The sequence below is a fragment of the Schistocerca americana genome, chromosome 11 (assembly GCF_021461395.2).
Source record: "Schistocerca americana isolate TAMUIC-IGC-003095 chromosome 11, iqSchAmer2.1, whole genome shotgun sequence".
Classification (NCBI taxonomy): Eukaryota; Metazoa; Arthropoda; class Insecta; order Orthoptera; family Acrididae; genus Schistocerca; species Schistocerca americana.
This window is the reverse complement of record NC_060129.1, coordinates 151,509,828-151,581,916: the sequence shown is the minus strand read 5'-3', so window position 1 is coordinate 151,581,916 and position 72,089 is coordinate 151,509,828. Positions and strand designations below refer to the sequence as shown.

Genomic DNA, 72,089 nt, shown 5'->3' with positions numbered 1-72,089 from the left:
CCGCCATGTTGGTGGCATAGCGTATAAAGTTTCCCCTTCCCATTCCTTGTGTAGGGACTCTGTTTCTTTGTTTGCTACTCCATTTGAATTTTATGAGGGTGTTTCCGGACTTTTGGACCACCCTGTACTTTGTGTTCGCAGAAGGATGTTTTTTTATTGAACTGACATCTAATTAATCGTAGGAAGACATTTAAATTAATCCCATCAGCAGAATTCTGGTGCAGTTTAAAAGGTGAGGAACATTGTCTCAAAAGGCTGCTTTGATATTTTTATCATTTCCAACTGCGTATATTTGTGAAACAAGGTTTCAGGTTATTTAGTGACAAAAAATGTTTTGTGTGCACAGTTCAGGTACTTGCCATAGATTTTTTGTGAAAATATTGGGGTAAAGTCATAAATGTTGAGTATTAATATGTAATTTAATTATCGATAACATCACAGCCTACCGTAGCATCCTCTGTTGGTGTATGTGCATTGATGTCAGTTTCAGTTGACAACACAACGATATTGGGTTGTCATGATACTTGTTCGGCACTTTCATGTTTTTGGTATTTCCTTTCAATGATGCGAGCAGATGTTCTGTAGATGTTGGATGTTTTAGGCTTTTTGGATTCATTTCGACTCAGGTGTTCCTCTGACTTTTGTTTTCTATAATTCCATTCATATTTATGAGTCGTATGAGGTGACAGCTTTCATTATTTTGTAATTTTTAATTTAATGCTGATCTTCACTTATATTCTAGCAAGTATTTTTATTGTTTCACTACGGGTTCTTGTAGTGCTCCGTGAGCTCTTTACAATTACAACCAAATCAGTGTCCTAGCTAAATGCATTTCCAAGGTACATGAATTTATAACTTTTCACAAAGCTAATTTGAAACAACCATGCATGTGCCTGCATTCGTATGATGATGTCACAAGCAAAGCAAATGCTGTACAAGAAACACTTACAGAAATGATCTACCCATTGTAGGCTCAAGCATTGTTAATGTATGAGCTCACCGACTATGTTCATCAAATTTACTGAGTTTCTCTTCTGTGGCAATTGATACATTTGAAGTGAAGCTTTCGTGATGCTTAGCCAAAAGTTTTGTATATACTGAAGCAAATGATTACATGATCTGAAGAGTTTTCTTCTTCATTACATTCCCATTGATGTATTACAGATAACATGCAAGCGCTTCCAACTGTGAAGTCAGTGTTACCTTTTGCCCCTGCATCTGTGTTGTTCTGTCACTAGCTTCATCTCTAATAAAGCAGTCTTTGACATTACATTATTCTTTCATATCTTTGTCAGTTGCCAAAATGTGCCACATCCTCGTCCTTCAATTACTGTCTGTGGCAGTTACAATACCAGTCCTTTTCTTAATAGATTGTACACATCCCTTGCTATATTGAAATAAATGATAACTGTATAGAATATTTTTAGCACCTCAACGTTATTGCATTTATTCCGGAGTTGATGATTATTGTTGCAGCATCTTTTCTTTTGGTTCCTGCACTGGAAGTTAAGTACTTTCATGTTAATCCAGAGGTTTATTTTGTATACAGCATTTCTCCTGGGCAAACATTAGACCTGTTTTGTTTTCTTGTATTAATTACAAAAGATTGTTGTTGCAGTGTGGGATCACTGTAGCTTTGTGTAAATGGACGGAGATGTCTGTCATGGTGGTATTTGTGATTGCAAGGCAAGAGACAGTTGTTGCAACTTCTATGTTGTTTTAATGTCTTTCATTCTGAAGACTGTCTTTCCTATCTCCAATTTTAGGATGCTGAGGTCCTATATAAATTGTTTTGCTACTAGAAGCACCTGTTAAAATGCCTAGTTGCTTTCAAGAACCTTGTAAATTCTGTATGGGAAAGGAGTTGCCTTCTTCACAGCATGATTTGTACTGTGTCGTGCCGGCAGTCAGTATTCCAGTTGTAACTAGTTCACATCCAGACATCGCAGCCAGTTCATCCGTGTCGGCTGACCATAGCTTGGGACATTTTGCTTTCTAAGTGGTCAGTTAGAAATTTATCGCCGTAAATACGACAAATTGAATTGCAGTCAGGGCTTGATGAAAACACTCTTACATACAATCAGGCACATGTCACACACACTTGACCACTATCTGCAGCTACTATGGCTGGATTGCAACTGTTGCATTGAACGAACACAGTTGCAGTTTGGCCAGAGTGGCTGGAGATAGTGGTCTGTTTGTTTGTGTGTGTGTGTGTGTGTGTGTGTGTGTGTGTGTGTGTGTGTGTGTGTGTGTGTTTCCCTTTCGTTTCTGAAGAAAGCTTTGGCCGAAAGCTCAGTGTGTAACTTTTCAGAAACTCTTTATCCCAGATTCCATGGGGGAGGCAAGTAGGTGCCCCCCTTGCAGATTCCTATGGTGGTACTTCCTCGTTTTGATTGATGTGTGCAAGTGGGAGTTTTTTGTTGTTTCTGTCACTGTGTACTAACAAGCCCTTGTACATTTCCAGAGGCTCCTACAGTTAACCCCTGGCTGTATTATTTGTTTGCATATAGTGTTGGGTATTATTTTTCAGTCAGATTTGTGACACTTTTGACTACTTCTAGGAGGAATGCCCTACTGTTCCTGTGTAGCTATTCATTATGACGTTTTTGCTGACTTTTATTACATAAATCGTAGTAGCTGTTTCTTGGTTTTTTAAATTGTTTGTGAATGATAACATCCCTATTAACATCACTTGAATCGTTCATTTCTGATGTTGGGAGAGGTTATATAGGTTCTTTACAACCGTCGTATCCCCTCATTTTGTTGGGACTAGCTTCATGCTTGGTTTTGTTCTAAGCTTTTTACCTCGCTCTTTGTTTTGCTGTTGTTGCAAACACAGATGTTTCGTTTTGTTCCAGGATAACTTTTTCTTCCATGTAGTTATTCATAGCGGGTGTATTATCTATCCTTTCCTCACATAACTGTGTGCTGGTTATTGCATATAGGGTGCCATATTGATTTTTTTTTTGTGTGTGGACTGGAAGCTGGCGGAATGTACTTCACTTGCAACAAATAATATCTTACAGTTTTCCTTCACATGTCCCATTCCATTCCATACAGTGTCATCCATTGTAGTATGACTTACGAAACAGCTTTATATGAATTGGTTTTTGATTTTGGAACGTTATCCCAGTGTCATCAAAAATGTAATTTGCTGTTCCTTGAAATGATTTGGTAGTACTCCATCCTGAAACTTCCAATCCATAAAGTATCTCATATAAATGACCTACATCTTACTAAATTGTGACTTTTACTGAAGATTGTCATGTTTGATGGAAAGACACTAGAAAAAATCTCTCCTGCTTGCTTCTTTAAACTCATTTGAGCCTTACATGTTTTGTGTTGATCTTCTTGTAGAAGTTGGTGGACATAGGTAATTGGTTTGAGGAATACCTGTATTTTTCCTGCAATTCTGAAGCTGGGTTTATATTCCATCTGTAGTGTGTACAATGTTCTTGGTAATAATTGCCTAGCCTGCTGAGTCTTTTGTTATGTGATCGCTTGCATTTTTTAAAAATATAAATGACCTATCATTTAACGTAATTCCCATTCAGTACTATTTACAGATATGTGACCAGTACTGAATGAAAATAGTAATGAAAACATCCCGAAAATATTATAGATGCCCTAGAAAACTGAGGTACTTGATTCCAGCTTAATGTATGAAAATTAAATATTTCAAAAACCCATTTGGTACAATTAAAAAAAAAAAATCCACAAAAATCAGGAACTAAATAAAGCAGCCTGTAAAATCCTTGGGAATACATTTGAATGAAAACCTCTCATCGTGTATTGCACACTTGACAAATAAATAGCCTAGCATTTGGTCTGACAACCTTTACTAGCACATCCAACATGTACACAAGAAAAATAATGGGTCATTTATATTGATGATTACTGTAGCAGAATATTATTGAAAGCTCTCGGAAAATTCAAAGAAACTGGCCTTCTGTCAAGGCTGTTCGTGGTGCCAAAGTTAGTGCCCAGACACCCATGGTTGAGACAGGAATTGACATTGAGGGCAGCAGAGTAAAATCAGAAATGGTGAACTTTTCGTTTTTTTCTTTTCATTTTTCTTCGAATGATCCTTTACAAAGGACAACATGGGCATATTGACCCAGTTACCTACTCAAATCATTGTGAATATGAGCGATGCAGAGAACAGTGCCAGTGATGTTGAGAAACAGCTGAAATTGCTAAAACTGAAAAACTGAGTCAAATTCAATGGCTCATTGTAATCCCTATCAGATTCTATATCAGATTTCCTATTATGAAGCCTCTCTTCTAGCAAAGATGTACCATAAATTCCTCGGACAAATACCTGTGCTCAGTAGTTAGAGGAAAGCACAAGTCACACTCACCTACAAGAAGGGCAGCCAAAGGCATCTACAAAATTACAGTTCAATATCCGTGGTATCCATTTGTTAAAATAGAAAATTAGAATGTATTCTGAGCTCAGATAAGGAAGTTTATGTAACAGAATTAACTCTACCTTGTCAGACAGCTTGTATTCCAAAAACATCAGTCATGTGAAACCCAGCTCTCACCTTTCTTACATGATGTTCTGAAAGCCATGGATCAGTCAGGTAGCTGCAGTATTTATCAACTTCCGGAAAGCATTTAATTCAATAAAATAGGCTTATTATTGAAAGCATGATTTATAGGGTTCCCAAATGTACGGAGAAGGGCAACACAAATAGTTACAGGTTTGTTTGACCTGTGGGAGAGTGTTACACAGATGCTGAAGAACTTGAAGTGACAGATACTTGAAGATAGGTGTAAACATGCATAATTTCAAGAACCAGCTTCATGTGATGAATCTAGGAGTACGTCATCATTCAAAAAATTTCAGGAGAGTCGTAATTTCATGCCAGTGGTTGTGGGAGCGAAATGTGGTTGGCATCCCTGCACATGTCTTTGTTTAGTGTGTAACTGCTGGAAGTTTCATTGTTTCATGCCTTTTAGTTATTGTTCAGTGCTTTATTGGGTAGAGTGTTGTCATACAGTTTGCAAATTTTGAGACATCATATGTAGAGGAGCAACGTCTCTGCATTCGATTTTGCATGGAACTCAAGAAACCTTTACAAAGACACACTGAATGATACAGGAAGCCTATGGTGACGAGTGCTGAATCAGTACTCACTGTTACGAATGGTTCACATCATTTAAAAATGGACGGGTGGAAATTAATGATGACCCTTGTTCAGGATGCCCTTCGATGTCTACCGACAATGCTCATCTCAGGAATGTCAACGAAACTGTGCGTGGCAAACGAAGACTGATTGTGTGAGGGATTGCAGAAGAATGTAACATTTCAGATGGATCACATCATGAAGTCCTGATACATCATCTTGAAATGCATTGTGTTGTCGCCAAGTTCGTCCCGTGGCTCGTGAGTTGAGACCAGAAAGGTCTTCGTTTTGCAATCAGTGTAGAGCTTTTGGATCACGCAAATGAAAATGAGATGTTCCTTAAGAGAATCATATGGCCTCTGGGAAATATTTTTATTTCCAAAGTTGAAAACTCTGTTGAAAGAACGAAGATTTGCAATGATAGACGAGATAAAGAAAATTTGCAGACGATGCTTCACTTGATCCGGCAAAAGGCGTACCAAGACTGCAACCGGGAAATGAAAATGGTATTGGAAGCAGTGTATCAGTTGTGGAGGAGGGTATTTCAAAGGAGACCGTGTACAATAAGTAAAAGGTAAGCGCAGAAAAACGTGGACAGAGTTCTGGGATTTTTTCGGCAGATTTCGTATGCTATAAGCCTGTATGTAGAAATTGTGAGGACAAGATTATATTAATTACAGTGCACACAGGCATTTAAGCAATCATTCATCCCATACATCATACGTGAATAGTGTGGGAAAGAGCCTAATAACTGATACAGTGGGAAGTGACCTTTTCCGTGCTCTTCAATCGTTTGCAGCGTGTGTGTGTAGATGTATATGGTTTTTGCCTTGTGTGTATTTATGTTAACAGAACTGATATTTCAATAAACCGTTGGAATCTGCGACAGTCTGGAACTTGTCGTATACCGTATTTACTTGAATCTAAGCCGCACTTTTTTTCCGGTTTTTGTAATCCAAAAAACCGCCTGCGGCTTAGAATCGAGTGCAAAGCAAGCGGGAGTTCTGAAAAATGTTGGTGGGTGCCGCCACAACTAACTTCTGTCATCGAATATATGTAGCGCCACACAGGCATGCTTTGTAGGCACAAAGATACATACTGGCACCAAAACCTCCGCGTCAGTAAATAAATTTAAAAAAAAAGTGGAAGACGAGCCTTTTTCCTCCGCCCAGAGTTTCGACCACTGCATTTTGGTACATTATCCAATGGTTCAAATGGTTCAAATGGCTCTGAGCACTATGGGACTTAACATCTATAGTCATCAGTCCCCTAGAACTTAGATCTACTTAAACCTAACTAACCTAAGGACAGCACACAACACCCAGCCATCACGAGGCAGAGAAAATCCCTGACCCCGCCGGGAATCGAACCCGGGAACCCGTGCGTGGGAAGCGAGAACGCTACCGCACGACCACGAGATGCGGGCATTATCCAATGAACCTGTGAGAAGAGATGGTTGCTAATAGGAACTTTTATGAATTGTGAATCACATGTAGTATTCTCTTTGCCATAAGATTAATACGAATATAAACATTTTGCCATGTATTGTTTCGTGTTTGCTACTATCTCATTTAAATCCTGTCTGCCTAATAAACTACGAAACTAGAGTGAGACAACAGCAAACGGGGAAGAATATACATATCATGTCATCTTTATATTCGTATTATTCTCATGCCTGATAGTGATACAGTCAGAAATGAAGCACGGCAACTGACTAGATTTTTAAATCTAATATGACTCTAATTTCTGTGCAGAATGTAATGAACTAAAGAGGCGCCTGCAAAGATTTTGGAACGGAGAAACAATTTCGTTCAGAACATCATCTATCATACGCAGTCTGTTATTTGGTTCTTGTTGATCATTATCAAAGAAAGCAGTAGCGTAAGTAACAACAAATGTTTCGCTAATGAGACGACTCCTCTCTATTTTTTATTTGTAAGCGGCGGTAGCGCGCACAAAAGCAAGCCACGCCGCGAGCGGCGACAGGCCGTAAACACGCACTATCAGAATGCGACAAACAATGCATGACACAGTGCAGTAATGCATTTTCAGCTTGGAGTGACGTAAACACCTATAACAAAGAGAACGGCACTTATCAGATCAAAGAAAAATAAGCAATCAATTCAAACCAGACGAAGCACCTGAAAAAAGAAGGATATCCGTATAAATACGGACAAAGCGCGTGACGCGTAGCAATTGCTACCTGGTAAAGCTTAACTGCTAAGCTTAAGACTCGAACCAAACTACTATAGCTGTATCGTCATTCATTCGACCTAAATTGTCTCTCATATTACGACTAGACGAACTTTGTTTCGATTTGGAGGTGCAACCTAAAACTTTTCTCTCCCCTTGAATTTCGAGTCTCAAATTTCAGATGCGGCTTAGATTCGGGAAAAATTTTTTTCATTGATTTCGAGTCTCATTTTTCAGGTGCGGCTTAGATCCGAGTAAATACGGTAGTCTTCCAGTTGCTTTAATTACTTTGTGATACTGATCATAAAAAGAAACATCACATAATTACCCAAAATACAGCAATTGTGATTTAACAGTTTGGGAATATAGGGAGCTTAAAGTTAATTTGTCAAATACAATTTTTGAATATACGCAGTCCATTCATTAATCTGACCACTGACATTTTTCGATGTCAGTTTGGAGTAACCACTCACAGGTGGCACGTGGCGGCACTAACAGTGGAAGGTATATAAAACATGTCAGGAGGATGCAGGAAATGCTGCAGTCGTCGTCGTAACCCAGAAACAGAGCGATTTATCTACCGTCAAAAAAGGCATTATCATTGGCTTTTGGGTCAAGATTGGAAGCATTTCCTAAATGACCAAGTTTGTACACTGTTCACGTGCTGCCACGGTTAAAGAACACCACGTGTGGCAGAATGGCACTATCCAAAACCGGTGCTGAGGCAACTGGGTGCACCACGGGGCAAAAATAACGGCAGTGAACAACAGCTATGGAGATTTATACTTGCAAATAGATGTGCAACTGTTAAGTGACTGACTGCCCAGATGGACCGAGAGGCTTCCAACAGTGTCCCCTCAATGACCGTTCGGTGAAGATTGCCGTGTATCGGCCTCCGTAGCTGGTGCCCGGTTCGTGCATTCGTGCTGAATGCTGATAGTTTGCAACGAGGACTGGCATTTTCACTGCATACTGCAACTGGACATCCACCGTGTAGTGACTTTGGCCTTTTTTGATTAATCGCGTTTTATGCTCTGTCAGACAGGTGGCCATTGGCATTTGTGGCCCTGCAACAATCGTGAGGTCCCAGGTTGAGGGGTGGGGCTGGGGGAAGTGTTATGGTCTGCGGAATGTTTATATTGCATTCCGTGGGCGATATTGTCATTATGGAGGGCACAGTGGATCAACACTGGCATGTATCTGACTGTAGGGCCACGTCCCACCCCTACGAGAAGTTTGTTTTCCTCGCCACGACGGCATTTCCCAGCAGAACAGTGGAACCTGTCACGCAACTCTCAATGCGCGTGCGTGGTTCGAAGAGCACCGAGACAAGTTTCTCTGATCACCAAATCCCATGGATTAAACCCAACTGAAAATCTGTGGGACCACCTCGATCAGTCGGTTCGTGCCACAGATTCTCAGCTGAGAACCTAAGTGCAGCTGGTATAATGGCTCTTCTTCTTGATGATTTTGTTTGATTTGCACTTGGCCTCGGCTAAAACTCGGCGACAGTCGGTAGAGTGTTGAGGTCATTATCAAGTTACGAAGACGATGTTACACAAAACAACAGTGCTGAACCGGCTTGTCACTGTGCGTGAGATATTTATTTCACCATACCAGAGTGTTCACCACATTGTCAGTGAATGCAGGATTCGAGCCTATCGTGGCGCCAAAGAGGACTTCCTGCTAGCAACTCCAGATGCAGTTCAAATGGCTGCAGTTCAAATGGCTCTGGGCACTATGGGACTCAACATCTATGGTCATAAGTCTCCTAGAACTTAGAACTACTTAAACCTAACTAACCTAAGGACATCACACAACACCCAGTCATCACGAGGCAGAGAAAATCCCTGAACCCACCGGGAATCCCAGATGCAGCGCTGGATTGAAGGACTGGATATTCAGTTGTAAAGACAAACTTAAGTTTCTTGTGTGTCAATATGTACATATGTATATGTAATTTAATTTCATGATATGTCTGTATTAGCCATACGCTAAATAATAAATAAATAAAAATTCACCAAGAATCATAATTAATCGTTCGTAATCGATGTTTAACTGATAAATGATGAAATATTAATGATAAAACCAATACAGTAACGTCCACAACAAATTCCGTACAAGCTGGTCATAGTTTCAAGTATCTAAGAAATCGTAACTGTGGGCTTGTTATTTGAGTCAAAGATTCTACACAAGCACCGAGCGCTACACTCAAATATTATCGCTGCGTGTAATTATTACTTGGGAGTTTTGTGTCAATTTGATAGAATTTTAAATCACAAATGCACGACTTGGCACGAGAGGGTGTTTTATTGCACAATATCAGTCCCTTACTAACCGAGCCTTGAGAAGAAAACTTTACCAGGTGTTGGGGGGATTTAAATTATATGCTTCGGACCTATCACTGAAGTTCCATAAACCACTGGCTATTATGAATGAAAATTGTCTATCAGTGTTCGTTGCCTAAATCACTGTCTAAGTAATGTTTAGTTCAATTATCTAGTTAAAAGTTCACTTTATTCTAGTAGGTAAAAGTCCTACGTTCGAATTCTAATGCTGTGATATTTGAAGTCAGAAGATCGTATTACTGCGACATAATAGATTGCAATTATTCAATCTCAAAAACAATCTAAGCGCACCTACACGTACGAGCATTCAAATATATGACCTGCTTTGGCTAACTCTCATAACGTAGTGACGATGCATTGAATTGTACTTAGTCATTACTCACGATTCCCAAAGAGTACTCACACAGAGTATTCTTTGGGATTGTCGGTTCTACTTTGTTAATTTATGCCGATTTTCGATTTATTATGATTTCGATTTTAATTTTACTGAAATTTAATCTTTCTTTCGTAGATTGCTAAATTGTCACCTCCTAGATTCCTGATTTAATTACTTGTTATTGTCCTAATAATAGTGATAAATGGAGCTCCGTTCGCTTATTCACTTTTCTGGGAATTTGGGGTTTGGGGGGAAATCTTTGGGGTATTGGGAGCTAATTTTTGATTTTTATTTCTCGTCCGAGGAAGTGGCATTACACTGGAGTTGGCACGGATCGTGATCCCTGTCGGTACCTTGCAGAACCTCACTGACACACTGCAGAAGGTAGCTTTTGTCAGGTGGTCACATTAATGTAATTGGGCAGTGTAACACTTAATGTGAATGTGATACATTGTATTCAGCTTCACAATAAGTTATGGGTTGCAGAGTACCTGTCGTGTACATAGTTCCTGCATTAGTCTGTACCAGTCTATAGTCAAGTTTCAGTCTGCGCCTAATAAGTTCCCATATTCCTGTACATAGCCACAAAGATAAATGTGTAGACACTTATGTCAAGTATCAGAGATGTGTGTGGGAATAAGATTAACGAACCAATACCAAAGGAACTTCAGATTGTCAATTGTAAATAGCGTCCAGAACCAAGTTAAGTAATTTTTATGCTTGTTATTATTTTAATAAATGTGTGTGAAAATTAATCAAGTTCTGTTTAAAGTTCGTCACCGTCAATCTGCTACTCTAAGCGTGCACGTGGCATTTCTATCGTCTGACCTAACGGCAGAAGATAAACGCGCCACAACAAGACCACGAGACATATTGCTGACACTCGCCTACTTCGTTAGAGCAACAAGTCAAATAATCTGACGGTGTGTGTACTGAAGGTCTTACAGTACGCACACCACAGTACCCAACAAATGACAGTAAATGCAGAGTTTGGTAAGACAAACAAATGTTAGAGGAGGAAGTCATTTTTACCATCAAAGGAAAAATGCACTAACATGTGTCTGATGATAATACAGGGTGGCCCAGAAAGGATGGTCACATTTTAAATAACTATGACTCCATCAGTTTTACAAATTACTTTTATTCAATTACGTAACTAAATGCTCCCAGGCACCCAATTACAAGAACTAACCACAAAAAATCATGTACGGAAAATGACTTCCGGAAGATGGTGTCCTTCCTCGGTGATGCATTCCACAAGTCTTTCCTCGAAATTTTCCATCACTTTCACTACTGTTTCTTCTTGAATTGCCATAATTTCCGCACTGATTGCCTCCTTCAGATCAATTAAGTTTCGGGGCTTCTTTACGTAGACTTTTGACTTTAGGTATCCCCAAAGAAAAAAATCACAGGCTGAGAGGTCAGGTGATCTCGCGGGCCAGTGGACATCTCCAAAACGCGAGATGATGTGGTGGGGGAACATCCGCCTTAAAACACACATGGAGTCATTGGCTGTGTGGGCCGTGGCCCCGTCCTGTTGAAACCAAATTCGATCTCGATTTACATGTAACTCTCGCAGTTTCGGCACCAAAAAGCTACGTAGCATGTTAACGTAACGTTTCGAGTTCACTGTGACTGTAGCGTTGTTCTCCTCAAAAAAATAAGGACCAACAATCCCCAATCTTGAAATTCCACACCAGACTGTTACCTTAGCACTATGAAGAGGCTTTTGGTGCAATTCTCTGGGATTATCTGCTGCCCAATACCTGCAGTTTTGTTTATTGACATAGCCGTCTAAATGGAAATGGGCTTCATCTGACATAAGAAGCACAACATCATTATTAGAGTACAAAATGTCAAGCATTGATTCACAAAATCGTCTTCGCTGCTCAAAATCACGATCATACAGCTTTTGCGTGATCATAATTTTGTATGGGTGAAACTGTAACTCACGGCTTAAAATACGCTGCAACGAACTACGGCTGAGGCCTAAAGTTTGAGCACGACGCCTAGTGGAACGACGCGGGCTTTGCAGCACTGATGCTCTAACATCATCAATGTTCTGTGGAGTAACTGCCATACGTGTACGCCCTGTAGATTTACCACTTTTGACAGACCCTGTTGTCCGGAATGCAGTCACCCAACGTGATATGGATCTGCGATCTGGAATGGGTCCATCACGCGCTACACCAAAACGTTGTCGAAACAATCGTTGCACAGTAATAAACGATTCATCATTTCTGAAAAACTGTTCCACAGCAAAAACACGATGCTCGACCGTCCACTGCGCCATCTCGTGGCAAACTGGGTGTAATGGCCGACTTGCAGACGGCCGGCAGTGGTCCCCCCTCCTCACCTTTCAATGGTACTACGCAGTTCAAATCCGACCATCCTTTTTGGGCCACCCAGTATTAGTGGGAGACTGACTTTCTCTTAAAGTTTCATTACGGTAAACCACTACATGGGATAACGAATTTTTGCTGTGTGCAGTGGTGTATGCTCTGATTTGAAGCTTCCAGGCAGATAAAAATTTGTGCCAGACCACGATTTGAACCTGGGATCCTCGCCTTTCCCAGGCAAGTGCTCTACTGACTGAGCTATCTGAGTGAGATTTGCAACCCATCTCCACAGCTTTGCTTTTGGCAGTACTTCGTCTCTTTACCTTCCAGATTTCACAGTAGTTGTTGTGCATACCTTGTGGGACTAGCACTCTTGGAAGAAAGAATGTAAGTTTGGAAAGTAGGAGATAAAAGTACTGATGGCAGTAAAACTGTGAGTTCAGTTTGTGAATCGCACTCAGGTAGCTAGCTCGGTCGATAAAACACTTGCCCACAAAAGGCAGAGGATCCAGCTTTGAGTCATGTCTTGGCACACAGTTTAAATCTGCCAGAAAGTTTCAAATCAGCACACACCCCACTGCTGAGGGGAAAATACATTCTAAAAACAGCCCCCCCAGGCTGTGATCAAGCCATGCCTCTGCAGTAACCTTTCTTCCAGGAGCACTAGTTCCGCATTGTATATGAAATAACTTCTGTGAAGTTTGCAATATAGGCAATGTGGCTCTGGCAAAAGTAAAGCTATGAAGTTGGGTCATCATTTGTGCTCTGATAGATCAGTTGGTAGAGCAGTTGCCCACCACAGATAAAGGTTCCGGGTTCGAGTCCCTGTCCAACACACAGTTTTAATTTGACACGAAATTTCGTTACACAGGACACTCCAACCTCAGATTCTTAAGTTTCAAAATAAATGAAGTTACCAAATGCGAATGTGCCAGGTACATCAAATACTTTCATTGTAATTCTATCAAACACTATACAAATACATTCGTAGGGAGTGCAGGAATGTTCTGTTTCCAGATTATAATGGGACACAATGGCTGGCTTGAACATGGAGTTGAGTATTGAAAGTGTGCAACATGATCCACAAGTGACAATATTATTTTTGTGTATAATTCATTGTCTGACCCATATTTAGTCAGGCACCTCAAATTAAATGATGTAAACACACACTTATTGCAGACACTCCATTTAAGAGTTTGACCTATTTAAAAATATTTGTTTAAGTGCTTTTATTCCTTAATCAAAGTTCCTCAAATTTTTGTCAGCTCTCAGTGATATTTATGTGCATCATATAGTTTTCTTCTCTGTGAAGCAAATAATTATGATTTAAGTAGAGCTTATGCAAGATTACTTGGCTTGTGTACAGAAATGCATTCAAGTTGTCAATGCAGGGCGAGTCCTCTGTTCTGAATGGATGGCTGCCTCGCTTGTGTGTCGCCTATTGAGCTGTGAGCTTTGTCCAGAAAAAAACCCGTTCTCACATATCTTGTGGCCTCATTTGTCAGCTTCTTGATGAACTGCTTTTCATTTTGTGAACATTCATTGCTGTATTTGGTAAGGTACTGCACAAAATTAGAGTAGTTTGCAATAAAAATAGGGGTTGCTATGAATTTGCATTTGGTGCATGTCAGATTACATATTGCTGCATACAAAATGCCACTAATGTATTGAATTCTTCTTCAAACTTGAGATTAGATCCATACCTACCACCAATCTCGAAAAATTTGCATATAGTGCACTCACTTGTGATCTCGTGTGCAAACAATACAAGTGGAAGTGAAAGATTCATAATATCCCACATATCTCATACACGATTCGAGATAATGAAACAAATTTTTGGCAAATGATTGCATACAAAGCAGCTGACATGCAAAACTTTAGTATGTACTGCGATATAAGAGTGACTACAGATTTTGTTAGTGAAATAATGTAATTCTTTGAAGAGCCATCCATGTTGTTGTTGTGGTCTTCAGTCCTGAGACCGGTTTGATGCAGCTCTCCATGCTACTCTATCCTGTGCAAGCTTCATCATCTCCCAGCCATCCATAGCTAGCCTGAGTACTTGGGTTGCAAGACAATCAATCGAACAAATCGTATTAATGAGTTTTATTACAAAAAGAAAATTACAACGCTTAACTTTTGCAGTTGCACAGATGTGTCACAAGCAGAGGGCGACATAAGAAATAATCTATCTTCTTCAGTATAAACAGTCCCAAGTCTGTGGTACATAGAGAGTAGAAGTGATGCGACTAGAGTTGACGTTGCTATAGAACTCGCCAATCTCGAAGCGACTATCGAACTGCGCCACCACCAGCCGGCCGCGGCACTTACGTCCTCTTAACATAGGGGCCACTGCTGTCGCGATGTCATCCTGGAGGTAGGTCTGGTCAGCGTGCAATTGGCCGATCTCTTCTCACCGCCATCTCTCCTCTACCATTTCCGACTGACGTGCTGGCACTCGACTTTACACCGTAACACTTATCCTCAATTGTTTCATTAATAGTTGGCTGTTTTAGGATTCCATCACAGTTGCAACTGCACTAGCGACTTTATTGAGGTGAAATTGTGTAAACCTCTCTGTGTTTTTGGAAAATAAGCTAATTTTAACTTTGCAGCAAGTAATAAAAAGATGCTCAAGACAGGCGAAAATCAATCATTCCCAGTGTTGCAATTTCAGCATGATCTTGCACCTGTTGTATTTTAATAATAAATTGTTGACTTAAATTATTCGTCATACTGGCATAACCTGTTGATATAATCATTTGCAGATGCACTAGCTGTATCTTACATGTCGTGTGAGATGATGTTTGTGTGAAGACGTACACTGTAGAACTACACATCCCCTAATATGCTGTTCCCTCGACAAGGCAGCCCCCACCACTACTGTTGTTCCTTCACCCACCACGCAGTCTACGAATATTGCCTGCACTCTACTGCTGAATAAATTCTCCTTCTCTTTAACATAACCTGTGCCTGTTATCTTACTGAAGTGGCCGCTGTGTGTTGAGTGTATGTACTTCTAGCATTTAGTAACATCAAAATGGAAGCTCCACATAGGAATATCAACAATGTAGGAAAGATAGATTGCTACTTGTAAAGAAGACACATTAAGTTGCAGACAGGCATAATTAAGACACTTACACAAAACTTACACCCGGCCAAAGCTGATGGTCGTCTGTGTGTGAATTGTGCTTGCATGTGTGTATGAATAGTGAGAACTTCTCGTTTGCTGATGAAGGCTGTGGCTGAAAGTTTTGTGTAAGTGTCTTTTAATTGTGCCTGTCTGCAACTTAATGTGTCTTCTTTATGGTAAGTAGAGATTTCTCTTTCCTACTTTGTTCGTATTTAGTAAATTGAGACGAGAAAGAAATGAAACTGCAACTTAACGCTATGTAAATGATGTAGAATATGTGCAATACATACCGGGCAATTTCGTTGATGATATCTTCTTACTTATTTGTAAGGATAAAACATCTGCTGACAACAGAAGGTGGTTGGAATGATTATACAACCAAGTACACAACAACAAAAGGAATAAATGTGCACTGACAACAACCAGAAGTGACAATTATTGTGCTGAAAAGGGTACACTCTTAAATTGTGTGTTACAATATACAGAAACAATTCGGCAAATGAAACAAGGATATTGCCAGGAAGTTTCATATCAGCGCACTCCACTGCAGAGTGAAAATCTCATTCTGGAAACACCCCCCAGGCTGTGGCTAAGCCATGTCTCCACAGTATCCTTTCTTTCAGGAGTGCTAGTTCTGCAAGGTTCGCAGGAGAGCTTCTGTAAAGTTTGGAAGGTAGGAGACGAGGTACTGGCAGAAGTAAAGCTGAGGACGGGGCGAGAGTCGTGCTCGGGTAGGTCAGATGGTAGAGCACTTGCCCACAAAAGGCAAAGGTCCCAAGTTTGAGTCTCGGTTCAGCACACAGTTTTAGTCTGCCAGGAAGTTTCATCACTGCTGATACTTATTGTCAACAACTGAGACATCTTTCAGACGTGATCTGGGGACAATGATCAAGAAGACTGCATCAAGTGATGCCCACTCCATGTTAACACCCATCCACATTCTGCTAGGTTGACAAAAACACTGCTGGAGTTGTATTGGAGAGTTATTCTGCAACAGCCTTATTCACCTGATCTTGCGCCCTCAGATTTTCACCTTCTTCACTCTCTATCAGACAACTCTGAAGGAACTCTTTCAGGATGAAAACGCACTCCAAACATTGTTAGGTGAGTTCCTTACCTCAAAGCTGTGTGATTTCTACCATTTCAGAATTGAAAAATTGCCCCAGTGTTGGGAGGCTGTGGTAAATGGTGAAGGAGAACATGTTCTTAATGGTCTCTGTTATGTGGGTCTGTTGTGTCCATTAAACTTGTGGAAAAATGCTACAGACTTGTGCATGAACCCATAACGTCCTCAAAAATAATACATGATTCAGCACAAAATAAAATTTTCTCGTCGCCTTACCATGCAAATAACATTTCAATCATCACACTGTCTCATAAACTGTGGTAAGGGACGCAACATAATATTTATTGTAGCAACAAGTTTTGAAGTGGACTGCCATTCAGGAACGTATTCAGTATCTATATCTGAGTTGTGGGTATCCACATCATGCTTGCCTTTTTACCAGTTGTCCTGAAAAACATTTTCCTGCCATAAACATGGCACATGTTACTACTACCTTTTGGTGTTTACCGTTGTTTACACGCACACATTTTGACAAAGTTGACATTATTGAGAATCTGAAATTCAGAGATAGAGCTGTCATTTCTTGGTTTGTAGTAAAACTGTCCACCAATATGAATGAATACAATGTTTTACATTAAAGGATTCTGTGTCTCATTGACTGTGCCTCACTGTTTATGGATGAGGTCTTCGATTGTTCTGATAAAATGTAATGCAATTTCACGAACATACATTTTTTAAAATACTAGATTGCACAACCAGTTTTACAAGTGTGTGTCATTGAGACATTCAGCTGTAATCACAACTTTAAATGCATGGTTATTAATGGCACAGTTACAGCCAGATGCCCATTTGGTCTCCCCTGAAGCCTTCACCACTAATGTAATTGTGAAATAGTTTAAACTGCTGGTAGGGCCAGACAAAGCTGAGGCCTTCCTGCCACAGCAAGACCGGGAACTGGCGGCGTAACTGGTTCTTCAAAAATGCGGTTTTTATTATATTTCTGTAACAGTAGTTTGACCGTGTACTTCCCACATTGATATTTCAGATGTCATCACCAGAGATATACCAACTCCTTCAAACCCAGAAAAATGTTCTCACGGACACCACATTTTAGGAATGAACTTTCCTTAGTATTCCTATATGACTCAGTATAAATGGTGGCTATAATTAAACTTCCGCTTCTTGAGCCAGTGTAGATGGATAACAATTTACCGTATGTATACAAATTTTATAGGAATGATGTTCAGAATGTGCACTGCAGTCTGTGTGTTGTTACTGGTGCCATGACTTGCTGTTAGGTGTTGGTGCTGGTACGGCAATGTAGGGTTTTAAACATAAACATCAGTGAGCAGTACAGTTACAGTCTACATGGGTCTGGATGAGATGAGTAGGGCCTCACTTGTAAAGCTGTTTTATCAAAACAACAGCAATAGTGCTGCTGTTCTTTGCAAGTATCGAAATATTGAAGGCGTACGTAGAGGTCCTCTTTCTGCATTGGGTTTGAAGAACACGATTCAGGAGTTGGAATTAACTGATGATTTGGGAATTGCTCCTGGGAGAGGCCGATGGCCAACTGCGGCACAAGTCATCACAGCTGAACATTCTGTAGTGCACCGTTTGAAAAGTGCTGCGAATAATTGTGAAATGGTATCCAGGCTGTCGTGGATGCAGGTGATCGTCACATTGAGCAGTGTTTGTAACCTGGAACGTAAACATGGTACACAGTAAACAACAGTTACACTTTCATAAGAAATTAAAATATGTTTCTTCCAATGGTTTATTCTTTATTTCCCTACCGCATATCCTTACAGCTGTCTCCACAAAGTTCGATTGTCCTACAATCACTTGTTTTTCGAGGCGGTCCTCTCGAGTAGTGAAAGTTTAATTATAACCACCCTGTATATTCTTTTACTTTAAATACATCACCCAGTCATTAGTAACATGTTAATGCTTCCTTATACAAGGTCAGAATATCCATCTCAGAAATTAACCTGGCATCCCATTTTAACATTTTGATATGGATATGAAAGTTCTCGGGAAGTACGTGCATCTCCAGGGCAAGATAGCGATCGACGTAGTACTTATTGACGTGTCTCAGCCGGTATTTCCTCTTGCTGAGGGGGAAGATGTACGTCAGCCCACGGTATGGCTCACCGTGCGCACAGTAAAAATAAAACAAAAATACAGTATCTGCACAATTATATTAGACATATTATTTTACATTTTTATTTTCGTACTGTATAAACTGCTTCTGTTGCGAGTGTCATTCGTCAGTAAGATGCTGTAGGGATGTGCCTCTCTCTCTCCAGGAGTGGTATATTTCACTACGTATTCCCCCACTTAGGTGAATGGTCATGCTGTGAATAAATCTGTGTGCCACGTGTAATATAAAATTTTTATACTATTAAAAGACATTAGCTGAGTTATAGCTCTTTCTGCTATCTCTCTCTATATATATTTTACACGTATCGTAGACTGTATGACAACGATACTCTGGCAACACCCACATTACGTATTATTACTGATGCTGCTCCTGGTAAAGAAATTTGGCTCTACACACAAAATGATATTTTTTTTTTTTAATTATAAATTCCTACTTTTAATTAGAGACAGTAGGCAGTTTATCACAAATTCGTTGGGATAGGAGTATTGAATGACACATGGATATGGCATTGCTTGACCATAACAAATATTTATGATAATATCTTCATTTTGGTGATTAGGATTTGAGATTAACAGAGTTGAAAATTGATTATATGACAACTTTATCACTATAGCGGCAAGATTTTGCTGGAACCTGCTTCCTAACTTGAACTTCAATATTGAAATGAAATGTGCTTACATGCTATAGTTCGAGGAAAGAGCCTTAAAAAAACCATTGACTTCCCATAAGTAGCATAGCATACTCTTGTTACCCCATTATTTCTCAGTAGGATTTATTTGAAACGTTAATTCGGCAAAAGTATGAGGGAGATTCAAATGAAAATTTAAAAGTGCTATAATATTTTTAACTGTAACGATGAATTGTCCGCAGCTCGCGGTCGCATTCTCGCTTCCGAGCACAGGGTCCCGGGTTCGATTCCTAGCGGGGTCAGGGATTTTCACCTGCCTCGAGATGACTGGGTGTTTGTGTTGTCCTCATCATTTCATTATCATTCCTGAATGTGGCAAGTTTGGACTGAGCAAAGGTTGGGAATTTGTACGGGCGCTAATAACCGTGCAGTTGAGCGCCCCACAAACCAATCATCACCACCACGTAACAATAAACAAAAAAACTTAGATGTCATTTTTTGACATGTTCTCCCTGACATGGAATACACATATTGCACCGCTTCAGAAGTGCATAGATACCTTGATGAAAGGATTCTTTTGGTCATGTGCTGTAGTCAGTCGCGCATCGTGGTTCTCCCCTCTTTGTTACTTTTGAAATTCCTGTCTCCCATTGCTTGTCTGAGTGCACCGAACAGATGAAAATCGCTAGGAGTGAGGTCTGGTGAATGAGGATGATGTACCAGACAACCAGATTTAATTTCCTGAATAGTCTCAACTGTCTTAGTGGTTGTACGCAGTCAGACATTGTCATTCTGTTGCAGAACTTCTGAAGTCAGATTGCAGGGTATATTTCAGCATATCTGAATAAGTATTACTGGTTACTGCCACTTCTCTACCCATGTAATGCTTCAAAATTACTCCATTTGCATCACAGAAGAGAATGAGCATGACTTTTCCAGCAGATGATTCCGTGCAAATTTTTTTTGGTTTCGGTAATGAGCTGTGGTGCCATTCCTTGTTTGACCCCTTCATTTCTCTCTGGTGATAATGGACCTATCTCATCACCTGCAACAATGTTTCGCGGAAATACATTGCCTTCAATGCGGAGATGATGCAAAAGTTCTTCACAGGCATCGACACGGCGGTCTTTCAATTTGGCAGTCAACTGACTTGGCACCCATCTTGCAGACAACTCATTAAAGTGCAGTACATTGTGAACAATATTCTGCAATGAACCAATACTAATCTTCAGACTTGGTGACTATTTCGTTCAGAATCTCCTCCACAAATGCAATGTGCTTGTGGCATTACTAGGCAGTGAGCCTGCCGCCATCTTGACACACCCTCACAGAAGTAACACCATTTTTAAATTCTGTACATGTGCTGTAATGATAAACAAAAAACACCGTACTGCACTGTCATTCTGTGATGAATTATAGTTGGTTGAACCTTCACTACCCAAGAAAGACATCACAGTTCACTGCTCGATCGTGGTGCATGTTGGCAGTGGGGCAGCCATCTTGTTGTGAGTGCCACTGCCTTCTCCTGCATTGTGCCACATGTTGATCACTTTCTGAACATCAAGGAATACTCCTGCCTCCTAGCAACACCATCACACAATTTTTCAGAATTTTATGGAACTTTTAAGGTTCTCATTTTAATTGCCCTTGTACACTTGGAGAACTTAGAAATATTATGCTTTCACGTAACTTCTCTATTCCAAGAGAGAGAGAGAGAGAGAGAGAGAGAGAGAGAGAGAGAGAGAGAGAGAGAGAGAGGGGTTTGTCTTCTTGTTCGGTATCAGCTCAGCACAATTGCAGATAATTTTTATATCATTAATACTTTATTTACGCAAATTCCATAATATTTTCGTATTCAGTTTAGCATTATGTTAGTTTCACCTCATTCCGCAGATGTACTCATTTCATTTTTGATATCCACTTCCTTTCTTTTCCCTTCAGATTTGGTGCCCCTGTATACAGCATCCTCATACCTACCTTCTGGGTGCACTACCCAATCTCCTGTCATATTCAGGTAGATCACTGTGTTCATAATCAATGCCTCCCCCTCATAACTACCGTTAACTTTTTTACACTGTTTGATATTTCTACGTTGCAAATGAAAAAAAAAATTAATGACCTGTTTGTGTTTCTTTATCTTACTTTAAATCTCCAAGCACACACACTTTGTTCATTCCCTCCTTACTTATTCGTATGCCATTGTAGCCAGCAAATTATGCCATTTTATCATGTCATTATGTTGTTAGTTATTAAACTATGTTAGTACATTAGAAGTGTTATTTTAGGGGTCATCTATTTGCAGTTTCTTCCTCATCACAATATGAGGTTGCTAACATGTGAAGGAAGAAACTTAAAACTAATGCACCATAAAATTTAAAAAGTATTGTATACTGGAATTTAGTCAACTGGCTTGTCAACAAAGAACTTAAGATGTTTTACATGCCTTTTCAATAGGCATTTCTTATGGTGAAAGTGTAATCACAACCATTCCTGGTAATGGATTTCACAGTGATATTATGATAATCATTTTTAAGAAATAGATGTTGTGAATACATATATATTATTATTGATTTAAGCCCACTAAGGAGCACTTATGACTACTTCTTCTTTGATGCCCTCTTCCATTCCCAATATCTCTTGAGCCCTGCCGATAAGTTCTCCTTCCTCTCCTGTGAAAGGGGCTTCCGACGTTTAGGGACTCTAGGTGGTGGGGTCCAAGAGCCTACTGTAGCACAAAACTTGGAACAATCTTCTACCTCAAGATCAGAGATCCCAGCCGAATCCAAGTTATTTAGTACTTCATGAAGTCACGGGCTTCCAGTCTTGTAGCTTTTAACCAATGAGAAGATCTCTGTAAGCCTATTGTTGTTCATTCATTGTATGTGCCCATAGAATTTGAGCCTCCTTTGTCGCATACTGGTGTTGGCTGATTCTAACTGTTGATGCAGTTCAGAATTGGACTTCATTCGGTAGGTTCCATCTGGGAGCAATCTCAGGCTATGAATTTTTCTGAGAATACGTCTTTTGGCTTTCTCCAGGTCATTCATCGTGCCTTTTCTGTTCATCAGGAGGGTCTTTGTGGCATACAGAAACTGTGGTCTGACAGCAGTTCCGTAATGACAGACCTTAGCATTTTTCCAAATGCACTTCTTGTTGTACAGATTGTGGGACAGATGGTATGCTGTGTTGATTCTGTTACGCCTTTCTAAGATGGAGTTGCCATCTCTACCATTTGGATGGACCCATTCACCAAGACAATGAAAGCAATCGACCCTCGAAATCATTCCACGTATCGTCGTCAAAGGAGTATTACTGGAGTGCCAGTTCTCAAAGTATTTGGCCTTGTCATATGATATTTGTAACCCTGGACAGCAATGACAGCATCCTTAGAGTTGTTGGTTAAGGTTGCAGTGTCATCTGCGAAAGTAAGGCACCTTATCTCAATTCTTCAGGTCCCGGCTCCAATGGTAACTGGTTTGATTCCTAGATTCCTTAGCGTACATTCCCAGGTTTTGATGACTTTATGAAGCAACAGACTAAACAAAATGGGTGATAGACCATCGGCCTGTCGTACTCCTGTTTTGATGTTGAAGCTCCGAGATAGTTCTCCTCTGAACTTCACCTTAGAAGTCATATCTGTGAGAGTCTGTTTGATGAGGGTGTGTGTGTGTGTGTTGTAATCCATACCTCATTCTTGGAGTACTAAGAAAAGTGTTTGGCGGTTGGTGGAATCATAAGTATTTGTAAAGTTGACAAAAACCATGCTGATGTTCATACTCCTTCTTTGTTTTAGTTAGAGAATGGTTTTCAGATTGAAGATCTGTTCGGTACAGGACCTTCCATGAGAATATGTATATATTGCAGAAGAAATTAAAATTATAGAAGACAGCAGTAAACTTGCTGAATTTTTCTGTGTGTACCCCGATTTTTATTTGGTTTTAAAATCATTTCTCATTATCTGAAGAAAGAAGACAATAAAAGTGATTACAGGTAGTATCAGGTACTAGCTGCTACTGTTCATGTACTTCAGCTTGCCTGCTGATTTTCCACAAACAAATCCGTCAGCTATTTCATTGTCATGAAAAATGTTGTGAAAGATTGTGTTTTGAAAATTGTGCAGGAAGTTAGGTAAGATATGAGAACAATCAAAGTCATTGCAGTATTCTTGCCCTGGGCTCAGTTTCTGTAACAAGAATTCCTGAAAACCCTAGAGTATGAAGAAAATGAGGTCTACAAATATATCTGAAAATGCCAAAAATTGGCCCAAGCTTAGCCTTGAGACTCCTATTTTTAGGGTACTGAACAGTATGTTACACTCGATAGAGCAGTAACTCAGGTGTGATCTGTTGAGATTCAGCCCTAGCTTGAAGTACTGACTTTGGCCATGGATGAGACTTCGTACCTTACGCGGAAAAAATTATTTTGAAAGTGCAAAATTTGTAGATGCATTTGATCAGCAGAGTCCTCACATAACTTCTCAGCTTCACCAGAGGTCTGGTCGGGCTGTGTAATGACCGTATGTTGTTGTTGTGGTTGTCGAAAGTCCAGAGAGTTGTTTGATGCAGCCATCCATGCTATTCTATGCTTTTCATCTCCAAGTAGCAACCAACATCCATTTGAACATGCTTATTGTATTCATCTCTGGTCTTCCTCTACAATTTTTACCCCACCCGCAACTCATCCACACAAATTTATGTCTCCTGTCAACAGATCCCTACTTTTAGTCCTATTGTGCAACAAATGCCATTTCCCCCAATTGTATTTAGTACCTCCATATTAGTTACATGATCTGCTCATCTAATCTTTAGCATTCTTTGATAACATCACATTTCGAAGGCCTCTGTTTTCTTCTAGTTCAACTATTTACCATCCATGTTTTGCTACCATACAGTGGAACACTCCAGACAAATACCTTCTGAAAAGACCTCCTTACACTTCAGTCTGTATTTGATATTAACATATTTCCCTCCTTCAGAAAGGTTTTTATTAACTGCCCAGTCTACATTTTACATCTTCTCTGCTTTAGCCATCATCAGTTATTTTCCTGCCCTAGCAAACTCACCTACTACTTTTAGTGTCTCACTTCCTAATCCTTTCAGAGTCATCTAATTTCATTTGATGACATTCCAATACCTTTCTTTTGCTTTTGTTGATGTTCATATTACATCCTCCTTTCAAGACACTGTCCATTCTGTTCAGCTGCTCTCCGAAGTTGTAGCTGTCTGCCAGAATTACAATGTAATTGGCAAACCTCAAAAGTTTTTATTTCGTTTCCCTGAACTTCAGTTTCTTCTCCAAATTTTTCTTTAGTTTCCTTTACTGTTTGGTCAGTGTACAGATTGAATAACATTGGGGATGGGCTACAATGCTGTCTCACTCTCTTCTCAACCACTCTTTCCCTTTCTTGCCCTTCAACTCTGATAACTGCCATCCAGTTTCTATACAAATTGTGGAGAACATATTGCTCCCTGTATTTTACCCCTGCTACATGCAGAATTTCGGTGAGTGTATTGCAATCAACATTGTCATAGCTTTCTCCAAGTCTATGAATGCCATAAATGTAGGTTGGCCATTCTTTAACCTATCTTCTAAGAAAAATCACAATGCCAATATTGTTTTATGTGTACCTACATTTCTCTGGCACCCAAACTGATCTTTCCTAAGGTTGCCCTCTGCCAACTTTTTCATTGTTCTGTAAGGAATTCGTGTTAGTATTTTGCAACCATGACATATTGGCACCTGTCAGCTTCTGTTCTCTTTGTAATTGGAATTATTCATTCTTCTTGAAGTCTGAAGGTATTTTACCTGTCTCATAAATATTGCACACCAAGTGGAATAGTTTTGTCATGGCTTGCTCATCCGAGGATATCAGTAGTTCTGAGGGAGCATCATCTACTCCATGGGCCTTGTTTTGAGAGGTTTTCCAATACTTCGCCAAATTCTTCTCGCAGTAACACATCTACCATCTCATCATCTACTTACTCTCCCCTTTCTATAATAATGCCTTCAAATTTATTTCCCTTCTACAGCCCCTCTATATACTCCCACCATGTACAAATACAAAAAAGAGCAAGAAAATACAATGTTGGATATGTAAAGAGTAGAAGATAAGATCATTATGAAATGATAAATCAGTCGTGTACCCAGGAGTTCTTGCAAATTCAAAGTCCAATAGTCTATAGATAAATACATCATGCTTGTAACTATGAATTGCTTGTAGGTTGAGACAGAAATACACAATATATTCATTCATTTACAATGAAGCTAAGACGAAGTACGACATACCAAACCTCACTTGCGTGTATGCAATTGTTGACGCCTTACTATAGAAATGAAGACCTGTTAGATTTTTAAGATGAGAAATATTCCATAAAATTCACCACACTGAAGGCCATTGTGCAAACTGTGGTTAACAGCCAGTTAAGCTCTATTCTTGAAATAGTAGGAAAATGCGTTATACTGGTACGGAATAGTGCCTAATCAGTGTATGAATCTGGGATTACTTAAATGGTGATTTCAGGCTGTATTAGCAAGATTATCTGGAGAATAAGGTTGATGATGGCAGGTATAGGTATGGAATCAGATATTGGTGATGATATTTAGGAAGAATTTGTTTCTTAGAGTGAGAAAAGGAGAAGGAAGTGAGACACTGCCTCCAATTATTTTGAAGAATATGGCAATTTCGAATTTATGTCTTGATATTGACTGTCAAAGGAAGCCATACTTCATCTTTCTGGTAATGTAAGTGAGGAACTACAGCATGAAACTGACAAGTGAAACTATTTCTCTGCCTCCTAACATATACCATTTATTGGAAGTAACATGTATTGGTTATCAGTATTTCATGAACGATATTCTGTCATGTTATTTCATGAACAATATTCTGTCATGTTATTTCGTAAACAATATTCTGTCGTGTTATTTCATTTATGACGTTAGATACATAACCTGCATAAAAATGGCCATTCATGCCAAAATAGTCTCCCTCTTTAACTATTGCCACAGACATCACCAAAATAGATGTAGTCAAATCGAAAAACCACAACCATCTTGGACGCTATTAGTGTTAACACATTTTTCATTGTTAGACAACACTGACTTTTCGTGCAGCCAAAAGTTTTATAAAATGCCAGTTTCCTGATTTTACTCGATCACATTATATCTATAGCAGAAAATATTGTTGCATCCTATCTCCCTTTGGGAATGACCCTTTTTCTGAACATCGCAACAGTGTTGGGACATCTCTCCATCTTTTAGTAAAACAATTAGAGCCACAGGCTGTTTAATGTTTCAGAGCAGCAAAATTCTCTCTCACAAAGCATTATCCCATAAACCTGTAAACTATTTGTACTTGCTAATGCTAAGTTCAAAACTATAAAATTAGCACAAAAGTCACTACATTAAAAATGATGATACAGCTGTTGTGTTTCTTAATTATTAGTTTATTATCCTCATAAGCACGTCCATGTTTATCATAAAATAATTATTATCTTTTGTGTTATAAGAGTGCCAATACTTGCCATTCAGCTAACAGGAAGCCTTAGTTTTTCAACGCACGTAATTACATAGCATGTGGAAGCAATGGCTAACAAGCATTGTTTGTAACCTTCTCTTGAATTTCTAGGGATTTTCAATTTCACATTGGAGCAAATAGAAGGTAACATATGTGGAAATACGAGGGCTATTCAATAATGAATGATGATAATTTCTTTTTTTTTTGGCAACATACCTTTACTTATCATAATTTTGAAAGTACTTCTCAAAATAGTCTCCCATGAATGTGATGCACTTGTCCAGCATTTCTACGTCTTCAAATACATACTGGACACCATTTTTTGAGAGGTCCTTCAAAATTGCCTCCGCAGCCCTCACCACTGCTTCTGATGGATAATGCCTCCCACGAAGGCGTTTCTTCATGTTAGGGAATAGAAAAACATCGCATGGGGTAAATGTGAACTATAGGGAGGGTGAGCGATGTACTTCACATTGATTTTTGCAAGATATTTAGCAACAACATTGGCAATATGTTGCTGTGCATTATTGTGGTGCAGCATCCAGCCTGCTTCACGGAAATGTGATCTTTTCCACCTGATATGGACTTGCAGTGTTTTCAGGACATTTGTGTAATATTGTCCAGTTTCTGATGTGTGTGCAGATACAACATGCTGATAAACCATTCCATGAATATCAAGGAATGAGATGACCATAACTTTCCCAGCAGAAGCAACCAGTTTTGCTTTTATGGGGTTGGTGATGAAGGAAATTTCCACGCTGAGCTTTGCTGTTTGTTCTGAGGATCAAAATGATGTAATCAAGTTTCATCAGCAGTGGTTACATTTTAAAGAAAATCCGGATCTTCCTCTAACATCAACTTTAACTGCACACAGACCTGCAAGTGAATGTCCTTTTGTTCGGGAATCGACAGTCTCGGAAACCGTCGTGCACAAACTCATGTTGTGTGTAATTTTTCTGTCACCAGTGTATGGTTGGCACCCAATGAAATTTTCAGTATTTCAGAACGTGAACTTAAGATAATTTGTCGATCCTCTCTCACAGTGACAGCAGCCGTGTCGATGTTTTCTTCCGTAAGAGCAGTAACTGGAGCACCAGGGCCACCTTCCTTTCAAATTGATTGTCTCCCCTCTTCAAACATTTTAAACGGCCTTCAAGCCGTGCTTTAGGGAAGAACAGACTCTCTGTAGGCCTCCTGTAACATTGTATAGGCCTCAGCTGAAGATTTGTTAAGACGAAAGCAGAATTTCAAAGCCACATATTGTTCCTCACGAGTTACCTCCATAGCAGCAGTAGGCGATACTGGACTTGTCTGACCTCGCCTGCCTCTCACAGGCGGCAGCCGGGAGTCCCAACAGTGAAACTACTATGGCGTGTTTGTTGCACATTAAGCTAACAGAATATCATAGATAAAATTTTAGCACGAGTAATTATGACCGTGAGAAAATTACGATCATTCTTTATTGAACAGCTCTCGTATATCGCACTTGTGTGAAGTACCATTTTTCTGAAGCTGGTGCTTGCAATATTTTCCCATTTACTTTTAAGGCTTATTCAGTGCTCAATTTTCCTGAATATATTGTTCCACAACGGCTGTTCAAATCAGCACCTGTAACCTGCGGCAAAGCTGCTGCTGCAGTTTGACGTGAGAGGCTCTAGGGAGGCCATGCCGACATGAGGGAAGTCTCCGTCCCGGCTCTAGAGTGAGGCTGGTTACCGCAAGTCCGACCCCCGTTCCTATTTCTGCCAGTGTAACACTGCTGACATGGCACAGTACGAAGGCCAGCCTTTCGCAGTGGTGACCCAGATTGCGCCGTGTCGGAGTCCAGCGCGCACCACTTCTCGAGTCTGCGAAATCAGAAACAGTGTCCCGTCACGTCGGGGCCGAGTCCAGCAACCGTAAATACTGCTCGCCCCACTCGTGCGGCGTCTGTAATCGTCTGCAGCCAGCTCAGAGACACACCACGGTAGTTGTCGACCTGAAAGGAGTTGTCTGGCCCACTGCTACTAGAGGTCACTTCCGCTAACTGTGGGCGTGTGCTCAGTCTCGGTGCTGCCCTAGTCCCGATGCTGCTGGGAATCGAATAAGTGCCTTCCAGGTGGAGACTGTCTGCCGGCCGACTGACGTTGGTGCCATATCCTACGCCGGAGTCCACGGTTCGTCTGTGCACTCGGCTGCTCCCTGCACTAGGCCCATTTGAGGCTGTTAACTGGTCACACACCTGTGATGACCGGAGTGACCACCTTAGAAGAGAGGCCAGCATCACTGTGTGCCTGCCACCTGCCCAGACCGGCGTCGCTCTACACTCGCCGAGGTGCCGTCATCGTTTCTTCGGTCGCTGCCCGTGCGGCTGGTGACTCGATCCTGCCGGCGCTTGCTACTGTCACTCGCCGAGTTAAGCACGCACCTCTGTCCGGAGCCGGTCTGCTCCGCCGGGTACCGACCTCTGTGAGGTGATGTTTTCACTGCTGTACGACGTGTAATGAATAAATTAGCTGTCACTCTCTCACAGCTTCTACGACTTTTCGATAGCTGTCCATCTGTGTCCACGCGCCTGCAGCCTGACCAGAAATCCTGCATTGTCACCGACACGTGAGCTGTCACGACACCGCAGTAATATTTGTTACTCACTGTAGCTGCAGTGCTCACTAGTTAATCCTATAAGAAAATGAGGTTGACACAAAATTAGACAAAACCCCTAATCTTCAGGTCAACACAGTGAGAGATACTTAAAAATGCAAAGCATGCTGTACAGACCATCCAGACTAGTTGGTTTACACAATCATTACTTTTTGACTTATTATCAAATTAGACCCTTAGAAATTTTGCGCTCATTATTTGTTTGTGTGTGACTGTTAATATTTCTCAACTGAAAAGTCATTCGTGGTTAGTAAAACGAGTGAACTTGAAGTGAACTGTGCAATTTACAGCCACAACACTTGGAGTAAAAAAACTTTCCCTGTCTTGGTTTCTGAATGGTGTTTTATATTTTGATGCAAAAGTATACAACATCTGATAATGGCAGACAGGAAATCAAAATTTCCAGATTTTTAAAACCAAAGTTAAAAAGTGTCTCATCAACCATTCCTGCAATTTATGTCCATATATGCACTTGAAGATGTAAATTTTGAATGTCTGTTTGCACCTGACATTTCTAGACTTTTCCAGTAGGGCTATATAGTGAGCCAATAGTAGTCCATCTAAAGTTACAACAGTGTTTGAACGCAGCTGGGTGGTAGTGGAAAAGCAGTGCCTTTTTTTACCCAAATTAATTCCTTTATTCTCCTGATGCAAGCAGACATTTGTAAAGTAATTTCTGTGATTGTGGGTAGGTTATCACCAGTCATAATTTGTTGTTAGTATCCTTTACAGAAGTAGCTTACTGCAGCTGTTACTGCCCACTAATAATTTGACTTACTGCACTACCTGTAATGCTTCTCACAATGGATTTACAAAGCACAACATGTGAATGAATATTAGTCTATGTGACATTAGAACTTAAAGAATGTCTTTCAATTTCAGAGAAGCCTATAAGCAACATTATTTATTACGAAACGAGTTTAACATGTCGACTGCAGTGCATCCCCTGGCGGCGCAGCAGAGGTGCCTGCTGTGGCCACTGGCGGCCACACGGCAGTTAACGTGTCAATTCTCACACAGCTTGTCCGATACAATTGTTTTCTTTCTTTCAGAAATGAATGTTCCATCAATCAACCAGCTATTACTGAGAATTACATATTTCAGTTCTGGTGATTGCCTTCTGTCCATTGGGGACTGCTGACAGGATTATTGTATACCTTGGGATACATTAAATTTCTGAACACATATGAGGACTTTGCTGGAACACAGGAGTCTGTGGTGCCATAGATTGCATACAAGTAAGAATAAAGTGACAATGCAGAAGAGTGTGGCAGAAGAAAACACTATTTTTCTTTTAGTCTGTAAATGGTGACCACCTATAATTTGAAAATATTGAATGTTTTTGGTTCAGCAAAAACTTTTTATTAATTCTAGCCAGAAAGCTTACCTCATATGATGAAATGGGCAATTGTGTGTCACAGTATAGTTTGGGCTATGTAGTGTCGAATCATGTTCTGCCGATTATTAACTCGAGGACAGTCACAGATAAAAGCAAGAAATGTTGTTGACAGGTCACATGGCATGTGGAAGAGAGGATTCCCAGTGCTATCCAATGATATAAGACTGCAGGCTGACAGGACGGAGGTGATCATCTTTGTACGTTCTGTATTGCAAAGTGTGACAGTTGAAATGAACGAGGTACTGTCTCCACTCAAACCAGTTTTTCAGGCATCCACCGCAATGTCTATCGTAGATGAAAGATGGCATGTTGAATATGACAATCTACAACACGCCATAAGAGTGTCTTTTGTTACTTACTTCCATCTCCATTGTAGTTAAATGAAAATAAAATAAATAAATAGATACGGGTTAATATACGAGGGCTATTTGGAAAATAAGGAACGGTTGTGAAATAGAAACCACAGCGAAAACCAAAGTTGGTTTATTTGCAGCAGTTAGCTGCACCTTCCAGCTACTTCCCTGCATAGTTGCCACTCTGACTTGGACATATGGCACAGTTTTGTACTGACTTTCCAATACCCTCCTCACATAAGGCAGCCTCCTGTGCTTTCTGACAGTTTTCTACGCTGCACTGCAGCTTGTCGTCTGTGGCAGAATGTCTGTCATTTGAGCAGAGATGAAAATCAGAGGAAGCAGAGTCCAGGATGTGTAGTGGGCGACAAACACTTCTCATCGAGAACGCTGCAGGAGCGTCCTCATTTCCCTGCAGTGTGCGGCCGAGAACTGTCGTGAAGAAGAAAATGTGTGACAGCTACATTATGTGGGGTTGCATGAAATCAGGTGAAATCTGTATGCAAGCACTCATATTTGGTGGGAGACACTATTTTCTATGCATTTTTACATGCTCACTGTGTACTCGTAACTGGGAAGAGCAACGTGACACTATATACTGGTATATTAGAGACACTGCCCAAAACATCTGTGCAAAGTTTCATCATATTCTCATTGTCATTTCCATTTCCATACTTTCCGTATAGCCCTCATGCTTTTATTCTGATATTCATTTTAATTTTTCTTTTCTAATCCTGACTGCGGGGTTTTCAATTTTTCTTTAACCAATTCAGTTCTCCCTTACTCCTCGAGTCTCCTTGTGCAGCTTTGTGAAGCAGCACCATCTGCAACTCTCCTAAGTCTTTCTTAGCATGTGGTCTGTGAACCCATCTGCTCGGCAGTCGCAAACGGTGGTACCCTTTGTCTTCTGGTTGCTGATTTACATCTGTTGTTGCTAATTGGTCTCCTGAAACAAACATAAATAAGCATATGTGCCTGACATTGGAAATGAGACAGACTTTATTGTTATAAAAGATTTGAGATTGGCATATCTTTAGAAGGGAAGTATAATTTTAATGCGAGCACAGTAGTACTCTACAATGAGGATTCTGAGCTTTAGTGTCAAACATTGTCACATTTATGCATGAGAACTGTGAAAGCTTGTGAGTACAGTATGTCAGAACATTACTGTGGTATACTTAATACTTGTTAAGGGAATATGCCTTCTCCAAAAGCAATCACTGCATCTGTGTCAACACATTGAAGAAAATAAATTAAAGGTATGTTCATTTATTACAATTAGTGTTTCATTTCACACTAGCTGCAAATTCTGCCACACGTGTGACAACTGTCAGCTATATTTAATCAGCTTCCACTTATATCTGTTGCAGGCTGTTTAGAACTCTTGAAGATCATTTAATTGGAGAGATAAAAAATCTACTCATCAAGCGGTGGCAGAACACGCATATATAAGGCGGTTGTAATTGACAAGCTTTTGGAGCCAGTGACACCTTCTTCAGGCAGAAGGGTTGAAAGGGAAGGAAGGGGGGTGAATGAAAAGGACTGGAGAGGTCTAGCAAAAAGGGTAGATTTCGGGAAAGTCACCCGGAACCATGGGGCGGAGGAGAGGGAAGGGGGGGGGGGGGCAGGTACTTAACGTACGGGATAAGAAGGAGACACAACAGAAGAAGGATTGAAGGCGAAGGAAGAGGGGTGAAGGAAAAGGACTGGAGAGGTCTAGAAAAAGGGGTAGATTTTGGGAAAGCTACCCAGGGTCAGGGAGGACTAACTGTACGGCATGAGAAGGAAAGACTCTGTGTGATATTCACGGATTCTACCCCTTTTCCTTCACTGGCTCCAAAAGCTTGCCAATTACAACCGTCTTTTATGTGTGTGTGTTCTGCCTCTGTTTGGTGAGTAGATTTTTTATCTATCCAATTAAATACTCTATATATCTAAAAACAAAGATGATGTGACTTACCATACAAAAGCGCTGGCAGGTCGATAGACACACAAACAAACACAATCATACACACAAAATTCTAGCTTTCACAACCAACGGTTGCTTCATCAGGAAGGAGGGAAGGAGAGGGAAAGACGAAAGGATGTGGGTTTTAAGGGAGAGGGTAAGGAGTCATTCCAATCCCGGGAGTGGAAAGACTTACCTTAGGGGGAAAAAAGGACAGGTATACACTCGCACACACACCCTTGTATGTGTGGTTGGATATCCTTTCGACTTTCCCTCTCCTTCCCTCTTTCCTGATGAAGCAACCGTTGGTTGCGAAAGCTAGAATTTTGTGTGTATGATTGTGTTTTTTTGTGTGTCTATCGACCTGCCAGCGCTTTCGTGTGGTAAGTCACATCATCTTTGTTTTTAGATATATTTTTCCCACGTGGAATGTTTCCCTCTATTATATTCAATTGAATACTCTTTAAGATCAGTAACACACTTCTGTGATGAAACCTATCTGAAGTCAAAACACACTATTGAAAAAAACTTGGAAGGGCTTATCAGATTAGCACTTCTTTGGGCATACAATTCACATAAATTTAGGTGATGAAACACTTGGTTAATCTGCAGCACACAAACTTACTACATTATGTGTAATTTATGACACTCTGTCCTTGCTGCTGCTCAACAAATCACGCACAGTTGAGGTTTAACTAACATAATTGCTAGAATATGATATGTATACAGCTTGAGAATAAGGAACACTCAAAGATTTTATTTGTAATTGTAATACGTCATTCGAAGCTACTATATTGTTTTATAATGACGAGACACTGGGTGCTAGGATTTTACTGTATTAACGTTTGTGACAATGGCATGAAGTGCTACTGTATATTTAAAGTAGCTTTTGTGAATGTCGGGGTAGTGATTATTCTGGAAAACCTGGGATTCTCAAGGGATTACATTTTACCTAGAAACATGGCTAAAGTTCAGGGAATTTCATGAATTTTGTAAAATCTTAAGGAATTCTGCATTTTTAATCTGACATTGAAATTGAATTTTATTTAATTTTATAAATTGCAAATTTTAAAGTACTTACTATTTCAAGGTTCGTTAATTACATTCGTATTATTCCGTATAAATTATCAGTGTTTAAAAACTATGGTTAGACTACTGCTTATGGCTGGTATATAGCTCAACTGAAAGGAAAGAAAAGTGATTATTGCGGTATTTGCTCCCTCCCCCACCATTAATTTATCAGGAGGTTCTGGACGCCATCTTCCTCCCCCCAGCTGCCCCCTGCGGGTTTGGGGGTTAGACTAGGCCCGCGGTATTCCTGCCTGTCGTAAGAGGCGACTAAAAGGAGTCTCCAACGTTTCGGCCTTATGTGATGGTCCCTTCTCGGGTTTGACCTCCATCTTTCTAAATTTATCCGAAGAGCGAGCCAATTGGGGAAGGGTGCCTTACGTGGTGCACTGTTTCTGTCGTGCAATTAGACCTTTAGCCGGATTTCTCGTCGTTGCAATGGTGTCCCGCTCGTTTTCGATCTCTTGGGCGAGGATACGTCCCTGTGTGCGAGTACCACGCTGCACTCTGCAGTGTTTCTTTTAACTGCGACGACGACCTTGGACATTTTTGCACCTAAGATCCAGCATGGGAGCCAGTCCGTTGTGGTGGGGCCGCTATGTACCCTCTTGGTTGTAGCCCCCTGACAACACAGGGATCGCTCTACTGATGCCTGCGCCATTAACTCCCCACGTATGCCAAGGAGTAGATGCCCATCTCCCTGGGGCATCGGGACTCCCAGCAACGGCCATCCTGCCAGGTGGCCTTGCTGTGGCTGGGTGGCGCCCGTGGGGAGGGCCCTTGGTCGGAGTAGGTGGCATCAGGGCGGATGACCCGCAATGAAGCGTGGTACATCATCTCTCGCTGGCGGCCAGCCGCCAGCAGTCTCTAAGCGTTCTCGGGCTCAATTTAATGCTCAGAAGTACGATCCGGAAACGTTCCCCTCCCTGGCCACGCCGTGGGAAGAGCGTAAGTCTCGGGATGGAGGTAACTGTTATTCGCCCCGATTCTTAGTTTGCACGAGAGCTGATGGGGAGTCTTTTCTCTCCACAAAGCCTCAGTTCTTCGTCGAGCATTTAGAGGACAAGTTTGGGGAGGTGGAGGGCTTGTCTAAAATGCGCTCTGGGTCAGTACTGATACAAACGGCATCCTCCGCCCAGTCCCGCAGGTTACTTGCTTGTGACAAGTTGGGGGATGTTAACGTTACTATTACACCACATAAGAGTTTAAATATGGTCCAGGGTGTTATTTTCCATAGGGATCTCCTTTTGCAGTCTGATGACGAGCTGCGCACCAACTTAGAACGTAGAGGTGTTCATTTCATCCGGTGCGTTCATCGGGGTCTGAGGGACAATCAGGTTGCTACCGGTGCCTTCATCTTGGCCTTCGAGGGTGATACGTTACCGGAAAAGGTCAAGGTGATGGTCTACCGATGTGACGTCAAGCCCTATATCCCTCCCCCGATGCGGTGCTTCAAGTGCTGGAAGTTCGGCCATATGTCTTCCCGCTGCACTTCCAGCCTCACATGTCGCGATTGCGGACGCCCATCTCATCCCGATACTCCATGTGCCCCGCCTCCCATCTGCGTCAACTGCGGGGAGCACCATTCACCTTGCTCGCCTGACTGCAAAGTCTTTCAGAAAGAGCGCAGAATCATGGAATATAAGACCCTGGACCGGCTGACCTATACTGAGGCCAAACGGAAATATGACAGATTCCATCCTGTGAGAATGAAATCTTCTAATGCAGCTGCTACAACAACTGTGCTAGCTCCATCAGTTTCGAGACTTCCAGCCAGCTCGATAAGCAGTAAGACTCCTCCTGCCCCCTTGCCCGTGGGGGGCTCTACCCAACCGGTTGCTCCTGCACCACCTACCTCAGGAGCAACCTCCTCCTACCCGTCGGGGACGTCCGTCCCCGCTTCTCAGCCGGAGAAGCGTCTAACTTCTTCGGCTACTCTCGCCCGTAAGAGTTCCCTTGGGACCCTCCCTTCCCATGGTTCCACCAGCGGGGAGGATGACGGCCGCCAGTGGCATAAGTCCTCACCAGCGGCCGGGCGTAGGGCTTCACGATCCTCCTCTGTCCCGGAGACTGAATCGGTGAAGCCTTCCCAGCCGGTGAAACCCAAGGTTCAGCGAGAGAAGTCCAAGAGAAAGTCCTCTAAGGCCAAAGAACTTGCGGTGGCACCAACCCCACCGCACCTTTCGCGCTCTGCGTCTGAGGATGAAGTCGACATTCTAGCGTCCGCTGAGGACCTTGATCTCGCTGGTCCCTCAGACGCCATGGATGCCTCTCGTACGGGTACTGAATCGGTGGGAGTGAGTGAACAAGCGGCGTAAGTTGCCTTCCCAGTCCTTTCACGCCTTTCTCAGCCATGGACAATACCATCCTCCAGTGGAACTGCGGCGGTTTTTTCCACCATTTAGCTGAGCTCCGCCAACTTATCAGCCTTCGCCCTTTCTTCTGCATTGCTCTCCAGGAAACTTGGTTTCCAGCGATGCGAACCCCCGCCCTCCGTGGCTATCGGGATTATTATAAGAACCGAGCAGCTTATGAAAGGGTGTCTGGTGGCATCTGCATATATGTCCTTCACACTCTGCACAGCGAGTCTGTCCCTCTCCAGACGCCTTTAGAGGCTGTCGCTGTACGCGTGTGGACGCCACAGGCTGTTACCGTCTGCAGTCTTTACATTCCACCGGATGGTTATGTCTCGCAGCATGTCCTGGCTGCACTGGTCGCCCAATTGCCGCCACCTTTCTTGCTATTGGGCGACTTCAACGCCCATAACCCTCTGTGGGGTGGGTCAGTGGCCACAGGTCGAGGCGCCATCATTGAGCATTTATTGTCGCAGCTCAATCTCTCGCTGTTAAATGATGGTGCCTTCACACACTTCAGTGTGGCGCATGGCACCTTCCGCCATTGACCTTTCCATCTGTAGCCATAGCCTCTTACCGTCTGTCCAATGGAGTGTGCATGACGACCTGTGTGGTAGTGACCACTTTTCGCTCTTTTTGTCACTACCACAGCGTCACTCTTCTCATAGCCCTAGCAGATGGGCTATGAATAAGGCTGACTGGGATTTGTTCTCCTCCACTGCCTCTTTTGAGCCTCTCTCTACTGATGACATTGATGCGGTGGTTCACTCGGTCACCACCGGAATCGTTACTGCCGCCGAATCTGCCATTCCCCGTTCTTCTGGGTCCCCTCGGCGGAATGCTGTGCCTTGGTGGTCGCCTGAGATCGCTGAAGTGATTAAAGATCGCCGGCGGGCGCTCCAGCGTCACAAGCGACATCCCTCCTTAGCCCACCTTATCGCCTTCAAACGGCTGCGTGCGCGGGCCCGCCTCCTTATCCGCCAGGGCAAGAAGGAGTGCTGGGAGCGGTATGTGTCCACCATTGGCCTCCATGTCACTCCCTCGCAGGTCTGGGCCAAGATTCGCGCGTCTACGGCTATCGGACCCCTGCCAGCGTCCCTGCGCTCTCACTGAATGGAGCCGTTTGTACTGACTCCGACGTCATTGAAAATCGCTTAGCAGAGCATTTTGCTATGAGTTCCGGTTCTGCGAATTACCCCCAGGCCTTCCACTCCATTAAAGAGCGGCTGGAACATCGGAGCCTTTCGTTTCGCACCAACCACCCGGAATCTTACAATGCTCCATTCAGTGAGTGGGAATTTCGCAGTGCCCTAGCTGCTTGCCCTGATACCGCTCCTGGGCCAGATGGCATCCACTGTCAGATGCTGAAACACCTTTCAGTGGACTGCCAGCGGCGCCTTCTCGATCTTTACAACCGTCTTTGGGTCGAGGGGGAGTTTCCGTCGCAATGGCGGGAAGGCATTGTCATCCCCGTTTTGAAACCTGGAAAGACCCCTCTGGAGGTGGACAGCTACCGTCCCATTAGCCTCACCAACGTTCTTTGTAAGTTGCTTGAACAGATGGTGAGCCGGCGCTTGCATTGGGTACTGGAGTCTCGGGGCCTTCTGGCTCCGTCTCAGGGTGGGTTCCGTAAAGGCCGCTCCGCCACCGACAATCTGGTGAGCCTGGAGTCGGCCATCCGTACTGCTTTTGCCTGCCGTCAGCACCTGGTCGCTGTCTTTTTCGACATGCGGAAGGCGTACGATACGACATGGCGTCATCACATTCTTTCTACGCTTCATGGATGGGGTCTTCGGGGTCCTCTGCCGATTTTTATCCGCAATTTTCTGTCGTGTCGTACCTTCCGCATGCAAGTCGCGGCCTCGTATAGTTCCTCCCACGTCCAGGAGAACGGTGTGCCACAGGGCTCTGTCTTAAGTGTCTGTCTGTTTTTAGTAGCCATTAACGGGCTTGCTGCGGCCGTGGGAAATTCTGTCTCCGCTTCCCTGTATGCTGACGACTTCTGCCTTTCCTACAGCTCTACTAGCATTGCAGCTGTTGAACGTCAGCTACAGGGCGCTATCCGTAAGGCGCAGTCTTGGGCTGTAGCGCATGGGTTTCAGTTTTCGGCAGTTAAGACCCGCGTTATGCATTTCTGCCGGCGCCGAACAGTCCATCCTGAGCCGCGGCTTTATCTTGCCGATGAACTCCTTGCTGTGGTGGAGACCCACAGGTTTTTGGGGGTGGTTTTCGATGCCCGATTGACTTGGCTGCCTCATATCCGGCAGCTGAAACAGACGTGTTGGCGGCATCTAAACGCTCTGAGATGCTTGAGCCACACCCGCTGGGGCGCCGACCGCTCTACCCTGTTGTGGCTCTACCAGGCGTTAATCCAGTCCCGTCTGGATTATGGGAGCCTGGCTTATGGCTCAGCATCCCCATCTGCGTTACGGGTGCTGGACCCAACTCTCCACAGCGGGATACGCCTTGCCACTGGTGCTTTCCGCACCAGCCCTGTGGACAGCGTACTAGTGGAGGCAGGTGTACCTCCACTGCGGGTACGACACCAACAATTACTGGCTGCTTATGCTGCCCATGTTTTTAGTTTGCCCGGGCATCCAAATTACCGTGTCCTGTTCCCGCACTCGGTCGTCCATCTGCCGGACCGTTGGCCCTGGTTGGGTTGTCCGATCGCTGTACGCGTCAAGGAGCTTCTCTGCGGGCTTGGGTTTTTCCCTGTTCCGCCTCCTTTCCAGGCGCCTCTGCGTACACCCCCGTGGTGTGTTCCTCGCCCTTGCCTTCGGCTCGATTTGGCACAGGGCTCGAAGGACTCGGTCCCTCCAGAGGCCTTCCGCCGCCGCTTTTATTCCATCCTTGCCACGTATCAGGGCTCTGGAATTGTTTACACCGACGGTTCGATGGTTGCTGGTCGTGTCGGGTATGCGCTAACTCTAGGGGACCATTCCGAACAACGGTCCTTGGCGGCTGGCTGCAGCGTTTACACTGCTGAGCTAGTCGCCATCTTTCGAGCCCTAGAGTATATCCGCTCCTGCTCAGGTGAGTCCTTCGTGATCTGTAGAGATTCCCTGAGCGGTTTACGAGCTCTCGACCAGTGTTTTCCTCGTTCTCGTCTGGTGATGGCTATCCATGAGTCCCTGCATACTCTTGCGCGTTGCGGCCGCTCTGTGGTCTTTGTGTGGACCCCCGGTCATGTCGGTATCCCGGGCAATGAACATGTTGACCGCCTGGCGAAAGAGGCCACGTGTAAACCATCTCTGGATGTTGGCCTCCCAGAGACTGATTTGCGGGCAGTCCTCCGCCGAAAAGTTTTTGCGCTTTGGGACGCTGAATGGCGCGATCGGATTACACCCAATAAACTCCGTGCCATTAAGGAGACGACGACTGTGTGGCGGTCATCCATGCGAGCCAACCGCAGGGACTCTGTTGTCCTTTGTTGACTCCCCATTGGCCACTCCCGGCTAACACCCAGTTATTTACTGCGCCGGGAGGACCCTCCTGTATGTCGCTGCAGGGCGGCTTTGACAGTGGCCCACATTTTGTTGGCCTGTCCCCTTTTAGCTGTGGTCAGGCAGACATTTGCGCTGCCTGATACGCTCCCTGCCCTTTTAACAGACGACTCCACTATGGGTGACTTAGTTTTACGTTTTATTCGGTCAGGGGGATTTTATCATTTAATCTGAGTGTTTCTGTTTTATTTTATTGTTTTGTGTTGATTCTGGCCTTTGGCCTATGATTTTCAACAGATTTTTTTTTAATGTGTTTCTAAGTGGTTGGCTTTTCCTTTTTTATTTCTATGGTCGGCCAACCACCGTCACACTCTGTGTGGTTTTAGTTCGTTTTGTCTTGTCTTTGTCTCAGTTTTTCTTGTTCTGTATCGTCTGTGATCTCTTCTGTTCCTCGTTTTTATTCTCTGTGGGTGTTCTTTGTCTTTGGAAAAGGGACCGATGACCATAGCAGTCTGGTCCCTTTAATCCCCCAAACCAACCAACCAACCTCCCCCCAGCTGGAATTCTTAGAGAATTTTTTCACCAAGTTTGAGTAGCCACCCTGAATATGTCTCCACACGCAATGGCACATTGACATCACACATTTGAGAACAGTACATTTATCTTGAAAATAAAATTGACAACAGTACATTTATCTTGAGAATAAAATTGACAAATTTAAGCTGAGATGATTGGACACAACTACCGTATTTACTCGAATCTAAGCCGCACCTGAAAAATGAGACTCGAAATCAAGGGAAACAAAATTTCCCGAATCTAAGCCGCACCTGAAATTTGAGACTCGAAATTCAACGAGAGAGAAAAGTTTTAGGCCGCACCTCCAAATCGATACAAAGTTGGTCTCATAGTAATATGAGACACAATTTAGGCCGAATGAATGACGATACAGCTACAGTAGTTTGGTTCGACTTGTAAGCTTAGCAGTTAAGCTTTACCAGGTAGCCATTGCTATGCGTCAGGCGCTCCGTCCGTATTTATACGGGTACCCTTCCTTTTTCACGTGCTTCCTCTGCTTTGAATTGATTGCTTATTTTTCTTTGATCTGATAAGTGCCGTTCTCTTTGTTATAGGTGTTTACGTCACTCTAAGCTGAAAATGCATTATTTTACTGTGTCATGCATTGTTTGTCGCATTCTGATTATGAGTGTTTATGGCCTGCCGCCGCTTGCAGCATGGCTTGCTTTTGTGCGCGCTACCGCCGCTTCTTTTTTTTAAAAAAAAAAAAAGAAGAAGAAGGTGAAGAAGAAGAAAAATCGTCTCATCAGCGAAACAATGACAAGAGACTGCTATTTGTTTTCTTTGCTGCTTTCTTTGATAATGATCAGCAAGAACCAAATAATAGACTGCATATGATAGAAGATGTTCTGAACGAGAGTTTAGCGAAAATTTTTCTCCGTTTGAAAATCTTTGCAGATGCCTGTTTCGTACATTACATTCTGCACAGAAATTAGAGTCATCTTAGATTTAAAGATCTAGTCAATTGCCGTGCTTCATTTCTGTATCACTATTAGGCATGAGAATAATATGAATATAAACATGACATGATATGTATACTCTTCCACGTTTGCTGTTGTCTCACTCTAGTTTCGTAGTTTATTAGGCAGACAGGATTTAAATGAGATAGCAGCAAACACGAAAGAATACATGGCAAAATGTTTATATTCGTATTATTCTTATGGTGAAGAGAATACTGCATGTGATTCACGATTCATAAAAGTTCCTATTTGCCATCATCTCTTTTCACATGTAGGAAAAAAATTCAGAACGTAGAGTTGGCCATATTGACAAACATCCCAAACAGTCTTGCCAGTCGGATTTTCGTAGTACATTGAAATGCTGCCACATTCAAAGATGAACAATACAGCATTTGTATTTACTTCATTGGATAATGTATGAAAATGCAATGGTCGAAACTCGGGGCGGAGAAAAAAGGTCGTCTTCCACCTTTTTTTAAATTTGTTTACTGACGCAGAGGTTTTGGCTCTAGTATTTATCTTTCTGCCAGCAAAGCGCTACATATATTCGACGGCAGAAGTTAGTTGTGGCGGCACCTACCAACATTTTTCAGAACTTCCGCTTACTTTGCACTCGATTCTAAGCCGCAGGCGGTTTTTTGGATTACAAAAACCGGAAGAAAGTGCGGCTTAGATTCGAGTAAATACGTTAAATGAGGAAGATCATGCTGTAGGTGTGACATCTCCAGTTACTTCCCCTGCCCTTGTACATTACATTTAGATGCTTGGGATGATTGCAAAGGTCAAAATTATGTATGCCATTGTTACTGTACCTTCAACATTTAGGTGAGACACGACAGCAGCCTCTAGTTCAGATGTGTGCTGCGAGTACACTTCTGCGCCAGCAATATAGGAATAGCCATTTTATGTATTTTGTATTTATACAAATACACACATCAGGCTTTTGTCCATCTTCATTTGGCATAATATGTATTTAAATTTTCAGTTGACATATTATTAAAAACAACAACTGCATCTCGTATGCAGGTGCTGCCTTTCTGTTCTGCTTGCTGTTGCTCCCATTGTCCACATTTACAAGTGTGGCACGGCAAATACTGTCCTGCTTTGTGCAATACAACAAAGAAACAGTGCTTATACCACACTCATAAATGCAGAAAATGGGAGTGGTGGGATAGGAAGGCAGCTGCAGCATCCAAATTGCAGTTGATACTTTGAGTGATTTAAATATACATTACATAAATTGAAGATGAATGAAAGGTCTAAATAAAATAGTGTCTGGTTGCTGTATTTCTGAAAGCAATGCTATCACCAGCCAAGGATATTAAGAACCGGTGAAATAGATAAATAAATAATAATTAGTATTTTAATTGTAAAGCTCACCTATTTTCCATATACGACCCCAGTATAATTAGTAATAACCGTCACATCGTAGAAACTGGATTGTATACACTCGAGGAAAGCAAAATTTGATGTACAATTAGTTTTCAGTGAATTCAGAAAATGTGCTTTTTGTAGAACACCCACTACTATTACTATGTAAAATGTAAATACAAAATCCACTAGTCGATACTAAGTAATTTGTGAATTGAATCCGTGTCATATTTTCCGCCGTGCTTTATTCTGAAATTTATCAAGATTTGTTCGTGGTCAAACAACAAATACCTGACCGTTCGAGTAACTTAAAGATAGATTTTTGTGTTACATATACTAGTACCTTACAAGCTTAATTACATATTTTGCACTTACCTTTTCTTGCAGGAAACTGCATCAGTTTTCTTTGTTTTCTACTATGTTCACGAACTTGTTTACAGCTTTGACCAGCCGCAAAGTATCTCGGGCAAATAGTTTTGGGACCTGGATCGCTTAGCGCTCATTTCAGACGAGCTGTTTCTGTAGACGGTGACTAGATAAAATTAATGACATGCACAAAAATACACAGCATGGATGGGAACCAGGGAATAAAATGCTGTCATATGGTGCACCTCCTATAACTACCATAGTTGGTGTGTTCCTCAGTTAGCTATCTGGGATTTATCCGCTGATTGTGCAGCTGACCCTAAGTGCAGGTACGTTTGAGTGAAACAGTCTGCCTTGGTATTATGCTTTTGTAATGCTTTATTTGAAACATGAGCTCTTTTTAAGTACATGGTTTTCAGTGTATTGTTTTATGCAGATTACAGGTTAATTTACAACTTAGCTGTTAGCCTCCATTGTTAGTTTTTTTATTGACATGAAGTGATAGTGCTGGGGACTTGCTAGTGTGTCTGGTAAGGCTTAATTAATTATTGATGGACCTAGCATTATTCAAACTGGGTGTTCTTCGCAAAGTTTACACATGTATTAAATAGTCGAGAAGTGAAACAACAGGAAAAGAGTTCTAGAATGAAATTTTCACTCTACAGCGGAGTGGGTGCTGATATGAAACTTCCTGGCAGATTAAAACTGTGTGCCGGACCGAGACTCGAACTCGGGACCTTTGCCTTTCGCGGGCAAGTGCCCGCAGGAGAGCTTCTGTAAAGTTTGGAAGATAGGAGACAAGGTACTGGCAGAAGTAAAGCAGTGAGGAGGGGCTGTGAGTCGTGCTTGGGTAGCTCAGTTGGTAGACCACTTGCTCGTGAAAGGCAAAGGTCCCGAGTTCGAGTCTCGGTACGTCACACAGTTTTAATCTGCCAGGAAGTTTCAGGAAAAGAGTTATCCAAAAGTTTCAAAATTTTGATGTTTATTTGCTAATTTAGTATCTACATTGGCATGACAACACCGCTTTACTATACTTTCAGTGTAGGTGCTTCACTGGCCATAGGTGGCTCCATAACAGCCAGGGAACGGAACCCTGTGAGGGATAAGAAAACTCGACATGGGAATTGGTCTACAGGAAGCAGAAATACATGAAATGTTTTCACAGTTGCGAATATGAAAATCAGTCAGCTATATAAGGGAATGACAACAGTGAAAATTTATGCCAGACTGGGACTCAAACCCAGTTTCTCCACTTTACGCAAGCTGTTGCCTTAAGCAGTTTGGCTAATCACGCACGACTCACAGGCAGACCCAAACTTCCATATGTCATCATTCCTTCGTCACAACCCTTAAGCTGCGGTTTCGTAGCTGCGGGAGTTTCCCACGGTGTGCTGCGTAAAATGCATGCGAGACCCCACTGCCTACTCACACAGTGCAAATGTACGGGACAGTTTTCCTAGGGTGGGGACAACGCAGTGCCCCAGTAGGCTCCACCTGCAAGAAACACTATGCTTTAGGAGGAGCCCATCCCACACGTTGCAACGATTTACTTGGCCGGAGGAGTGGGTGTTGTCAAACTGGGGAGCAGCGAGATGACAGCTGCACTGTTTGTTTCACATGCACAGGTAACAACAGACAATTTTTAAGAGAACTGTTATAGAAACAATCACCAAAAATGTCGGCTGACCGCTTCTCTGCCTCAGAGGATAAGCAGCTTATTGAACTGGATTCTAAAAAGCAAATTTTTGGAATCTGGCCAACACCGAGTGGAAAAATCAAATGAAAAAGGATTTAATTTGGGCAAAAATCGGAAGAAAAATGAGTAAATCGAGTAAGTAGAAATGTCTTTTATTACATCCGTGTATAACATTTATAAATATGTTCGTACTAATTTTTTAACCATAGTTGTCATGAGTTGGATGTTATTGTGATCAATACTGTGAACATCAATTAAAATTTGGTCCATTGAAGTAATCAGTGGTTCCGCTTCTCACAGTGAATCCCTCAGCTTTGACATAACCGCCCATTCCTGCCAAGCGTATCATGTTTTCCTTGGGCAGTTCATTAATTTCTGATAGATCTGCGTTATAAGGCTGTGGGGACTGGTATTCCTCTTGTGCAAGCAGCAGCAAACTGAAATGACTTTGTCTACAGATTCAACTTTAATATTTATAGAAGTAAAGAAAACTCTGAATGTGGAACATGATACCAAAAGCTTTCTCGGAAACTTCGTGCTTTGCTTAACTGGTAATTAAAGTTTCTTTTATGTGCATCTTCTAGCATTTGTTGTTTGCAGTAAGGTTTCATCTTATTTTTGTCTAATCTGAAAAGGCCTCGTTGCAAAGTATGACGTGAGGCAACAGCAGGTTTGATTGTGGCAATACCTGTGGCAGTGGGAAAATTGATTCATTTTTTAATAGTCTCCCAATTTTGGATTTATCGAATATTCCAGAGTCTCCCTCTTTTCCGTAAGAACCTACGTCAGCTACGTTCGCATCCACTATGGCAAGGAGAACTATTGAAAAGTAGTCCTTGTGGTTATAATATTGACTTCCTGTTTAGTTAAGTGCTACAGTCCTAATGTGTTTACCATCAAGTGCAGCAACAGCATTAGGTAATTTTCAACAAGTCCAGAATTCTTCTGCCTTCCTCCCCCTAGTCTGGAGGTGGTAAAAATTTAGGTAACAGTGCTTGTTCAAGAGCCTCGAGAACATGGAGCAGAAATGGTCTTATTTCAGACGCTGAAATGCGATGAGAGAATTGTTGAGAATGGAAAGATTCCCCAGTTACAAGGTATCTGAAAAAATTATGGGAGTAAATTACTTCGGATGAAAAGTAAGCACATAAATTTGAAACTGACACAAAATTCAATATGTAAAACATTTCTGAAATTGAATAACAATGCTAATGTTATAAATGGAATGTGTTTAGACATAGTTTAACTGTTTGCTCTTTTCAAGATTTTTAACGGTTGTTATTTCAGGTGAGCAGTGCAAAAGGTGATGGAGAAACATCTGAGATCATTTTAGGAGATACGGAAACTAGAAAGGTCTGCGACAAGTGGATCAGTAGCCACGAAGAAAAGAGCTGTGTACCGGGACAGGCTTCAATTCCTTAATAGCATGGAGGTTGAAAAGAAAATGTTTTCCTAACAGTGTGCTACAGGAACTCGTTAAGGAAAGACTTGAAGATCGACAGACTTCTTCCAAATTTATCGACTGAGGACGAAACTGGTTTGTTCCTCAAATCCATGGCAGCAACAGTAAAAAAATTTAGACCCAACCTTATTTGCAAAGCCAAAAAACAGATTTGAAATACTGTGATGGACATATAAACCATAAATCAGAGAGATCAAGGATATGGCAACAACTCCACATTTTGGAACGCAAACAGCAGCCATCCTGCTTCTATCCAAAGTGCTGACAGTGAGCAAGGACCTAGGAACTATGACAATACTGTTACTGCTGCAAACTTTGATACCTATAGTAAGTGAAACATGCTTTCGACATTAGTATTATTTTCTTCAAACTACAGAGCCAATATTTTTGTCCAATTCTCAGTCCCATTTGCTGCCATCAGAAACAGTATAAACCACACGTATATATGTAATAGAAGTTCTGCAAATTAGCATTTATTCTACTGGAACAATTGCAAGGCAGTGCAAAGCGTATTGTAACAATCGATTGTACTGAAATAGTGGCACAGCCGGAGATATAACAGTCATTACTATATTCCGTAGCCTAACAACTTACATTAAAATTTCTTATTATTGAGAAACTTATCTTAATGTAACTGTGAGTTTTTCTGCTGATGTAATCAGTTTTGCCACTCCATTACAGGAATTACTTCTCAGTTTGTCTTCAGTTAGCGAAAGAAGGTAATGAAACTGGTTGGGTGTGAATCTGAAAAATGCCGTAAACTTCTCCACATCGTCAAGCAAATATTTTGTAACTAAAATTTTATACACTACTCCTTCATGATGCAAGAACTTTTGTCTTACTGCTTTCTGAGTACTTTTTCCGATAACATACTGTCCTCCTCTTCCCTATCTTCCATGTACTTTCAGAGTGCCAAAATTAACAGTGTTTTAGCTCGAGCACTGCGCTGCATGTTTGGACTTCACTTCTCCGCTGCTGCTGTTGTGCTGCACTGCCCCGGGCCTAGCAGAAAGCTCCTTGCAGTGCACAGGAAATAGTGTCATGCCAGTGAACTGCACAAAACTGCTCTCATCTAGAGGAAACTATAGCACCCACCGACTTCCAACAAACTGTAAAAATTATTTCAAATCTTTACGAAACTACTTCTCGTTTTCAGCCTACCCCCCCCCCCCCCCCCCCCCCCCCCCCCCCCCCCCCCCCCCCCCACACACACACACACACACACACACATATTTTGGATGTTGGTTTGGTAAAAATTCCGTGTCAGACGCTACATTTTACTTCACTATTACTGACTCTATTGGCCAGAACTTTTGCAGATGTTATTGACATATATTACTGAAGGTAATTATAAAGTTATGTTGTTGTACGACACTTAGTTTAGGAGATATGGCATAGTAAATATTGAGAAGTGTGAAAAGTCAACTTTTTTAAAAATCATAAATAGTAATCTATTTCAATAGCACAAAATTTTCATTGAGTTAAAAAAAAACGTATAAGGAGGTAGTTCTCATATCACTCTACCAGGTAGTTGCCAATTTAAAAAAAATCGTTTTTTTAGGTTCTGGCATACACCACTCTACACCTAGGAAAACATTTCACATAGCATGCTGCGACGAATTCCCGCAGCTAGGAAAATGTAGCTTTACTCATACAAACATTATGTATTTCCCATACAGGGGAGGACATTTTTATTGAAAATTGCTGGCTGGTATTGGCAGATAAATACAATATCGCAATGCCTGTGTCGTTAAGAAGAACGATGCCCCAGAAGGATGGGCAATGCAATGGCTACAGCTGTTATAAAATACATGGAATGTATTCACAGTTGTGAATACAAATAACTATCTGCTGGGAATGACGTGCACACATTTCGGAAGGAACATAACATTAGTCTTTGTAACAACACAGGCACTTTAAAATCCTACTTATCTGCCAACACCAGGCAGCAACTTTCAATTAAAATGTCCTTCCTTGTACAGGAATTACATAATGTGTGTATGAGTAATGGTGGGATGCAGGGACAATGAATTACGGAAGTTTGGTTTTGGCGGTAAGTTGTGACACAGTCAAAGCGGTTAAGGCGACCACTTACGTAAAGCGGGAAATCCCGGTTTGAGTTCCGGTCCGGCACAAAATTTCACATTCCCATCTACAGCTGATGGTTGTTCATATTTGCAACTGCGAATACATTTTGTGCCTTTCATAATGGCTGTAGTTGCTGCAGTGCTTGTTCCTTCGGATGTGACTGCACGTCTGAAGGAACAGTGCATCGTTCTTCTTACCAATGTAGGCACTACGATACCACAGGAAACAGAAAGTCCGAACTCTCATAAAGATGTACTTAGGGATAACGTGGCACATGGCTGGCACAAAGCAAGGTCTCTGATTACTGCCAACCACAGGTAAAACACCTTCGTCAGTGGGTCTGCCCATACTATGCACTTTGTGTGCCCTGCCTGACAGGTTATTGCACTCTTCCGGGGTGCAACCCAGGCTAGCTCATCTGCCTCCATCGCAGTGTCCACTGGTGGGGACACTAAAGCTACAGAAAATATAAACAGTATTGGTAAGGGTGTCTGTGCATAGAATCTTTTTACCGTAAAAGTCACCTCTTTTTCTAACATTAAAAACATTTTTCTCCTTTGAAAGAGCTGACAGAGCCGCTGTTATAACCATGATTTATTGAGAATCGTGTCATCGCCATCAGATATGTGGTCTCTTTCACAGAATAGGTAGGAAAAATGTTCATGTCCCCATGGAACCTATGTAACCTGGCCTAAAAATAAAGCAGACAATAAAATAATGCAAAATTTACTACCACTATGTAGTGAGCGTGATGAGTATAGGTTAACTGCCAATGTTAACGGGCACAAGCAACATCTCACCAACGTTTTCAATATCACAACGTTCTTCCAGAGAAACCTTGAAATTGATAATCCAGTTCATTGAGAAGCTTTGTTACTTTCTCTGTTTGAAATGCACTGTGATATATTTTGAGGTTTTATTCCTTTCTGACGAGTGTGAATCCACCTTAAGAGATATCATCATTTTGACTTAGTGGTACTACTAGTCTTTCCCCATCACAATTACCACCATTCGATGGATACGACAAGAAACAATGGAAGGATGATTTATTGAGAATATCTTGAGACTCAAGTTAAGTGGTTTGTTTTATTCAGTTACGGGTTTTACAACTAAGAAAACTCATGTCACATTTTTTTCTTTTAGGTATATTAAGGTTATTAAAGTACAACCCAGTTAATTTATTTGTGGAAGAGAAATGCAAAGCATCAGTTACAAAATACTGAGTGGTTACATTTAATTTGTTGTTGTTACACTCACAACTACTATATATGTGAGCAGTTCCTGTCATTTGGAAACATCTTAGGAATGACAAAAACAAAATAACGTAGTGTATGTTTAACAGAAGCATGACATTTCTTATCAATCACTCTTCACAGACTTCATTATAGCTGGCCGGCTGGAGTGGCCGAGCGGTTCTAGGCGCTACAGTCTGGAACCACGCGACCGCTACGGTCGCAGGTTCGAATCCTGCCTCGGGCATGGATGTGTGTGATGTCCTTAGGTTAGTTAGGTTTAAGTAGTTCTAAGTTCTACGGGACTGATGACCTCAGAAGTTAAGTCCCATAGTGCTCAGAGCCATTTGAACCATTTGAGCCATGATAGTTATAGGTTTAATCACCCTGTTGTGAGGATAAAAAAATTATGATGCACTGAATGGGCATTCAAGGTTTATATCATATAATATGTGTCCAAGCCTTACCGCTATTTGCATTTAAATTAAATGCTAGTGGAAAAAAAAATTATTTATTAATTCATAACATACCGTATTTACTCGAATCTAAGCCGCACCTGAAAAATGAGACTCGAAATTCAAGGTGAGAGAAAAGTTTTAGGCCGCACCTCCAAATCGAAACAAAGTTGGCCCATTATAATATGAGACATAATTTAGGTCGAATGAATGACGATACAGCTACAGTAGTTTGGTTCGAGTCGTAAGCTTAGCACTTGAGCTTTACCAGGTAGCCATTGCTATGCATCAAGTCCTCCGTCCGTATTTATACGGGTACCCTTCCTTTTTCACGTGCTTTGTCTGGTTTGAATTGATTGCTTATTTTTCTTTGATCTGATAAGTGCCGTTCTCTTTGTTATAGGTGTTTACGTCACTCTAAGCTGAAAATGCATTAATGTATTGTGCCGTGCATTGTTTGTCGCTTTCTGATAATTAGTGTTTACGGCCTGTCGCCGCTCGCCGCATGTACGCTCTATTGCCGCTTCCAGTTTAAAAAAAGAGAGAGAGAGGAATCGTCTCATTAGCGAAACAATGGCAAGAGACTGCTATTTGTTGTTACTTACACTACTGCTTTCTTTGATAATGATCAACAAGAACCAAATAATAGACTGCGTATGATAGATGTTCTGAACGAGAGATTAGCGAAAATTTTTCTCCGTTTGAAAATATTTGCACACACCTCTTTTAGTACACTACATTCTGCACCGAAATTAGAGTCATCTTAGATTTAAGGCACAAGAATAATACGAATATAAACATGGGATGATATGTGTATTCTTCCGCGTTTGCTGTTGTCTCACTCTAGTTTCGTAGTTTATTAGGCAGACAGGATTTAAATGAGCTACAAACATGAAATAATACTTGACAAAATGTTTATATTCGTATTATTCTTACGGTGAAGAGAATACTGCATGTTATTCACAACTCATATAAGTTCCTATTAGCAACCATCTCCTTTCACAGGTAGAAAAAAATTCAGGAAAGAGTTTCCCATATTGACAAACATCTCTGACAGTCTTGCCAGTCGGATTTTTTTAGTACATTGAAATGCTACTACATTCGAAGATGAATAATACGAAATTTGTATTTCCTTCATTGGATAATGTACGAATATACAGTGTTCGAAACTCGGGGCGGAGAAAAAAAGCTCGTCTTCCACTTTTTTTTTTTTTTTTTTTTTTTTTTTTTTTTTTTTTTTTTTTTTTTTTTTTTGTGTGTGTGTGTGTGTGTGTGTGTGTGTGTGTGTGTGTGTGTGTGTGTGTGTGTGTGTGTAACTGACGCAGAGGTTTTGGCACCAGTATTTATCTTTGTCCCTGCAAAACATGCCTGTGTAGCGCTACATATATTCAACGGTAGAAGTTAGTTGTGGCGGCACCTACTAACATTTTTCAGAACTTCCGCTTACTTTGCACTCGATTCTAAGCCGCAGGTGGTTTTTTGGATTACAAAAACCGGAAAAAAAGTGCGGCTTAGATTCGAGTAAATAATGTATGTTTACTATTCCTAGTAGCTTATTTCATTCCTAAAATGAGAAAGTAGATTTTGATCTAATGAGGACCAATCACACACTAAAAGTTGTTTATTCAGCTAATAACATTAATATCTGTTCATTAATGTACTTAATGTTTCAAAATGGGGGCCGGAAGAGAAATTTCTACAGGCTCAATAAATTTGATTCTTTATTTTTGTAGCCATTATGACCATGTTGTTTTTGTTGTTGTTTTCTTCAGCCTGAAGACTGGTTTGCTGCAGCTTCCATGCTGTTCTATCCTGTGCAAGCCTTTTCAGCTCAACTACAGAAACTTACATCCTTCTGAGTCTGCGTATTGTATTTACCTCTTGGTCTCCCTCTACGATTTTTGCCCTCCATCTTTCCCTCCCATACTAAATTGGTAATCCCTTGATATCTCAGAATGTATGCTATCAACCGATCCCTTCTTCTAGTCAAGTTGACCACAAATTTCTTGTCTCCCCAGTGGTGTTCAGTGCCACCTAATTAGTTATGTAATCCACCCATCTTAATCTAAAGCATTCTTCTGTAGCACCACATTTCAAAAGCTTCTGTTATCTTCTTGTGTGAATTGTTTACCATCCATGTTTTACTTCCATACAAGGCAACATTTCAGACAAGTACCTTCAGAAAAGACTTCCTTACACTTAAATTTATATTTCTCTTCTTCTGAAATGTTTTTCCTGCCATTTCCAAGTGTACATTATGTATCTGCTCTTTTTTGGCCTTCATTAGTTATTTTACTGCCCTCATTCCTAATCCTCTCAGCATAATGGAATTGTATTCAATGACATTCCACTACCTTTGTTTTGCTTTTGTTAATGTTCATTCTATATCCTCCTTTCAAGACACTGTCCATTCCATTCAATTGCTCTTCCAAATCCTGTCTGTGTGACATAACTACAATGTCATTAGCAAACCTCAAAATTTTTATTTCTTCTCTTCAAACTATAATTCCTTCTCTGAATATTTATTTGGTTTTATTTATTGTTTGCTCAATGTACATATTGAACAACATCAGGGATAGGCTACAACCCTGTCTCATTCCCTTCTCAACCACTGCTTCCTTTTCTTGCCACTCAACTCGTAACTGCTGTCTGGTTTCTGTGCAAGTTTTATAATCTTTCACTCCCCTTATTTTACCCCTGCTAGCTTCAGAATTTCAAAGAAAGTATCCAAATCAACACTGTCAAAAGTTTTCTCTAAGTCTACAAAAGCAATAAACTTAGGTTTGCCTTTCCTTAACTTAAGTTCTAAGATACAGTGTAGGGTCAGTATTGCCTCATATGTTCCTACATTTCTCCAGAATCCGTACTGATCATCCCCATGGTCAACATCCAACAGCTTTTCCATTGTTCTGTAAACAATTCATGTTGGTATTTCACAACCATGACTGACTAAATAAATAGTTTGATAATATTCACACCTGCCAGAATCTGCTTTCTGTGGAATTGGAATTATTATATTCTACTTGAAGTCTAAGGGTATTTTGCCTGTCGCATTTATCTTGCACATCAGATGGAAGAGTTTTGTCATGGCTGTCTTCCCCAGTGCTGTCAGTATTTCTTGCTGAATGTCAACTACACCTGCAACATTGTTTTGACTTATGTCTTTCAGTGCTCTGTCAGATTATTCTTGCAGTATCATCTCCCATCTTATCTTCATCTACACTCTCTTCCATTTCTATAATATGGCCCACAAGTTTATCTCCCTTGTATAGAACCTCTATAATACTCCTTCCAGCTTTTAGCTCTCCCTTCTTTTCTTACGACTAGTTTTCCATCTGAGTTCTTGATATTCATATAGCTAAAGGCTTCTTTAATTTTCCTATTGGCAGTATCTATATTCATGTATGCTTCCAAATCCTTACATTTGTCTCCTAGCCATTCCCGCTCAGCCATTTTGCGCTTCTAGTCAGCCTCATTCTTTATACTTTGTATTCTCTTTTGCCTACCTCGTTTGCTACATTTTTATATTTTCTCTTTTGTCAATTAAATACAATATCTCCCGTGTTATCCAAGGATTTTTACTAGACTTTGTCATTTTGCTTATTTAATCCTCACCTGCCTTCACTATTTTCTCTCAGAGGTACTCATTCATCTTCTACTGTATTCCTTTTCCCTCTTCTAATCAATCATTGCCTAATGCTCCCAGTAAAACTCTCAACATCTGGTTCTTTCAACCTATCCAGGTCCCATCTCCTTCATTTCCTACTTTTTGCAAATTCTTCAGTTTTAATCTAAAGTTCTTAACCGATAAATTATGATCAGAGTTCGTATCTGCTCCTGGAAATGTCTTACAGTTTGAAATCTGGTTCTGAAATCTCTGTCTTACCATTATATAATCAATTTGAAACCTTCCTTATCACCGGGTCTCTTCCATATATACAGCCTTCTTTCATGGGTCTTAAACCAAGTGTTAGTGATTATTAAGTTATGCTCTGTGCAAAATTCTGCCTGGCAGCTTTCTCTTTCATTCCTGTTCCCCAGTCCATATACACCTACTGTTCTTCCTTCTCTTGTTTCTCCTGCTATCAAATTCCAGTTCCCCATCAGCATTAAATGTTCGTGTCTGGTAACTGTGTGAACCATTTCCTTTATCTCATCATACAGTTCTTCAATCTCGTCATTTTATTTGGAGATAGTTGGCATGTAAGCTTCTCCTATTGTGGTTAGTGTTGACATCATGTCCACCTGGACTACAATAGTGTTTTCACTATGCTGTTCATAGTAGCTTCCATGCATTTTTCTTATTCACTGTTAAACCTAATTCTACATTACTCGTATTTAATTTTGTATTTATAGTCCTATATTCACCTGTCTGGAGATGGTTCCTCCTGCTGCCAAACTTCTCTACACAAGCATAGTTTAGAGTTATTGCAAATTATATGTTTGGTTAAATTATAAATTGTAAATCACAGCAGACTTAATTTTAACTTTTTCCACAAATTGTCCCGCTATTTGTTTAGCTATGTAATATGATACATGCTTCCAAAATTCTTGAACAATCACAGAAAATATTTTATTTGGAATGTTGCCTCTACTTTTGTGGGTTAGCACTGTCTTCACCAAAAAGTACTGCAAAATGTTTGAGAGCAAATATGCAACTTTTATTATCGTATATCAGAGAACAACATACCAAAGCTACTAAACACAAGAAATTATCCTCAATTTAGTCACTCACAAAGTGTTTCCAAATTTTCATATTAGTTTTCTTTTACATTACAAAACTGAAATCTAAAAGTTAAAAACCTAACTAAACTACAATGCAATGTGTATAACACATGATGAAACAAGGTGTTATAGTTAAGTGTAGCCACAAAACTAATAATAACCGAATCTTCAGTTTCTTCATTTTGCACTTGAAGACTTTCAAAATAGTCGTGATGCATAAGTGGTATGTATGCAAGAGTCTTATATCATTCGGTTGTATTTATTCATAGGATGTAGTCCATCATATACTTTTACCTCTGTTAACGTGTTGAAAATTTTTTCACTCCCCCTGTTCTAAAATGTTTGCTTTTTCTTGAGGATTGCCCATCATCATCATCATCAGTCTTTTGGCATACAGTTTAAGGTATTTATCATTTTTGAAGTTGACATCTTGACCGCCATCACAGTTTTTCATTGTTGTGTTCAGCTTTATTCCAGAAGCGTGCTTGACTGTTTTCCTTCACACTTTAGTGGATAACTACACAGTTCTTCAACAGTGTGTCCAAGCAATCACTTCGTCTTTGCATTTTCTATAAGCCTTGCCTTCATTTCTTCTTTGCTTGTTTATTGCCCTCTTAGTAATATTTCTTTTCCTTTTCCTGGTGTGTTGTGGTCTATACGGTGTAGGGTGTGGTGATCTACTTTTTCTTCTCTTTCAGTAGATATATACTGTGCTTGTGCTTAAAAATAAACATAGGCAAATAGTTGTAAAGAAGTAAAACAGAAAAGAAAAAGATGATAACCCACAGTTTTGAATGTTAGGATCAAAACAATGCTAACTCTTCATCATATGTATAACACCTTATTCTTTTGTTAAGGTGAAGTGAAAGAAGTGACTGTGTCTACCTTAAAAGCATTAATTAATGTATATTACATTAAAGGTATATAGTCTTAATGTTAATAAAGCTTCAAAAATTTTAATAAATGTTAAACCTAAACCATATGAGGTTAGATTGCTGGCAATATATGCCAGGTCACACACATGTTATTTGCAGTAATGGATTTATTCCCTGACATTTTATCAGGTTCTCCATTACTGTCTTCAGTAAATGGATCACAGTCGTCATTAATGTCCTTGCCGAACAGCTGCCTTTTTACTCAATTACACTATGGCATGGGATTGTTTTATCCAAAGATAAGAGTTCAACTAGAATAGGACAAAATAATACATGTAGCTGTCAATGCTTTCTAATGGAATAAATGGAACTATGTATTGTCAACACGCAGTGCAGTTGAAACCAAGACATATAGTGTGATCAGACTAATTTTAATTCGGTTAGCACTCTCTTCTTCCGATCCTTTCAGTTCTTTGTAGTCAAGATATTAAATTTGATTCGTGGGCCAAAACTTAGTATACAAGAGGGCATTTTTCTTAAATCAGTGCATATCCAGAATTATTTTCCTAAGTGATCCCATTTCTAAAACCTAGCAGTAACCTTACGTGTGGATCACGGATCACTCATCAAAGACAAACCCCATTTCTAAAACCTAGCAGTTACCTTACATGTGGATCACGGATCACTCATCAAAGACAAACCCCATTTCTAAAACCTAGCAGTAACCTTACATGTGGATCATGGATCACTCATCAAAGACAAACACATTTGTGGAGTTTGGAGCCTTTGGTATCTGCATATATCAAATTTGCTTCTTACACAATTGCATTGCTTTGTTCTTTCTGTGCGTATCATTATGCATATGTCACTATTTGGGACTTCATAGAACACCTGATCTACTTAATACCCACTTGACAGAGAACAGTCTGTTCACTGTTAGTGAAAGCACCACCCATCATAACCTGAGATCTTAATTTAGATGATAATGTTGATGCAGCAGGAGCCATCATCTGCACAGCCTCAGAATTTAATTTTAAGAAGTACTAATTGGCAGACCTTTTTTGGAGCACACACACTCTCTAGTTCTGCAGAAGTCACTAGCGGTTGGAAAACTGTGGGCTGCTAGCCTTTTGTTTATCTCACTGTCTCATGAAGTTGCTTATTACACACAGTAATTCCAGTTACAGTGGTATACACAGTATTGTTTTTGTGTGTGTTTTGCTTATGAGATCTGAAATTCGGAATCTAAGAAAATTAAGCAGAGGCACACCTTCAGAATCAAACTTGAAGTGCACTTAGCCTCATTTTATTGCAACAGAACATAATGTTCAGGGAAAGTGTAAGCTGTAGGAAAATATGAAAAAAGGTTGAAATAGCAATAATATATACACTGAGGTGATCAAAGCCGTGGGATACCCCCTACTGATGTGCCAAACCTTCTTCTGGCTGGTGTGGTGCATCAGCTTGACATGACACAGACTGAACAAGTCGTGGGAAGTCCCCTACAGCCATCCATAGTTGCGAAAGTGTTGCTGATGCAGGATTTTGTGCACAAACTGAGCTCTGGATTATGTCCCATAATGGCCATATCATTCACTCGAATTGTTAAGAATGTTCTTCAAACCAGTTGCGAACAGTTGTGGCCCAGTGACATGGTACTTTGATACCCACAAAAATTCCATCATTGTTTGGAACATGAAGTCCACGGTATCCAAGTAGCCGAATGTAATCATTTCAAGTCAATGATTGTTTCAGATGGACCAGAGGACACAGTCCATTCCATGTAAATACAGCCTACACTATTATGGAGTCACCACCAGCTTTCACAGTGTCTTGTTGACAATTTGTGTCCACGGCTTCATACAGTCAACACTACACTCAAACCCTACCGTCAGCTCTTACCAGCTGAAATTGAGACTCGCATGAGCAGGCTACAGCTTCCCAGTGATCTAGGGTCCGACCAATATCGTCACATGTCCATGAGAGGCACTGCAAACATTGTTGTGCTGTTAGCAAAGGCACTCGTGTTGGTTGTCTGCTGCCATAGCCTATTAATGCCATATTTCACCACACTGTAATAATGGATACATTAGTGGTAAATTCTGCATTGATTCTGGCAGTTATTTCGCACAGTGTTTGTCTGTTAGCACTGGCAACTGTGCCCAAATGCTGTTGCCCTTGATTGTTAAGTGGAAGCCATGGGCCACTCCATTGTACGTGGTCAGAGGTAATGCCTGAAATTTGGTATTTTTGGCACACTCTTGACACTGTGGACCAAAGAATATTGAAGACCCTAACAATTTCTGTAACGGAATGTCCCATGCATCTAGCTTCAACTACCATTCCAAATTCAAAGTCTGCTAATTCCCATCATGTGGCCACAATCACGTCAGGAACCTCTTCATATGAATTGCCTGAGTAAAAATGACAGCAAGAAGAAGCCACTGGCTCCAAAAGCATGCATATGTAATACCTATGTTATTTGTATTCTCCTGCCACCGCTTGGTGAGTAGATTTTCTATGTATACAGTCACAGTATAACAATAAAATAAAATATATCCTGGCTGGCACTGTGATTCATGAACACTTAAACTTTTCATATATGTGACTGAAAAAATAAATAAATAAATAAATCTGGGCTCTGGTGATCACTAAATGACAATGAATGAATGAATGAATAATGCTCTTTCATTCATTCATTTCATTGTTGCCCTTATGGACAGTGTTTGAACTCGAAAATCACATGATGACACAATTTTCACTTCTTTCCTTTCTTCCTCTTCTCTTCCCAAAATCTCTTCATCCTTTGGCTGTGCTCCTGTTTCCTTTGCTCTGTCCATAATGTTCCTTTCTTCTTTCTCTCCTTTACAATAAATTTTGCACTCCTAACTTTGTTTCTGAAGTATTTCCTGTCTCCTATCATTTGCCTGTTGATCCCTATCTGCCTTAAGTCTTCGTCTATTTCATGATACCAATTTGTTTTCTTGCTTGAGCTGTTTACTACATCAAAAATTTTCTTTGTAAGCCGGTTGTTGTCCATTCTCTGTATGTGCCCATAGAAAGTTAATCTGCGTTTTCTGATCGCGTCTGTTAGTCTGTCAGTGTGCTGGTACAGCTCTTTGGTAGGTCGCTTCATCCATATGCCATCTCTGTGAATTGGTCCAAATATTTTTCTGAGAATTTTGCGTTCTATTTTTTCTGTGTCTATGATGCCTGATGCTCCAATTGTGGTTGTTTCTGACGCGTACAATGCTTCTGGTAATACAACTGTTTTGTAGTGCCTAAGTTTGGCCTGCCTCGATATGCTTTTCTTATTATAATGTGACCATGTGAGTTTGTATGCCTTCTGGAGTTTCTTCGTTCGTTCCATGTTAGCCACCTTGTTTGATCCTCCCATTTGTATGTACTCCCCTAAATACTTGAATTTTTCGACTCTTTCTACGGATCCATATACCGTATGCATGGTGTGTACATTGTTGGTCTGTCGTTCCATATATTGTGTCTTCTCGTAAGATACCTGCAGACCTGTTTTGGCAGCTATTTCATGCAAGCATTCCAGTGCTTCCTTTGCCTCCTGTGTATTATTGCTGAGTATGGCTATATCATCTGCAAATGCCAGACATTTTATGATTGTTTTGGTTTCACGTGTTCTTCCCAGCTGTATTTCTTTAACTTGTTCCTCCCACTGCTTGATAATTTTGTCTAACACCATGTTGAACAGGATTGGTGAGAGCCCGTCTCCTTGTCGGACACCTGTGTGTATGTGGAAGGGTTCCGAAATTTCTCCCATGAACTTAATCTTGGAGGTAGTTTCTGTAAGCGTCTGTTGTATAAGTGCCCTGGTTTTTCTGTCGATACCATATTCTTCCAGTACGTCAAAGAGTGTCTGTCTGTCTATGGAATCATATGCTTTTTTAAAGTCCACAAAGGTAACTACAGTGTTTCTTGCCTGTCTGACTTTCAAAAGTGTTCTCAAGTTCCAGATCTGTTCGATGCATGATCTCCCTTTTCTGAAGCCTGCCTGGTATTCCCCAATTTGCAGATCTGCTTGTGGTTCTAGTCTGTTTAATAGCACCTTAGAGAAAATTTTGTATGTAACTGGTACTAGCGAAATGCCTCTGTAATTGTTTGGATCTGACTTATCACCCTTTTTATGTAACGGATGGATCAATGCACATTTCCATTCCTCTGGCACTTTCTCTGTGATCCAAATTTCGGAGATAATCTTATGGATTTTTTTGGTGATGTTTTCATCTTGGAGTTTCCAGATCTCGGCGATAATACCATCTTCTCTGGCAGCTCTGTTATTTTTCATTTGTTTTATGATTTCCTCTATCTCTTCTATTGTGGGTGGATCAGAATCGGCATTAGATGTGGTCTTTTGGAATGTTAATTTTCCTGTATGTTTTTTGCAATTAAGAAGTTTATCAAAGTAATGTTTGAGAATTTTACAGTTTTCTTTTGTGTTTGTTTCCAGGGATCCATCTGTTCTTCGGAAGCAGAGGCTAGGGGGTTGATAGCCCTTAATATTTTCTTTGAAAGTTCTGTAAAAATTTCTTGTGTTATTTCTTTTGAAATCTTCCTCAATTTCTTTTAGTCTGTTATTGTCATATGCTCGTTTTTCCCTTCTGATTTCCTTCGATGCTAGTTTCTGAACTTCGTGAAATTCTTTCCATGTTTCTGAATTTCTGTAGCTACTGAACTTGTCCCATGCTTGCTTTCTTCTCTCAATGGCTTCATCACACTTTGCATTCCATCACCTATGTTTGCGTTTTCTAGGTGGTTGTCCCCAGCACATAGTCTTCTGAACTGCCTTCGCCAGATCTGTCCATGTGTCTATTGAGTGCCTATTAATTTCTTCAACGATTTTATCCCTGTTTATCTTCAAGTATTCCGGATCAGGTTTGACTATTTTGTTTTGCGCTGTCTGTTTCAGTCTTGGGATTGGCCTAATCTTAACTTGTAGCAAATAATGATCAGACTCGAAGACTCCTTTACGTGTTCTGACATTTAGAATTTCCCGCGAATTTTTCTTGGATATGGCCACATGATCAATCTGAAATTCTCCCCACACTGTGTTGGGTGCTTTCCATGTTGTAAGTTTTCGTCTTGGTTTTTGAAATTGTGTTGACATGATTTTGAGGTTAAAGTTTTGACAATATTTTATGAGGTGTTCCCCATTTCTGTTCGTGCGAATATGTGCTGAGTATGGGCCTGTTATTTCTCTGAATTTTCTCTCCTTACCAAGCTGCGCATTGAAATCACCCATTACAATTTTCACATGTCTTTCTGGTACGTTGTTAGTCACTTCCTCCATGTCTTCCCAGAAGTCTTCAATTTCTTGTGGCTTCTTTCTGTTATGGTCATTTGTAGGTGCATGTGCGTTGATAATTGTGTATGCTTTATTACCTGATTTGAAGGACAGTGTCGAGATACGTTCTGATATTGAATTGAAGTCTATGATGTTATCCATGACTGATTTGTGTACTGCAAACCCTGTACCAAACAATAATGGTGTTCCTCTTCTGACAGCAGGTTTACCTTTGTAAATCCTGTAATGTTCTGTGTCGAAATGGTTTTCATCTACGAAGCGCGTCTCTTGGATGGCAAGAATTTTGATGTGAAATTTATCTAGCATGTCTGTCAGTTGTTTTAGTTTTCCAAGTTTGAACAGAGTGTTTGCATTGAGAGTGCCAAGGTAGTGCTTGCGAAGAGGTTTTGAGAAGCTCCGACTCTTCTCCTCATGATGTTCCTGGTCCCCCAGAATCCGATGACCAGGAAAGTCCAGTCCGTTGACTGGGGCCTGGGGTAGCGGATTTCTTTCCATTTGTTCCATCATGATTACTTCAAGTTGAAGTTGGTTGTGGTGACCTTCAACAAGATCACGGTAATTGCAGACTTGATTGTTGAGATCAAGCCATATTTCACTGCCGCACCAACTAGGTAAACAGACGCAGACCACTAGTCCCTGGATACCAGAACAGACACTAATGTATTTCTTGATGTTGTGTGTTTGGTCCACGAGAGCTATTTTATTTCGCTCAAGTCCGCCGGCAAGCCGGTGAGGACCCCCCTATCCGCCACCTGGGACGCGCCACGTCGGAGTATCACCTCTCCGCCTGCTACGACACCGTAGTAGGTTCGTGGGAATAATGCTCTATTTATATTAACTTGCATAAATTAAGATACCTTTTAATGTAGGGCAATGAATTATTGTACTTGATATCCACATGTTATTTTGACATGCTGTCCCATTTTTGACCAAACTTATGTTTCCATTTCACATCTTTACTGTCTGACCCAGTTTGACTGGCACATTAGATCTGTAGCCCATGACAGTAATGACTTGTTAATCTCCCGAGCACAAAATTTGCTGACCCAGTTTTCCATACAGGCTGAGAGGAGAACGGGAAGAAATGATTGTTCATGGCTGGGAGTTGAGAGGGTCAAGCATGGCAAAATTGTTGAAACATATTAGTTTAGTTTTAATCCTGAAGTGTCTTCCACACTCCTGAAATAGCTTTCAATTGATTCATGTAAACACGAACTTTTATTACATAACCATGCAAAGGGATGCGTTCTGAGAGGAGATATCATTCACACTGAAACAATTTGCAGTTATTTTACAGAAGTATTCCTAAGTCTATTGTTGAATAATGTCCTGATTGACGAATCCTAATGTTACCTACTCCGAGGCTCTGCGTAAGCAGCCAATGTGGTATTGGAAACTCCATGCTGTGATGTAAAGGCTTTGACTGGTGAAATTCATCTGCCACATACTTCTAAAGGAGAACCTCATACAAATAACACAGCACAAACAAATATTTGCACTGACACTCAATACTGTATGTGGAAATAAGCACCCATGTATTATTTAAAAGACATAACTTTTAAAATAAAATTAACTACCAACAAGTTTAATCATTTATGTACAACTAGGGTACACAAAACTTCACACGTTATACTCACAAAAGGAAAAACCCTGAATTTAATTCTACCAAAATTCTACCCTCACACCTGTATAAATGAATAGGTGTGTTACTATTTTCTAGCTAATCCAACTCAAACATTAAATATTACATCAAGAACATTTTTTCATTGATATATGATATCTGAATATAATTCATACTTGCTTTTATTTTCATTATTTAATCATTTTTGTATTTAAAACATTCATAACATTATAATCTTATGATTCTTAAAAGCTAGTATTAGGCTTTACATCAGGTAAGTATATACATGTTCCCCTGTGTTATTCATCATTATTATTATTTTTTAATTTTCTTGTAAAGTCAGATTACTGTATCAACTAAAACAGCTGTTCTAATTAAATCAGTTTTGTTAATATCACAATATATAATCATCATTGTCATTACTTTTTCTTCATTGTCCAGGTTGTACTTAAAGTATAAAAACAATGGAAATTCGTGTATGGAATAATACATAAAATAAAGGAAAAGAGCCCCTCACCTTATAGCTGGGTGATGTGCGGTGCATAAAAACACACAATGAAAAACAGTAGTCGCACTTTCTCTGGCACAAGTACACACTTTCGACCACACAAACACCCAAAAAAGCTCACCCGCAGCTGTGGCTAGGCTCTGCCTGAGTGATTGCACCTCAGACATGACATTGCTCTCCCATTGGTAACATGAGCTGCCTGGACCAAAGAATATGCCACCACAACATCTGCAATTGAACTTTTCAATTTATTTTTTGCAGCATTGTTACTTCAACTAATTGCCACTGAAACAATTCACACAGATAAGCAGTGTATGGCTAAATGTGCTGTTACTTCACCCAGCCCATATAAAAGATTGAAACCTGTCACAATAGCTGAGGTAAGGAGTTTTATGGGATGCCTGCCGAACACGGAACTCAACAAAAGACTACAATGCTTTCATACTGGAGCACAAGACCATCTCGGGCATTTCTGTGGTTTGGCAAAATGAGTTCTGCTCTCCGATGTAGACGTCTCATGAAATACTTTGATCTTGTTGATCCAGAGAAATGTCGAGCGCGAGGTCATCCTGACTATGCGCCGTGAATCAGATACCAGCCATTGGCTGATAATGCCAGTGACATATTCAGGCATCATTACATGCCACATAAACAGCTTAGTATTGATGAATGTCTAGTTGGTACGAAATGTCACCCTTCCGTATTACAATATTTGCCAAGCACACACAACCAGTGCCGGGGGAATCAACTTCTGGATGCTTTGTGACACACTCATTGTCTTGAGTTTTATACTCACAAAGATGCCAAAAGTCAATAAGATAAGAATGAAATTGTAAAACATGTGTAAGGATACTATGTTGTTCTGTCTGGGTAATTATTTGAACAAACATTATCACATATTTGTACACAACTTTTCATAATGTCTGTACCACTTGTAAAAAGTTTATTCAAAGTAGATACCAATGTTACTGGCACTGCAAAGAAAAACAGGAAATTTTTATCACAACAATTAAAAAAAAAGTTGCAGTTAGGGAAAAGATTTACTATAGGTGAGGTCCAATACCAGCTTGTGCATACTGAGAGAGAAACTCTCAGTGAACCTCTGTCCACTTACTGCTGTTGGTGATATTAATGTCAAGTAGCAAGGAAGCCAAGACTAATACGACACGTGTGGAATACACACACATGACACGATGCTGTGTGCCTGTTTGGATAAGAGGAGAACTCTCCATTACCAGAAGGAAGTATCATTCAGCATTATGAATGGCTTTTAACCCGTACATGTTATACAAATAACACAATAAAGGATGAAAAAATGATTCCAAATATCTATGGCCGAGTGGTTCTAGGCACTACAGTCTGGAACCGTGTGACCGCTGTGGTCGCAGGTTCGAATCCTGCCTCGGGCGTGGATGTGTGTGATGTCCTTAGGTCAGTTAGGTTTAAGTAGTTCTAAGTTCTAGGGGACTGATGACCTTAGAAGTTAAGTCCCATAGTACTCAGAGCCATTTGAACCAAACATCTATTTACTGTAAATGATAATCCTACTGGTTCCCCAGATTTGAGAAAACTTCCAGACAACAAAGTGAAGCTTCCTGCATGTGTACTAGTAAAGGTGAAAAAGAATGAAGGTGCAACTTTGGCATACATGGTGGATGCTTTCCGTAAACACAAATGTTATGTGATACAGAACTGCATAAAATAAGCAGACTGTAATGTACTACCAATTATTATAATCATTACTTCTATAAATAACATTAAAATTTCATTTTTCTTATGTCACTTGACTCAGAAATTTGATGGTAAGTGGTATTTTTTCATATTTTTAAGTTGAATACAACAATATGGCAATTTCAGTGGAACACTTTTGAATGAATGTGTGCTGCATTAAAATTTACAGCTTGCAGCATTCCACTTGAGTTAGATGTGAATTAGCTAACGAAAATTTAATTTGGCTTTTCTTAACCTCTTACTTCTGTTCAGCTGTTATATGGGATGTTGCGAGAAGACTTTGTCTCATCTTTGCCTGCTGCTTACTGAAAGGCAATACAACACTGCAATATCTACCTTTCTTGAAAAACTATGCAGAGACTGTGTGTATTGTCCACAAACATATAAAGTGTCTTTTAGGTAACAGTAAATATCAGATCAAATTGCCAAACACGCAACCTCTACAAGTAAGTTTATACAAGGAAAGATGGGATCAAAATGTCATTTCATTAACAGTTTATTTGTTTGAGTTCAGTCAAAACCATTGTAAGTGTTATATATATTCTCTGAGGATACCATGCTTTTCCCGTGTAGGACAGCAATGATTGGAGCCCATATATTCACTTGCAGAGTTACTTGATCACCATCCAATCTGAAAGACATGCATGGTCCTTTGTCACAGTTATCAACATGCAAACAAAATAACAAATTTTCTCAATAGTTGAGCTCTCTTGTAGACTATCTTGCTTCAGGGTTTTCATTCGCTAGTATCATTTGTCATTAAGAATATGTAGGGACACACCTGTCCTCTGGAGCGCTATGTAACACTGTACAACTCTGTACATCTGAACATGTACAAGCAGACAAACCCACCAGCTTCTCAAAATTTTTAGCTTGATAATGTGAGAAACAGTTAAATCTTATTTATCTAGTGGTGAGTACTACTTACAAATGTAGCTAATATGAGCACTCTTTCTTAAGTTTGACAACACTTTTGGTGTACGAATACTGTCATTTGTGTCACTCTCATTAGTTTCCAAGAGCAGCAGCTATGTGAAGAACAAAAGTACCTGAGCTTAATTGTTTGAGAACCCCAGTAATATGCCTCTTCCAGTTCAGCTTTTCACCAATATGTACACCCAAAAATTTGGAGCAGTCTGCCATATTTAGTGGCTCCTGTTCATGTGCTTCATCAGTTGTTGGGATGACTGTTACACAGAACTGAATAAAGAGAATTTTCTCAAAATTAAGGGAGAGTCAATTTTCACAGAATCCCTTAACAGTTCTTTGAAAAATATCATTATAATCTCTTCTGTTGCTTTCTCTCTAATAGAATGTAATTGAATAGATGATAAAGTCTCACCAAGTGGCAGCAGGAGAATACACGTATAAAAAAAGGTTTTATGTATGCAAGCTTTTGGAGCCAGTGGTTACTTCTTCTGGTAGGAGGATTTCCTTCACCCCTCTTTCTCCCCCCAATGCCCTTATGACAGCAGAAGCAGCCACTGGCTCCGAAAGCTTGCATATGTAAAAGCTTATTTTATGTGTGTTTTCTCCTGCCGCTGCTTGGTGGAAAGATTTTTCATCTATCCAGTTAAATTATATTGTCAAAAATTGATTATTTCTCTCTAGTAGGATTTATTGTAACACTGCTTGTTGAATGTTAAGTGGAAGAGCATTCACACATATAAGAAACAGGAGTGGACCCAAAAATTGAACCCTGCAGGATCACCTTTGTGGCTTCTCCCCACAGAAATTTCTGTTTTTCTAACACTGGCTGTATCATTGCATTCTTCAGTTAAAACTTCCGGCTGCATTCTGTTTGTTACCATAAGTACGATTCAAATCAGCTGTGTTAAAGCCGTCAATTCCATAAAACTTAAATTTTTATAAGAATGTAGCATGATCTACACAATCAAGTGCCTTGGAAATATCACAGAATATACCAACAGGCAATATTTTATTACTTAATACATTTAATATTTGGTGGGTGAATTTGTAAATAGCATTCTCTGTTAAGTATTCCTTCTGGATTCTAAATTGTGATATGCCAGGTAAATTGTTTTGTATTAAATACAAGTGCATTATATTTTGACTAAAGTTCAGTCTTGATCACACCATTTATGTTTCAATGACGTAGGTAACCGGTTTCGGTTATTTTTACATAACCATCATCAGACCCATGGCTCCCTTAGGATGGTAGGCGGAGCTCTCTTCAGCTGCTACGAAGTCAACTGACTTCATAGCAGCTGAGGAGAGCTCCGCCTACCATCCTAAGGGAGCCATGGGTCTGATGATGGTTATGTAAAAATAACCGAAACCGGTTACCTACGTCATTGAAACATAAATGGTGTGATCAAGACTGAACTTTAGTCAAAATATGATAATCTATTGATCACTGTATTCCAAAAATGTTTATCAAAATTTTACAAGTGCATTACTTTTTCAAATATTTTGGGAAAAGATGTCAATAGGGAAATTGAACAATAATTGTTTAAGTCTGTCTTGTCACATTTCTTATAACACAGATGAACAATTGCATATTTTAACCTGTGTGGCAAATTTTTTTACCAGTGAGGCATCGTATATGTTACTAAGGACAGTATTTATTAATTTTGAATGGCTTTTCTGAAGGCAGCTTGAAATTCCTTGAACAACATATGAGCCTTTGTTTTTTAGAATTTTTAAGTTCTATTAATTTCCATGAAGGATGTTGGTGCTACTTCTAGGTGCTTAAAGTTAAATGGAATGACCTTTTTAGTATAATCTCTTACTGCTTCAGCTGAACCATTTAGTCTTATTTTTGGTGTTAAATTTTGAATGTGATTGTTGAAAGTACTCTCAACTTGTGAATTATCAGTGGAAGAAATCACTGTTCTTTTGAAACTTTGAGGGTTAATTTATGCCAAGTCTCATTATTAAATGAATATATTGTGCACATGCAGTTAGACTGCTTAATGCCTTGCAGATGCACCTACAAAATGACCGTCAGTAAGTGCTAGAATCACTGTCTCCAGCTGCCCACGTACAATGTGAATGGAGTACCTGATCAGATTAGCTGATTATATGCTTCACCATTCTTAATATTTGCTCAAATGCAGGAGCTTTTACTCCTAGGTACTTAATTTGAGATTGATTTGCGCCTCATTGGCAATGAAGTGGTGTACTCTACATACAAAATTCATGTTACTAATCAGCAAGTACTTAATTCTTTTCTAATTTGACGTGTAGTGATGTTATTCTACTTACTTTTGTTCTTTCCCTTAATACCAGGCTCTATCAAAATATATTCGATAATTCATTCAATATACCTTTGATTTATTTTCAGAAACACATCGCAAATCCAGTACCACACCAGAACGACTACAGTATTGCACAATCAAACATTCTCTGCCACCACCCTCTATTTTCTGGGATGGTTACTAAGGGTAGGCCATGGCCAGTAGCCTAGTTCATTATATTATATTTTACCATTTGTGCCAAATTTCTGCGTCTGGTTACATAAACGTTATGGAACTGTCAGTAGTAGTATCATAGATACACTTTAAGAAAATGAAATGAGTTGCACTCCGCTGTGAAAACCCACTGTCATAAAAGGTTTTTTTTTTGAAGTGGATGACAATTGTATGTTGTGTGTTGGAGTAATTGTTGTAACAAATGTGATTTTTTTAATATGACATGTTAAAAACAACTACAGTAAAATAAAATTGTTTATTGCAAAAGGAGTTATGTTTCTTACATATGTTACATTGTCCCATTTTATGTGTGTGTTGTTCACAATCCCTGCTCCCATCCCCACTTACCTGGTTTACACTTCAGGAGCAAAGGTTGTGAGAACTGCAAGTCTTCTGATGCAATAAATCCATCATTTTAGGATGATATGGGCAATAACTTACTTATTTCTGCAAGCATGTTTAGGAAAAATAACTTCTTTATGGAGACTCTGCTTCTGTGTATTTCACAAGATAATATTAATGCAAAACCTCTGTGACTGAAATGGAAATGTCCAGTTGGCGGCACTGACTTGTGATTGTGTAACTTAAGCTTTAGCTATTGTAAATGTAAATGATGTGATTGAGAGATGGTTACGGACAGTTCACTTCGTGGCATATGGCTGGTGAGTGCCATGTCTAGAGTTTTGGGAGGGGATTAGGGAAAGGGGAGAGACGCTCGTGTGAAAGTTTTCACCGTCATCTCACATCTATAACTGAGTAGGCCGAAGACCAAACAAAAAGATAGCACCACTGTAGTTTATTTGTTGCAGTTACCATGACGCTGCCACAGAGTTTCAATGTCTGTCTGATGTCTCTCGTGCAATGCAGTGCTGTGATGGGAGACCTCAGCAACATCTTTAGACAAAGATGTTGCTGAGGTCTGAATGGTGTTGGGCACTTTTCCTGATCACTGAACCCCACTTTCAAGAGCTTCACTAAGATAACAATGGCAATGATATAATTAACTCTGAAACACACACTGCCTGAAAAAGCAGAGAAATGTGATTACGATTTTGTAGAAAAGTTGTTGAACACATCAACAATGTTTTGAGTTTGGTAGCTGTAGAGGACTGTTATCATCAAGATTGCTATGCTAAATTGGTGTCAAACACCTCCTCTGTTTGAAAAGGGGCCCACACTCATGGTACCAATTTTGATGCTGATTGGAAGAAGTATGCAATTTTCTAGATTCTTCAGAGAAATCCCAATTTTTACTGCATGATTTATTGCAGAGAGGCAATGAATGACTCCCAAACTGAGATAAAATGACTATAAAAACGCTTAGAATACAAACTAACTGAACGCTATGGTGATGAAGTCACTCCACAAATATACAGTGATCTAACTCCCAACTTCTAGTCTGGTTAAGGTTCATTGATGATACATCTTCACAATTTGGCACCCTATCCTTATTCGTTCAGAACCTCAAGGCCCTTTCTCCCATCTGCTTCACCTGGTCCTCCTCTACACAATGTGCCATCTTCCTGGACGCTGACTTCCACCTCTCTGATGTCTCCTTCCACACCTCTGTTTACATCCAACTCACTAACCACCAATAGTACCTACATTTCGACATCTGCCATTCCGTCCACACAAAAAATCCCCCCCCACATATAGCTTAGCCACCTGTGGATAACATATCTGCACTGAGGAGAACTCTCTCGTCCTGTACGCTAAAGGGCTCACAAGGGCCTTCACAGACAGCAACATTCCACAAATCTAGTCCCTAACCAATATCCAGTCCACATCCTCACACATCCCCAATCCTCCCACCAACCCCAAGAATCAGCTGAAAGGAACGCCCCCTCTTCACCCAATATCTGGACTGGAATAACTGAACCATATCATTCACCTGGGCTTTATCTCTCTTCCTGCCCTGAAAGAGGGACATCCTACCCAAAATCCTTCCCATCCCTCCTAAAGTGGTGTTTCATTGCTCATACAACCTACACATCGTCCTACTCTATCTCTATACCACTCCCAACAGCATGGCACAGGGATCACATACATGTGGCAGACCAAAGTACAAGGGCTGCGTAATCCACCCACCCGACACCTATTTCTCGAGTCCGGTCACTGTTTTATCCTACCCCATCAGAAGCTGGGTCATCTGCAAAAGCAGCCATCATGTACCAGCTATGGTGCAATCACTGAACAGCTTTCTCTATTGTATGACTACCACCCAGCTGTCCACCAGGATCAATGCCCCCACCAAACTGCAGCCATAAGCAAAGTACACCATACTTGTGGCACAACATGCAGCTGAACATACAATGCTCGATTTCAATGGCCGCTTCTCAACTCAGGTCATCTGGATCCTCCCCTCCACTACCAGCTTTTCTGAATCACACAGACAGGAGTTATCCTTACAACATACTCTCTGTTTCTGAAATTATCCCAGCCTCAGTCTACAGTAACCTGCTGTCTCCACACCCAACAATTTCTGTCCCCTCCATCCTATCACCCCTCCCAAGTTAAGTCACCTTCAGCATGTGTGCCTTCCTGCTGTACGCTACAATCATGCCACCCCATATACCTGCCACTGCTCCCTCCCACATTCCTGCAGGATTTCACTAGAAATATTTTTTTGTCATAATAGATGAACTGTTTTTCGTAAAAACAGAAAACTAAGGTTAAAAAAACTGAATTAAGGGTTTGGGGAGGCAGACGCTCACCCACTATATGACGGAGCTCTTCTGTTTCTTGCTACTACATCAAGTATGAGTATTTTTCTAAGGAGTCAAAAGCTTATAAATTATTTCCCCTATTTTTCTTAATTTGCCTGGGATATAAGAAAGGTAGCAAGCTACAGGCTGTCCATTGATTAACTGATATTCTTAACTGTTCTAAAATATGTTATCTCAAAGAAATAACACAGATAAAGAACTATCAATTAGAGCACTTGCCCACGAAAGGCAAAGGTCCCGAGTTCGAGTCTCGGTCCGGCACATAGTTTTAATCTGCCAAGAAGTTTCATATCAGCGCACACTCCGCTGCTGAGTGAAAATCTCATTCTGGAAACTATCAATTATATTCCCTGAGTAACACATATTTAGAACCATGGGTATGGGCATGTCATTAACAACATGCCTTAACACTATCTTTTTTCCCCTCAGTCTCCTCCATGAGGGGGAGGAGCAAGCTGTTTGAGAGCACACTAACTACCTTTCCAAGCAATAGGTTTTAACAAATTTTATTTTTATTGCATTTATATCCCTTTTCTTGCAAAAGCACATAATTTGTTTAGTTCAGTCTTACAATTTTAAGTTATTTCTTTAGACTGTTGTTACAAATTTTACACATACATAATACACATAGCTAAGGAAATGACAAGAATGTTGAATTTATATGTAGTACATGTTTATCTAAAGAGAATATGATAAGAAAGTGACAAGTAAATAATGTTATGCCTTGAGGTATTTTCTCAGGTGTCAGCTTTAGCTGGGACTAATCTTTTCCTTTCCAGTATGGTAGCCAAAATGATCTGCTGTAGTGTCTGTCTCACAGATGACTCAG

The 72,089-nt window shown here is 40.7% G+C and overlaps 1 long non-coding RNA gene across 1 annotated transcript; it reads left to right on the top strand.

Moving 5' to 3' along the window:
• Nucleotides 1–28,181: 28,181 nt before the first annotated feature.
• Nucleotides 28,182–68,765, top strand: LOC124553996. The gene is made up of 4 exons (XR_006968194.1): nucleotides 28,182–30,773; nucleotides 43,450–43,704; nucleotides 46,359–46,860; nucleotides 68,408–68,765. It is a non-coding gene; the product is annotated as an uncharacterized LOC124553996 (long non-coding RNA).
• Nucleotides 68,766–72,089: the final 3,324 nt, after the last annotated feature.